Genomic DNA, 72,089 nt, shown 5'->3' on the forward strand with positions numbered 1-72,089 from the left:
TAGGCACAATGCCGACATAAGTACAAGAGGAATGACACTCTAACTTTCTATGATTTGAACCTCTCCTGTGAGCCCAGTTTTAGATTCCGATGCCTTACTTCAGGTTTACTGTATCCCTTGGACCTTCTTATTGACGATGAAACACAGAAATCGCATCCGAATTTAATACAAAAGGCACAATGCCGACTTAAGTACAAGAAGACTGACACTCTCACCTTCTATTATTTGAGCCTCCCCTGTGAGTCCAGTTTTAGATTCCGATGCTTCACTTCAGGTTTACTGTATCCCTTGAACCTTCTTATTGACGATGAAACACAGAAATTGCATCCGAATTTAATACAAAAGGTACAATGCCGACTTAAGTACAAGAGGACTGACACTCTAACTTTCATGATTTGGACCTCTCCTGTGAGTCCAGTTTTAGATTCCCATGCCTCACTTCAGGTTTTTCTGTATCCCTTGGACCTTCTTATTGACGATGAAACACAGAAATTGCATTCGAATTTAATACAAAAGGCACAATGCCGACTTAAGTACTAGAGGACTGAAACTCTAACTTTCTATGATTTGAACCAGTCCTGTGAGTCCAGTTTTAGATTCCGATGCTTCTCTTCAGGTTTACTGTATAACTTGGACATTTTAATTGACGATGAAACACCTAAATTGCATCCAAACTTAATACAAAAGGCACAATGCCGACCTAAGTGCAAGAGAACTGACACTTTAACTTTCTATGATTTGAGCCTCACATGTCAGTCCAGTTTTAGATTCCGATGCTTCACTTCAGGTTTACTGTATCCCTTGGACCTTCATATTGACGATGAAACACAGAAATTGCATCCGAATTTAATACAAAAGGCACAATGCCGACTTAAGTACAAGAGGACTGACACTCTAACTTTCATAATTTGGACCTCTCCTGTGAATCCAGTTTTAAATTCCGATGCCTCACTTCAGGTTTACAGTATCCCTTGGACCTTTTAATTGACGATGAAACACCTAAATTGCATCCAAACTTAATACAAAAGGCACAATGCCGACCTAAGTACAAGAGGACTGACACTTTAACTTTCTATGATTTGAGCCTCACCTGTGAGTCCAGTTTTAGATTCCGATGCTTCACTTCAGGTTTACTGTATCCCTTGGACGTTCTTATTGACGTTGAAACACAGAAATTTCATCCGAATTTAATACAAAAGGCACAATGCCGACTTAAGTACAAGGGGACTGACACTCTCACTTTCTATTATTTGAACCTCTCCTGTGAGTCCAGTTTCAGATTCCGATGCTTCACTTCAGGTTTACTGTCTCCCTTGGACCTTCTTATTGACGATGAAACACAGAAATTGCATCCGAATTTAATACAAAAGGCACAATGCCGACTTAAGTACAAGAGGACTGACACTCTCACTTTCTATTATTTGAACCTCTCCTGTGAGTCCAGTTTTAGATTCCAATGCTTCACTTCAGGTTTACTGTATCCCTTGGACCTTCTTATTGACGATGAAACACAGAAATTGCATCCGAATATAATACAAATGGCACAATGCCGACTTAAGTACAAGAGGACTGACACTTTAACTTTCATAACTTGGACCTCACCTGTGAGTCCAGTTTTAGATTCCGATGCCTCACTTCAGGTTTACTGTATCCCTTGGACCTTCTTATTGACGATGAAACACAGAAATTGCATCCAAATTTAATACAAAAGGCACAATGCCGATTTAAGTACAAGAGGACTGACACTCTCTCCTTCTATTATTTGAACCTCTCCTGTGAGTCCAGTTTAGATTCCGATGCTTCACTTCAGGTTTACTGTATCCCTTGGACCTTCTTATTGACGATGAAACACAGAAAGTGAATCCAAATTTAATACAAAAGGCACAATGCCGACCTAAGTACAAGAGGACTGACACTCTAACTTTCTATGATATGAACCTCTCCTGTGAGTCCAGTTTTAGATTCCGATGCTTCTCTTCAGGTTTACTGTATAACTTGGACCTTCTTATTGACGAAGAAACATCTAAATTGCATCCAAACTTAATACAAAAGGCACAATGCCGACCTAAGTACAAGAGGATTGACACTCTAACTTTCTATGATTTGGGCCTCTCCTGTGAGTCCAGTTTTAGATTCCGATGCTTCACTTCAGGTTTACTGTATCCCTTGGACCTTCTTATTGACGATGAAACACAGAAATTGCATCCGAATTTAATTCAAAATCCACAATGCCGACTTAAGTACAAGAGGACTGACACTCTCACCTTCTATTATTTGAGCCTCCCCTGTGAGTCCAGTTTTAGATTCCGATGCTTCACTTCAGGTTTACTGTATCCCTTGGACCTTCTTATTGACGATGAAACACAGAAATTGCATCCGAATTTAATACAAAAGGTACAATGCCGACTTAAGTACATAAGGACTGACACTCTAACTTTCATAATTTGGACCTCTCCTGTGAGTCCAGTTTTAGATTCCCATGCCTCACTTCAGGTTTACTGTATCCCTTGGACCTTCTTATTGACGATGAAACACAGAAATTGCATTCGAATTTAATACAAAAGGCACAATGCCGACTTAAGTACTAGAGGACTGAAACTCTAACTTTCTATGATTTGACCCACTCCTGTGAGTCCAGTTTTAGATTCCGATGCTTCTCTTCAGGTTTACTGTATAACTTGGACATTTTAATTGACGATGAAACACCTAAATTGCATCCAAACTTAATACAAAAGGCACAATGCCGACCTAAGTACAAGAGAACTGACACTTTAACTTTCTATGATTTGAGCCTCACATGTCAGTCCAGTTTTAGATTCCGATGCTTCACTTCAGGTTTACTGTATCCCTTGGACCTTCATATTGACGATGAAACACAGAAATTGCATCCGAATTTAATACAAAAGGCACAATGCCGACTTAAGTACAAGAGGACTGACACTCTCACTTTCTATTATTTGAACCTCTCCTGTGAGTCCAGTTTTAGATTCCAATGCTTCACTTCAGGTTTACTGTATCCCTTGGACCTTCTTATTGACAATGAAACACAGAAATTTCATCCGAATGTAATACAAAAGACACAATGCCGACTTAAGTACAAGGGGACTGACACTCTCACTTTCTATTATTTGAACCTCTCCTGTGAGTCCAGTTTTAAATTCCGATGCTTCACTTCAGGTTTACTGTCTTCCTTGGAACTTCTTATTGACGATGAAACACAGAAATTGCAATTGAATTTAATACAACAGGCACAATGCCGACATATGTACAAGAGGAATGACACTCTAACTTTCTATGATTTGAACCTCTCCTGTGAGCCCAGTTTTAGATTCCGATGCCTCACTTCAGGTTTACTGTATCCCTTGGACCTTCTTATTGACGATGAAACACAGGAATTGCATCCGAATTTAATACAAAAGGTACAATGCCGACTTAAGTCCAAGAGGACTGACACTCTCACTTTCTATTATGTGAACCTCCCCTGTGAGTCCAGTTTTAGATTCCGATGCTTCACTTCAGGTTTACTGTATCCCTTGGACCTTGTTATTGACGATGAAACACAGAAATTCCATTTGAATTTAATACAAAAGGCACAATGCCGACTTAAGTACAAGAGGACTGACACTCTAACTTTCATAATTTGGACCTCTCCTGTGAGTCCAGTTTTAGATTCCAGTGTATCACTTCAGGTTTACTGTATCCCTTCCACCTTCTTATTGACAATGAAACACAGAAATTGCATCCGAATTTAATACAAAAGGCACAATGCCGACTTAAGTACTAGAGGACTGACACTCTAACTTTCTATGATTTGAACGTCTCCTGTGAGTCCAGTTTTAGATTCTGATGCTTCTCTTCAGGTTTACTGTGTAACTTGGACATTTTAATTGACGATGAAACACCTAAATCGCATCCAAACTCAATACAAAAGGCACAATGCCGACCTAAGTACAAGAGGACTGACAATTTAACTTTCTATGATATGAGCCTCACCTGTGAGTCCAGTTTTAGATTCCGATGCTTCACTTCAGGTTTACTGTATCCCTTGGACCTTCATATTGACGATGAAACACAGAAATTGCATACGACTTTAATACAAAAGGCACAATGCCGACTTAAGTACAAGAGGAGTGACACTCTCACTTTCTATGATTTGAACCTGTCCTGTAAGTCCGGTTTTAGATTCCGATGCTTCACTTCAGGTTTACTGTATCTCTTGGACCGTCTAATTGACGATGAAACACAGAAATTGCATCCGAATTTAAAACAAAAGCCACAATGCCGACATAAGTACTAGAGGACTGACACCATAACCTTCTATGATTTGAACCTCTCCTGTGAGTCCAGTTTAAGATTCCGATGCTTCACTTGAGGTTTACTGTAACCCTTGGACCTTCTTATTGACAATGAAACACAGAAATTTCATCCGAATGTAATACAAAAGGCACAATGCCGACTTAAGTACAAGAGGACTGACACTCACTCTTTCTATTATTTGAACCTCTCCTGTGAGTCCAGTTTTAGATTCCGATGTTTCACTTCAGGTTTACTGTCTCCCTTGGAACTTCTTATTGACGATGAAACACAAAAATTGCATCAGAATTTAATACAAAAGGCACAATGCCGACATAAGTACAAGAGGAATGACACTCTAACTTTCTATGATTTGAACCTCTCCTGTGAGCCCAGTTTTAGATTCCGATGCCTCACTTCAGGTTTACTGTATCCCATGGACCTTCTTATTGACGATGAAACACAGAAATTGCATCCGAATTTAATACAAAAGGCACAATGCCGACTTAAGTACAAGAGGACTGACACTCTCACATTCTATTATTTGAACCTCCCCTGTGAGTCTAGTTTTAGATTCCGATGCTTCACTTCAGGTTTACTGTATCTCTTGGACCTTCTTACTGACGATGAAACACAGAAATTGCATCCGAATTTAATACAAAAGGCACAATGCCGACTTAAGTACAAGAGGACTGACACTCTCACTTTCTATTATCTGAACCTCCCCTGTGAGTCCAGTTTTGGATTCCGATGCTTCACTTCAGGTTTACTGTATCCCTTGGACCTTCTTATTGACGATGAAACACAGAAATTGCATCCGAATTTAATACAAAAGGCACAATGCCGACTTAAGTACAAGAGGACTGACACTTTAACTTTCTAAGATTTGAGCCTCACCTGTGAGTCCAGTTTTAGATTCCGATGCTTCACTTCAGGTTTACTGTATCCCTTGGACCTTCATATTGACGATGAAACACAGAAATTGCATACGAATTTAATACAAAAGGCACAATGCCGACTTAAGTACAAGAGGAGTGACACTCTAACTTTCATAATTTGGACCTCTCCTGTGAATCCAGTTTTAGATTCCGATGCCTCACTTCAGGTTTACAGTATCCCTTGGACCTTCTAATTGACGTTGAAACACAGAAATTACAATCGAATTTAATACAATAGGCACAATGCCGACATAAGTACAAGAGGAATGACACTCTAACTTTCTATGATTTGAACCTCTCCTGTGAGCCCAGTTTTAGATTCCGATGCCTTACTTCAGGTTTACTGTATCCCTTGGACCTTCTTATTGACGATGAAACACAGAAATCGCATCCGAATTTAATACAAAAGGCACAATGCCGACTTAAGTACAAGAAGACTGACACTCTCACCTTCTATTATTTGAGCCTCCCCTGTGAGTCCAGTTTTAGATTCCGATGCTTCACTTCAGGTTTACTGTATCCCTTGAACCTTCTTATTGACGATGAAACACAGAAATTGCATCCGAATTTAATACAAAAGGTACAATGCCGACTTAAGTACAAGAGGACTGACACTCTAACTTTCATGATTTGGACCTCTCCTGTGAGTCCAGTTTTAGATTCCCATGCCTCACTTCAGGTTTTTCTGTATCCCTTGGACCTTCTTATTGACGATGAAACACAGAAATTGCATTCGAATTTAATACAAAAGGCACAATGCCGACTTAAGTACTAGAGGACTGAAACTCTAACTTTCTATGATTTGAACCAGTCCTGTGAGTCCAGTTTTAGATTCCGATGCTTCTCTTCAGGTTTACTGTATAACTTGGACATTTTAATTGACGATGAAACACCTAAATTGCATCCAAACTTAATACAAAAGGCACAATGCCGACCTAAGTGCAAGAGAACTGACACTTTAACTTTCTATGATTTGAGCCTCACATGTCAGTCCAGTTTTAGATTCCGATGCTTCACTTCAGGTTTACTGTATCCCTTGGACCTTCATATTGACGATGAAACACAGAAATTGCATCCGAATTTAATACAAAAGGCACAATGCCGACTTAAGTACAAGAGGACTGACACTCTAACTTTCATAATTTGGACCTCTCCTGTGAATCCAGTTTTAAATTCCGATGCCTCACTTCAGGTTTACAGTATCCCTTGGACCTTTTAATTGACGATGAAACACCTAAATTGCATCCAAACTTAATACAAAAGGCACAATGCCGACCTAAGTACAAGAGGACTGACACTTTAACTTTCTATGATTTGAGCCTCACCTGTGAGTCCAGTTTTAGATTCCGATGCTTCACTTCAGGTTTACTGTCTCCCTTGGACGTTCTTATTGACGTTGAAACACAGAAATTTCATCCGAATTTAATACAAAAGGCACAATGCCGACTTAAGTACAAGGGGACTGACACTCTCACTTTCTATTATTTGAACCTCTCCTGTGAGTCCAGTTTCAGATTCCGATGCTTCACTTCAGGTTTACTGTCTCCCTTGGACCTTCTTATTGACGATGAAACACAGAAATTGCATCCGAATTTAATACAAAAGGCACAATGCCGACTTAAGTACAAGAGGACTGACACTCTCACTTTCTATTATTTGAACCTCTCCTGTGAGTCCAGTTTTAGATTCCAATGCTTCACTTCAGGTTTACTGTATCCCTTGGACCTTCTTATTGACGATGAAACACAGAAATTGCATCCGAATATAATACAAATGGCACAATGCCGACTTAAGTACAAGAGGACTGACACTTTAACTTTCATAACTTGGACCTCACCTGTGAGTCCAGTTTTAGATTCCGATGCCTCACTTCAGGTTTACTGTATCCCTTGGAAATTCTTATTGACGATGAAACACAGAAATTGCATCCAAATTTAATACAAAAGGCACAATGCCGATTTAAGTACAAGAGGACTGACACTCTCTCCTTCTATTATTTGAACCTCTCCTGTTAGTCCAGTTTAGATTCCGATGCTTCACTTCAGGTTTACTGTATCCCTTGGACCTTCTTATTGACGATGAAACACAGAAAGTGAATCCAAATTTAATACAAAAGGCACAATGCCGACCTAAGTACAAGAGGACTGACACTCTAACTTTCTATGATATGAACCTCTCCTGTGAGTCCAGTTTTAGATTCCGATGCTTCTCTTCAGGTTTACTGTATAACTTGGACCTTCTTATTGACGAAGAAACATCTAAATTGCATCCAAACTTAATACAAAAGGCACAATGCCGACCTAAGTACAAGAGGATTGACACTCTAACTTTCTATGATTTGGGCCTCTCCTGTGAGTCCAGTTTTAGATTCCGATGCTTCACTTCAGGTTTACTGTATCCCTTGGACCTTCTTATTGACGATGAAACACAGAAATTGCATCCGAATTTAATTCAAAATCCACAATGCCGACTTAAGTACAAGAGGACTGACACTCTCACCTTCTATTATTTGAGCCTCCCCTGTGAGTCCAGTTTTAGATTCCGATGCTTCACTTCAGGTTTACTGTATCCCTTGGACCTTCTTATTGACGATGAAACACAGAAATTGCATCCGAATTTAATACAAAAGGTACAATGCCGACTTAAGTACATAAGGACTGACACTCTAACTTTCATAATTTGGACCTCTCCTGTGAGTCCAGTTTTAGATTCCCATGCCTCACTTCAGGTTTACTGTATCCCTTGGACCTTCTTATTGACGATGAAACACAGAAATTGCATTCGAATTTAATACAAAAGGCACAATGCCGACTTAAGTACTAGAGGACTGAAACTCTAACTTTCTATGATTTGACCCACTCCTGTGAGTCCAGTTTTAGATTCCGATGCTTCTCTTCAGGTTTACTGTATAACTTGGACATTTTAATTGACGATGAAACACCTAAATTGCATCCAAACTTAATACAAAAGGCACAATGCCGACCTAAGTACAAGAGAACTGACACTTTAACTTTCTATGATTTGAGCCTCACATGTCAGTCCAGTTTTAGATTCCGATGCTTCACTTCAGGTTTACTGTATCCCTTGGACCTTCATATTGACGATGAAACACAGAAATTGCATCCGAATTTAATACAAAAGGCACAATGCCGACTTAAGTACAAGAGGACTGACACTCTCACTTTCTATTATTTGAACCTCTCCTGTGAGTCCAGTTTTAGATTCCAATGCTTCACTTCAGGTTTACTGTATCCCTTGGACCTTCTTATTGACGATGAAACACAGAAATTGCATCCGAATATAAGACAAATGGCACAATGCCGACTTAAGTACAAGAGGACTGACACTTTAACTTTCATAACTTGGACCTCTCCTGTGAGTCCAGTTTTAGATTCCGATGCCTCACTTCAGGTTTACTGTATCCCTTGGACCTTCTTATTGACGATGAAACACAGAAATTGCATCCAAATTTAATACAAAAGGCACAATGCCGATTTAAGTACAAGAGGACTGACACTCTCTCTTTCTATTATTTGAACCTCTCCTGTGAGTCCAGTTTAGATTCCGATGCTTCACTTCAGGTTTACTGTATCCCTTGGACCTTCTTATTGACGATGAAACACAGAAATTGAATCCAAATTTAATACAAAAGGCACAATGCCGACTTAAGTACAAGAGGACTGACACTCTAACTTTCTATGATATGAACCTCTCCTGTGAGTCCAGTTTTAGATTCCGATGCTTCTCTTCATGTTTACTGTATAACTTGGACCTTCTTATTGACGAATAAACATCTAAATTGCATCCAAACTTAATACAAAAGGCACAATGCCGACCTAAGTACAAGAGGATTGACACTCTAACTTTCTATGATTTGGGCCTCTCCTGTGAGTCCAGTTTTAGATTCCGATGCTTCACTTCAGGTTTACTGTATCCCTTGGACTTTCTTATTGACGATGAAACACAGAAATTGCATCCGAATTTAATTCAAAATCCACAATGGCGACTTAAGTACAAGAGGACTGACACTCTCACTATCTATGATTTGAACCTCTCTTGTGGGTCCAGTTTTAGGTTTGGATGCTTCACTTCAGGTTTACTGTATACCTTGTACCATCTTATTGACGATGAAACACCGAAATTGCATCCGAATTTAATACAAAAGTCACAATGCCGCCTCATGTACAAGAGGACTGACACTCTAACTTTCTATGATTTGAACCTCTCCTGTGAGACCAGTATTAGTTTCCGAAGCTTCACTTCAGGTTTACTGTATCCCTTGTACGTTCTTATTGACGATGAAACACAGAAATTGCATCCGAATTTAATACAAAAGGCACAAAGCCGACTGAAGTACAAGAGGACTGACACTCTAACTTTCAATGATTTGAACCTCTCCTGTGAGTACAGATTCAGGTACCGATGCTTCGATTCAGGTTTACTGTGTACCTTGGAACTTCTTATTGACGATCAAACGCAGAAATTGCATCGGAATTAAATTCAATAGGCACAATGCCGACTTAAGTACTAGAGGACTGACACTCTAACTTTCTAAGATTTGAACCTCTCCTGTGAGTCCAGTTTTAGATTACCGTTGCTTCACTTCAGGTTTACTGTATTCCTTAAACCTTCTTATTGACGATGAAACACAGAAATTGCATCCGAATTTAATACAAAAGGCACAATGCCGACTTAAGTACCAGAGGACTGACACTCTCACTTTCTATGATTTGAACCTGTCCTGTGAGTCCAGTTTTAGATTCCAATGCTTCACTTCAGGTTTACTGTATCCCTTGGACCGTCTAATTGACGATGAAACACAGAAATTGCATCCGAGTTTAATACAAAAGGCACAATGCCGACATAAGTACTAGAGGACTGACACCTTAACCTTCTATGATTTGAACCTCTCCTGTGAGTCCAGTTTAAGATTCCGATGCTGCACTTGAGGTTTACTGTATCCCTTGGACCTTCTTATTGACAATGAAACACAGAAATTTCATCCGAATGTAATACAAAAGGCACAATGCCGACTTAAGTACAAGGGGACTGACACTCTCTCTTTCTATTATTTGAACCTCTCCTGTGAGTCCAGTTTTAGATTCCGATGCTTCACTTCAGGTTTACTGTCTCCCTTGGAACTTCTTATTGACGATGAAACACAGAAATTGCATCTGAATTTAATACAAAAGGCACAATGCCGACATATGTACAAGAGGAATGACACTCTAACTTTCTATGATTTGAACCTCTCCTGTGAGCCCAGTTTTAGATTCCGATGCCTCACTTCAGGTTTACTGTATCCCTTGGACCTTCTTATTGACGATGAAACACAGGAATTGCATCCGAATTTAATACAAAAGGTACAATGCCGACTTAAGTCCAAGAGGACTGACACTCTCACTTTCTATTATTTGAACCTCCCCTGTGAGTCCAGTTTTAGATTCCGATGCTTCACTTCAGGTTTACTGTATCCCTTGGACCTTCTTATTGACGATGAAACACAGAAATTCCATCTGAATTTAATACAAAAGGCACAATGCCGACTTAAGTACAAGAGGACTGACACTCTAACTTTCATAAATTGGACCTCTCCTGTGAGTCCAGTTTTAGATTCCGATGTATCACTTCAGGTTTACTGTATCCCTTGGACCTTCTTATTGACGATGAAACACAGAAATTCCATCCGAATTTAATACAAAAGGCACAATGCCGACTTAAGTACAAGAGGACTGACACTCTAACTTTCATAATTTGGACCTCTCCTGTGAATCCAGTTTTAGATTCCGATGCCTCACTTCAGGTTTACAGTATCCCTTGGACCTTCTAATTGACGATGAAACACAGAAATTGCATCCGAATTTAATACAAAAGGCACAATGCCGACATAAGTACAAGAGGAATGACACTCTTACTTTCTATGATTTAAACCTCTCCTGTGAGCCCAGTTTTAGATTCCGATGCCTCACTTCAGGTTTACTGTTACCCTTGGACCTTCTTATTGACGATGAAACACAGAAATTGCATCCGAATTTAATACAAAAGGCACAATGCCGACTTAAGTACAAGAGGACTGACACTCTCACTTTCTATGATTTGAACCTGTCCTGTGAGTCCAGTTTTAGATTCCGATGCTTCACTTCAGGTTTACTGTATCTCTTGGAGCGTCTAATTGACGATGAAACACAGAAATTGCATCCGAATTTAATACAAAAGCCACAATGCCGACATAAGTACTAGAGGACTGACACCTTAACCTTCTATGATTTGAACCTCTCCTGTGAGTCCAGTTTAAGATTCCGATGCTTCACTTGAGATTTACTGTATCCCTTGGACCTTCTTATTGACAATGAAACACAGAAATTTCATCCGAATGTAATACAAAAGGCACAATGCCGACTTAAGTACAAGGGGACTGACACTCTCTCTTTCTATTATTTGAACCTCTCCTGTGAGTCCAGTTTTAGATTCCGATGTTTCACTTCGGGTTTACTGTCTCGCTTGGAACTTCTTATTGACGATGAAACACAGAAATTGCATCCGAATTTAATACAAAAGGCGCAATGCCGACATAAGTACAAGAGGAATGACACTCTAACTTTCTATGATTTGAACCTCTCCTGTGAGCCCAGTTTTAGATTCCGATGCCTCACTTCAGGTTTACTGTATCCCTTGGACCTTCTTATTGACGATGAAACACAGAAATTGCATCCGAATTTAATACAAAAGGCACAATGCTGACTTACGTACAAGAGGACTGACACTCTCACTTTCTATTATTTGAACCTCCCCTGTGAGTCCAGTTTTAGATTCCGATGCTTCACTTCAGGTTTACTGTATCCCTTGGACCTTCTTATTGACGATGAAACACAGAAATTGAATCCAAATTTAATACAAAAGGCACAATGCCGACTTAAGTACAAGAGGACTGACACTCTAACTTTCATGATTTGGACCTCTCCTGTGAGTCCAGTTTTAGATTCCCATGCCTCACTTCAGGTTTTTCTGTATCCCTTGGACCTTCTTATTGACGATGAAACACAGAAATTGCATTCGAATTTAATACAAAAGGCACAATGCCGACTTAAGTACTAGAGGACTGAAACTCTAACTTTCTATGATTTGAACCAGTCCTGTGAGTCCAGTTTTAGATTCCGATGCTTCTCTTCAGGTTTACTGTATAACTTGGACATTTTAATTGACGATGAAACACCTAAGTTGCATCCAAACTTAATACAAAAGGCACAATGCCGACCTAAGTGCAAGAGAACTGACACTTTAACTTTCTATGATTTGAGCCCCACATGTCAGTCCAGTTTTAGATTCCGATGCTTCACTTCAGGTTTACTGTATCCCTTGGACCTTCATATTGACGATGAAACACAGAAATTGCATCCGAATTTAATACAAAAGGCACAATGCCGACTTAAGTACAAGAGGACTGACACTCTAACTTTCATAATTTGGACCTCTCCTGTGAATCCAGTTTTAAATTCCGATGCCTCACTTCAGGTTTACAGTATCCCTTGGACCTTTTAATTGACGATGAAACACCTAAATTGCATCCAAACTTAATACAAAAGGCACAATGCCGACCTAAGTACAAGAGGACTGACACTTTAACTTTCTATGATTTGAGCCTCACCTGTGAGTCCAGTTTTAGATTCCGATGCTTCACTTCAGGTTTACTGTATCCCTTGGACGTTCTTATTGACGTTGAAACACAGAAATTTCATCCGAATTTAATACAAAAGGCACAATGCCGACTTAAGTACAAGGGGACTGACACTCTCACTTTCTATTATTTGAACCTCTCCTGTGAGTCCAGTTTCAGATTCCGATGCTTCACTTCAGGTTTACTGTCTCCCTTGGACCTTCTTATTGACGATGAAACACAGAAATTGCATCCGAATTTAATACAAAAGGCACAATGCCGACTTAAGTACAAGAGGACTGACACTCTCACTTTCTATTATTTGAACCTCTCCTGTGAGTCCAGTTTTAGATTCCAATGCTTCACTTCAGGTTTACTGTATCCCTTGGACATTCTTATTGACGATGAAACACAGAAATTGCATCCGAATATAATACAAATGGCACAATGCCGACTTAAGTACAAGAGGACTGACACTTTAACTTTCATAACTTGGACCTCACCTGTGAGTCCAGTTTTAGATTCCGATGCCTCACTTCAGGTTTACTGTATCCCTTGGACCTTCTTATTGACGATGAAACACAGAAATTGCATCCAAATTTAATACAAAAGGCACAATGCCGATTTAAGTACAAGAGGACTGACACTCTCTCCTTCTATTATTTGAACCTCTCCTGTGAGTCCAGTTTAGATTCCGATGCTTCACTTCAGGTTTACTGTATCCCTTGGACCTTCTTATTGACGATGAAACACAGAAAGTGAATCCAAATTTAATACAAAAGGCACAATGCCGACCTAAGTACAAGAGGACTGACACTCTAACTTTCTATGATATGAACCTCTCCTGTGAGTCCAGTTTTAGATTCCGATGCTTCTCTTCAGGTTTACTGTATAACTTGGACCTTCTTATTGACGAAGAAACATCTAAATTGCATCCAAACTTAATACAAAAGGCACAATGCCGACCTAAGTACAAGAGGATTGACACTCTAACTTTCTATGATTTGGGCCTCTCCCGTGAGTCCAGTTTTAGATTCCGATGCTTCACTTCAGGTTTACTGTATCCCTTGGACCTTCTTATTGACGATGAAACACAGAAATTGCATCCGAATTTAATTCAAAATCCACAATGCCGACTTAAGTACAAGAGGACTGACACTCTCACCTTCTATTATTTGAGCCTCCCCTGTGAGTCCAGTTTTAGATTCCGATGCTTCACTTCAGGTTTACTGTATCCCTTGGACCTTCTTATTGACGATGAAACACAGAAATTGCATCCGAATTTAATACAAAAGGTACAATGCCGACTTAAGTACATAAGGACTGACACTCTAACTTTCATAATTTGGACCTCTCCTGTGAGTCCAGTTTTAGATTCCCATGCCTCACTTCAGGTTTACTGTATCCCTTGGACCTTCTTATTGACGATGAAACACAGAAATTGCATTCGAATTTAATACAAAAGGCACAATGCCGACTTAAGTACTAGAGGACTGAAACTCTAACTTTCTATGATTTGAACCACTCCTGTGAGTCCAGTTTTAGATTCCGATGCTTCTCTTCAGGTTTACTGTATAACTTGGACATTTTAATTGACGATGAAACACCTAAATTGCATCCAAACTTAATACAAAAGGCACAATGCCGACCTAAGTACAAGAGAACTGACACTTTAACTTTCTATGATTTGAGCCTCACATGTCAGTCCAGTTTTAGATTCCGATGCTTCACTTCAGGTTTACTGTATCCCTTGGACCTTCATATTGACGATGAAACACAGAAATTGCATCCGAATTTAATACAAAAGGCACAATGCCGACTTAAGTACAAGAGGACTGACACTCTCACTTTCTATTATTTGAACCTCTCCTGTGAGTCCAGTTTTAGATTCCAATGCTTCACTTCAGGTTTACTGTATCCCTTGGACCTTCTTATTGACGATGAAACATAGAAATTGCATCCGAATATAAGACAAATGGCACAATGCCTACTTAAGTACAAGAGGACTGACACTTTAACTTTCATAACTTGGACCTCTCCTGTGAGTCCAGTTTTAGATTCCGATGCCTCACTTCAGGTTTACTGTATCCCTTGGACCTTCTTATTGACGATGAAACACAGAAATTGCATCCAAATTTAATACAAAAGGCACAATGCCGATTTAAGTACAAGAGGACTGACACTCTCTCTTTCTATTATTTGAACCTCTCCTGTGAGTCCAGTTTAGATTCCGATGCTTCACTTCAGGTTTACTGTATCCCTTGGACCTTCTTATTGACGATGAAACACAGAAATTGAATCCAAATTTAATACAAAAGGCACAATGCCGACTTAAGTACAAGTGGACTGACACTCTAACTTTCTATGATATGAACCTCTCCTGTGAGTCCAGTTTTAGATTCCGATGCTTCTCTTCAGGTTTACTGTATAACTTGGACCTTCTTATTGACGAATAAACATCTAAATTGCATCCAAACTTAATACAAAAGGCACAATGCCGACCTAAGTACAAGAGGATTGACACTCTAACTTTCTATGATTTGGGCCTCTCCTGTGAGTCCAGTTTTAGATTCCGATGCTTCACTTCAGGTTTACTGTATCCCTTGGACTTTCTTATTGACGATGAAACACAGAAATTGCATCCGAATTTAATTCAAAATCCACAATGGCGACTTAAGTACAAGAGGACTGACACTCTCACTATCTATGATTTGAACCTCTCTTGTGGGTCCAGTTTTAGGTTTGGATGCTTCACTTCAGGTTTACTGTATACCTTGTACCATCTTATTGACGATGAAACACCGAAATTGCATCCGAATTTAATACAAAAGTCACAATGCCGCCTCATGTACAAGAGGACTGACACTCTAACTTTCTATGATTTGAACCTCTCCTGTGAGACCAGTATTAGTTTCCGAAGCTTCACTTCAGGTTTACTGTATCCCTTGTACGTTCTTATTGACGATGAAACACAGAAATTGCATCCGAATTTAATACAAAAGGCACAAAGCCGACTGAAGTACAAGAGGACTGACACTCTAACTTTCAATGATTTGAACCTCTCCTGTGAGTACAGATTCAGGTACCGATGCTTCGATTCAGGTTTACTGTGTACCTTGGAACTTCTTATTGACGATCAAACGCAGAAATTGCATCGGAATTAAATTCAATAGGCACAATGCCGACTTAAGTACTAGAGGACTGACACTCTAACTTTCTAAGATTTGAACCTCTCCTGTGAGTCCAGTTTTAGATTACCGTTGCTTCACTTCAGGTTTACTGTATTCCTTAAACCTTCTTATTGACGATGAAACACAGAAATTGCATCCGAATTTAATACAAAAGGCACAATGCCGACTTAAGTACCAGAGGACTGACACTCTCACTTTCTATGATTTGAACCTGTCCTGTGAGTCCAGTTTTAGATTCCAATGCTTCACTTCAGGTTTACTGTATCCCTTGGACCGTCTAATTGACGATGAAACACAGAAATTGCATCCGAGTTTAATACAAAAGGCACAATGCCGACATAAGTACTAGAGGACTGACACCTTAAAATTCTATGATTTGAACCTCTCCTGTGAGTCCAGTTTAAGATTCCGATGCTTCACTTGAGGTTTACTGTATCCCTTGGACCTTCTTATTAACAATGAAACACAGAAATTTCATCCGAATGTAATACAAAAGGCACAATGCCGACTTAAGTACAAGGGGACTGACACTCTCTCTTTCTATTATTTGAACCTCTCCTGTGAGTCCAGTTTTAGATTCCGATGCTTCACTTCAGGTTTACTGTCTCCCTTGGAACTTCTTATTGACGATGAAACACAGAAATTGCATCTGAATTTAATACAAAAGGCACAATGCCGACATATGTACAAGAGGAATGACACTCTAACTTTCTATGATTTGAACCTCTCCTGTGAGCCCAGTTTTAGATTCCGATGCCTCACTTCAGGTTTACTGTATCCCTTGGACCTTCTTATTGACGATGAAACACAGGAATTGCATCCGAATTTAATACAAAAGGTACAATGCCGACTTAAGTCCAAGTGGACTGACACTCTCACTTTCTATTATTTGAACCTCCCCTGTGAGTCCAGTTTTAGATTCCGATGCTTCACTTCAGGTTTACTGTATCCCTTGGACCTTCTTATTGACGATGAAACACAGAAATTCCATCCGAATTTAATACAAAAGGCACAATGCCGACTTAAGTACAAGAGGACTGACACTCTAACTTTCATAAATTGGACCTCTCCTGTGAGTCCAGTTTTAGATTCCGATGTATCACTTCAGGTTTACTGTATCCCTTGGACCTTCTTATTGACGATGAAACACAGAAATTCCATCCGAATTTAATACAAAAGGCACAATGCCGACTTAAGTACAAGAGGACTGACACTCTAACTTTCATAATTTGGACCTCTCCTGTGAATCCAGTTTTAGATTCCGATGCCTCACTTCAGGTTTACAGTATCCCTTGGACCTTCTAATTGACGATGAAACACAGAAATTGCATTCGAATTTAATACAAAAGGCACAATGCCGACATAAGTACAAGAGGAATGACACTCTTACTTTCTATGATTTAAACCTCTCCTGTGAGCCCAGTTTTAGATTCCGATGCCTCACTTCAGGTTTACTGTTACCCTTGGACCTTCTTATTGACGATGAAACACAGAAATTGCATCCGAATTTAATACAAAAGGCACAATGCCGACTTAAGTACAAGAGGACTGACACTCTCACTTTCTATGATTTGAACCTGTCCTGTGAGTCCAGTTTTAGATTCCGATGCTTCACTTCAGGTTTACTGTATCTCTTGGAGCGTCTAATTGACGATGAAACACAGAAATTGCATCCGAATTTAATACAAAAGCCACAATGCCGACATAAGTACTAGAGGACTGACACCTTAACCTTCTATGATTTGAACCTCTCCTGTGAGTCCAGTTTAAGATTCCGATGCTTCACTTGAGGTTTACTGTATCCCTTGGACCTTCTTATTGACAATGAAACACAGAAATTTCATCCGAATGTAATACAAAAGGCACAATGCCGACTTAAGTACAAGGGGACTGACACTCTCTCTTTCTATTATTTGAACCTCTCCTGTGAGTCCAGTTTTAGATTCCGATGTTTCACTTCGGGTTTACTGTCTCGCTTGGAACTTCTTATTGACGATGAAACACAGAAATTGCATCCGAATTTAATACAAAAGGCGCAATGCCGACATAAGTACAAGAGGAATGACACTCTAACTTTCTATGATTTGAACCTCTCCTGTGAGCCCAGTTTTAGATTCCGATGCCTCACTTCAGGTTTACTGTATCCCTTGGACCTTCTTATTGACGATGAAACACAGAAATTGCATCCGAATTTAATACAAAAGGCACAATGCTGACTTAAGTACAAGAGGACTGACACTCTCACTTTCTATTATTTGAACCTCCCCTGTGAGTCCAGTTTTAGATTCCGATGCTTCACTTCAGGTTTACTGTATCCCTTGGACCTTCTTATTGACGATGAAACACAGAAATTGCATCCGAATTTAATACAAAAGGCACAATGCCGACTTAAGTACAAGAGGACTGACACTCTAACTTTCATAATTTGGACCTCTCCTGTGAGTCCAGTTTTAGATTCCGATGCCTCACTTCAGGTTTACTGTATCCCTTGGACCTTCTTATTGACGATGAAAAACAGAAATTGCATCCGAATTTAATATGAAAGGCACAATGCCGACTTAAGTACTAGAGGACTGACACTCTAACTTTCTATGATTTGAACATCTCCTGTGAGTCCAGTTTTTGATTCCGATGCTTCTCTTCAGGTTTACTGTGTAACTTGGACATTTTAATTGAAGATGAAACACCTAAATTGCATCCAAACTCAATACAAAAGGCACAATGCCGACCTAAGTACAAGAGGACTGACACTTTAACTTTCTAAGATTTGAGCCTCACCTGTGAGTCCAGTTTTAGATTCCGATGCTTCACTTCAGGTTTACTGTATCCCTTGGACCTTCATATTGACGATGAAACACAGAAATTGCATACGAATTTACTACAAAAGGCACAATGCCGACTTAAGTACAAGAGGAGTGACACTCTAACTTTCATAATTTGGACCTCTCCTGCGAATCCAGTTTTAGATTCCGATGCCTCACTTCAGGTTTACAGTATCCCTTGGACCTTCTAATTGACGATGAAACACAGAAATTGCATCCGAATTTAATACAATAGGCACAATGCCGACATAAGTACAAGAGGAATGACACTCTAACTTTCAATGATTTGAACCTCTCCTGTGAGCCCAGTTTTAGATTCCGATGCCTTACTTCAGGTTTACTGTATCCCTTGGACCTTCTTATTGACGATGAAACACAGAAATCGCATCCGAATTTAATACAAAAGGCACAATGCCGACTTAAGTACAAGAAGACTGACACTCTCACCTTCTATTATTTGAGCCTCCCCTGTGAGTCCAGTTTTAGATTCCGATGCTTCACTTCAGGTTTACTGTATCCCTTGGACCTTCTTATTGACGATGAAACACAGAAATTGCATCCGAATTTAATACAAAAGGCACAATGCCGACTTAAGTACAAGAGGACTGACACTCTAACTTTCATAATTTGGACCTCTCCTGTGAGTCCAGTTTTAGATTCCCATGCCTCACTTCAGGTTTACTGTATCCCTTGGACCTTCCTATTGACGATGAAACACAGAAATTGCATCCGAATTTAATACAAAAGGCACAATGCCGACTTAAGTACTAGAGGACTGAAACTCTAACTTTCTATGATTTGAACCACTCCTGTGAGTCCAGTTTTAGATTCCGATGCTTCTCTTCAGGTTTACTGTTTAACTTGGACATTTTAATTGACGATGAAACACCTAAATTGCATCCAAACTTAATACAAAAGGCACAATGCCGACCTAAGTACAAGAGAACTGACACTTTAACTTTCTATGATTTGAGCCTCACATGTGAGTCCAGTTTTAGATTCCGATGCTTCACTTCAGGTTTACTGTATCCCTTGGACCTTCATATTGACGATGAAACACAGAAATTGCATCCGAATTTAATACTAAAGGCACAATGCCGACTTAAGTACAAGAGGACTGACACTCTAACTTTCATAATTTGGACCTCTCCTGTGAATCCAGTTTTAAATTCCGTTGCCTCACTTCAGGTTTACAGTATCCCTTGGACCTTTTAATTGACGATGAAACACCTAAATTGCATCCAAACGTAATACAAAAGGCACAATGGCGACCTATGTACAAGAGGACTGACACTTTAACTTTCTATGATTTGAGCCTCACCTGTGAGTCCAGTTTTAGATTCCGATGCTTCACTTCAGGTTTACTGTATCCCTTGGACGTTCTTATTGACGTTGAAACAAAGAAATTTCATCCGAATTTAATACAAAAGGCACAATGCCGACTTAAGTACAAGGGGACTGACACTCTCACTTTCTATTATTTGAACCTCTCCTGTGAGTCCAGTTTCAGATTCCGATGCTTCACTTCAGGTTTACTGTCTCCCTTGGACCTTCTTATTGACGATGAATCACAGAAATAGCATCCGAATTTAATACAAAAGGCACAATGCCGACTTAAGTACAAGAGGACTGACACTCTCACTTTCTATTATTTGAACGTCTCCTGTGAGTCCAGTTTTAGATTCCAAAGCTTCACTTCAGGTTTACTGTATCCCTTGGACCTTCTTATTGACGATGAAACACAGAAATTGCATCCGAATTTAATACAAAAGGCACAATGCCGACTTAAGTACTAGAGGACTGAAACTCTAACTTTCTATGATTTGAACCACTCCTGTGAGTCCAGTTTTAGATTCCGATGCTTCTCTTCAGGTTTACTGTTTAACTTGGACATTTTAATTGACGATGAAACACCTAAATTGCATCCAAACTTAATACAAAAGGCACAATGCCGACCTAAGTACAAGAGAACTGACACTTTAACTTTCTATGATTTGAGCCTCACATGTGAGTCCAGTTTTAGATTCCGATGCTTCACTTCAGGTTTACTGCATCCCTTGGACCTTCATATTGACGATGAAACACAGAAATTGCATCCGAATTTAGTACTAAAGGCACAATGCCGACTTAAGTACAAGAGGACTGACACTCTAACTTTCATAATTTGGACCTCTCCTGTGAATCCAGTTTTAAATTCCGATGCCTCACTTCAGGTTTACAGTATCCCTTGGACCTTTTAATTGACGATGAAACACAGAAATTGCATCCGTATATAATACAAATGGCACAATGCCGACTTAAGTACAAGAGGACTGACACTTTAACTTTCATAACTTGTACCTCTCCTGTGAGTCCAGTTTTAGATTCCGATGCCTCACTTCAGGTTTACTGTATCCCTTGGACCTTCTTATTGACAATGAAACACAGAAATTGCATCCGAATTTAATACAAAAGGCACAATGCCGACTTAAGTACTAGAGGACTGACACTCTCACTTTCTATTATTTGAACGTCTCCTGTGAGTCCAGTTTTAGATTCCAAAGCTTCACTTCAGATTTACTGTATCCCTTGGACGTTCTTATTGACGTTGAAACACAGAAATTTCATCCGAATTTAATACAAAAGGCACAATGCCGACTTAAGTACAAGGGGACTGACACTCTCACTTTCTATTATTTGAACCTCTCCTGTGAGTCCAGTTTCAGATTCCGATGCTTCACTTCAGGTTTACTGTCTCCCTTGGACCTTCTTATTGACGATGAAACACAGAAATTGCATCCGAATTTAATACAAAAGGCAAAATGCCGACTTAAGTACAAGAGGACTGACACTCTCACTTTCTATTATTTGAACCTCTCCTGTGAGTCCAGTTTTAGATTCCAATGCTTCACTTCAGGTTTACTGTATCCCTTGGACCTTCTTATTGACGATGAAACACAGAAATTGCATCCGAATATAATACAAATGGCACAATGCCGACTTAAGTACAAGAGGACTGACACTTTAACTTTCATAACTTGGACCTCACCTGTGAGTCCAGTTTTAGATTCCGATGCCTCACTTCAGGTTTACTGTATCCCTTGGACCTTCTTATTGACGATGAAACACAGAAATTGCATCCAAATTTAATACAAAAGGCACAATGCCGATTTAAGTACAAGAGGACTGACACTCTCTCTTTCTATTATTTGAACCTCTCCTATGAGTCCAGTTTAGATTCCGATGCTTCACTTCAGGTTTACTGTATCCCTTGGACCTTCTTATTGACGATGAAACACAGAAATTGAATCCAAATTTAATACAAAAGGCACAATGCCGACCTAAGTACAAGAGGACTGACACTCTAACTTTCTATGATATGAACCTCTCCTGTGAGTCCAGTTTTAGATTCCGATGCTTCTCTTCAGGTTTACTGTATAACTTGGACCTTCTTATTGACGAAGAAACATCTAAATTGCATCCAAACTTAATACAAAAGGCACAATGCCGACCTAAGTACAAGAGGACTGACACTCTCACTTTCTATGATTTGAACCTCTCTTGTGGGTCCAGTTTTAGGTTTGGATGCTTCACTTCAGGTTTACTGTATCCCTTGTACCATCTTATTGACGATGAAACACCGAAATTGCATCCGAATTTAATACAAAAGTCACAATGCCGACTCATGTACAAGAGGACTGACACTCTAACTTTCTATGATTTGAACCTCTCCTGTGAGACCAGTATTAGATTCCGAAGCTTCACTTCAGGTTTACTGTATCCCTTGTACCTTCTTATTGACGATGAAACACAGAAATTGCATCCGAATTTAATACAAAAGGCACAAAGCCGACTGAAGTACAAGAGGACTGACACTCTAACTTTCAATGATTTGAACGTCTCCTGTGAGTACAGATTCAGGTACCGATGCTTCGATTCAGGTTTACTGTGTACCTTGGAACTTCGTATTGACGATCAAACGCAGAAATTGCATCGGAATTAAATTCAATAGGCACAATGCCGACTTAAGTACTAGAGGACTGACACTCTAACTTTCTAAGATTTGAACCTCTCCTGTGAGTCCAGTTTTAGATTACCGTTGCTTCACTTCAGGTTTACTGTATCCCTTGGACCTTCTTATTGACGATGAAACACAGAAATCGCATCCGAATTTAATACAAAAGGCACAATGCCGACTTAAGTACAAGAAGACTGACACTCTCACCTTCTATTATTTGAGCCTCCCCTGTGAGTCCAGTTTTAGATTCCGATGCTTCACTTCAGGTTTACTGTATCCCTTGGACCTTCTTATTGACGATGAAACACAGAAATTGCATCCGAATTTAATACAAAAGGTACAATCCCGAAATAAGTACAAGAGGACTGACACTCTAACTTTCATAATTTGGACCTCTCCTGTGAGTCCAGTTTTAGATTCCCATGCCTCACTTCAGGCACAATGCCGACCTAAGTACAAGAGAACTGACACTTTAACTTTCTATGATTTGAGCCTCACATGTCAGTCCAGTTTTAGATTCCGATGCTTCACTTCAGGTTTACTGTATCCCTTGGACCTTCTTATTGACGATGAAACACAGAAATTGCATTCGAATTTAATACAAAAGGCACAATGCCGACTTAAGTACTAGAGGACTGAAACTATAACTTTCTATGATTTGAACCACTCCTGTGAGTCCAGTTTTAGATTCCGATGCTTCTCTTCAGGTTTACTGTATAACTTGGATATTTTAATTGACGATGAAACACCTAAATTGCATCCAAACTTAATACAAAAGGCACAATGCCGACCTAAGTACAAGAGAACTGACACTTTAACTTTCTATGATTTGAGCCTCACATGTCAGTCCAGTTTTAGATTCCGATGCTTCACTTCAGGTTTACTGTATCCCTTGGACCTTCATATTGACGATGAAACACAGAAATTGCATCCGAATTTAATACAAAAGGCACAATGCCGACTTAAGTACAAGAGGACTGACACTCTCACTTTCTATTATTTGAACCTCTCCTGTGAGTCCAGTTTTAGATTCCAATGCTTCACTTCAGGTTTACTGTATCCCTTGGACCTTCTTATTGACGATGAAACACAGAAATTGCATCCGAATATAAGACAAATGGCACAATGCCGACTTAAGTACAAGAGGACTGACACTTTAACTTTCATAACTTGGACCTCTCCTGTGAGTCCAGTTTTAGATTCCGATGCCTCACTTCAGGTTTACTGTATCCCTTGGACCTTCTTATTGACGATGAAACACAGAAATTGCATCCAAATTTAATACAAAAGGCACAATGCCGATTTAAGTACAAGAGGACTGACACTCTCTCTTTCTATTATTTGAACCTCTCCTGTGAGTCCAGTTTAGATTCCGATGCTTCACTTCAGGTTTACTGTATCCCTTGGACCTTCTTATTGACGATGAAACACAGAAATTGAATCCAAATTTAATACAAAAGGCACAATGCCGACTTAAGTACAAGAGGACTGACACTCTAACTTTCTATGATATGAACCTCTCCTGTGAGTTCAGTTTTAGATTCCGATGCTTCTCTTCAGGTTTACTGTATAACTTGGACCTTCTTATTGACGAAGAAACATCTAAATTGCATCCAAACTTAATACAAAAGGCACAATGCCGACCTAAGTACAAGAGGATTGACACTCTAACTTTCTATGATTTGGGCCTCTCCTGTGAGTCCAGTTTTAGATTCCGATGCTTCACTTCAGGTTTACTGTATCCCTTGGACCTTCTTATTGACGATGAAACACAGAAATTGCATCCGAATTTAATTCAAAATCCACAATGGCGATTTAAGTACAAGAGGACTGACACTCTCACTTTCTATGATTTGAACCTCTCTTGTGGGTCCAGTTTTAGGTTTGGATGCTTCACTTCAGGTTTACTGTATCCCTTGTAGCATCTTATTGACGATGAAACACCGAAATTGCATCCGAATTTAATACAAAAGTCACAATGCCGACTCATGTACAAGAGGACTGACACTCTAACTTTCTATGATTTGAACCTCTCCTGTGAGACCAGTATTAGATTCCGAAGCTTCACTTCAGGTTTACTGTATCCCTTGTACCTTCTTATTGACGATGAAACACAGAAATTGCATCCGAATTTAATACAAAAGGCACAAAGCCGACTGAAGTACAAGAGGACTGACACTCTAACTTTCAATGATTTGAACCTCTCCTGTGAGTACAGATTCAGGTACCGATGCTTCGATTCAGGTTTACTGTGTACCTTGGAACTTCTTATTGACGATCAAACGCAGAAATTGCATCGGAATTAAATTCAATAGGCACAATGCCGACTTAAGTACTAGAGGACTGACACTCTAACTTTCTAAGATTTGAACCTCTCCTGTGAGTCCAGTTTTAGATTACCGTTGCTTCACTTCAGGTTTACTGTATTCCTTAAACCTTCTTATTGACGATGAAACACAGAAATTGCATCCGAATTTAATACAAAAGGCACAATGCCGACTTAAGTACCAGAGGACTGACACTCTCACTTTCTATGATTTGAACCTGTCCTGTGAGTCCAGTTTTAGATTCCAATGCTTCACTTCAGGTTTACTGTATCCCTTGGACCGTCTAATTGACGATGAAACACAGAAATTGCATCCGAGTTTAATACAAAAGGCACAATGCCGACATAAGTACTAGAGGACTGACACCTTAACCTTCTATGATTTGAACCTCTCCTGGGAGTCCAGTTTAAGATTCCGATGCTTCACTTGAGGTTTACTGTATCCCTTGGACCTTCTTATTGACAATGAAACACAGAAATTTCATCCGAATGTAATACAAAAGGCACAATGCCGACTTAAGTACAAGGGGACTGACACTCTCTCTTTCTATTATTTGAACCTCTCCTGTGAGTCCAGTTTTAGATTCCGATGCTTCACTTCAGGTTTACTGTCTCCCTTGGAACTTCTTATTGACGATGAAACACAGAAATTGCATCTGAATTTAATACAAAAGGCACAATGCCGACATATGTACAAGAGGAATGACACTCTAACTTTCTATGATTTGAACCTCTCCTGTGAGCCCAGTTTTAGATTCCGATGCCTCACTTCAGGTTTACTGTATCCCTTGGACCTTCTTATTGACGATGAAACACAGGAATTGCATCCGAATTTAATACAAAAGGTACAATGCCGACATAAGTCCAAGAGGACTGACACTCTCACTTTCTATTATTTGAACCTCCCCTGTGAGTCCAGTTTTAGATTCCGATGCTTCACTTCAGGTTTACTGTATCCCTTGGACCTTCTTATTGACGATGAAACACAGAAATTCCATTCGAAATTAATACAAAAGGCACAATGCCGACTTAAGTACAAGAGGACTGACACTCTAACTTTCATAATTTGGACCTCTCCTGTGAGTCCAGTTTTAGATTCCGATGTATCACTTCAGGTTTACTGTATCCCTTGGACCTTCTTATTGACGATGAAACACAGAAATTCCATCCGAATTTAATACAAAAGGCACAATGCCGACTTAAGTACAAGAGGACTGACACTCTAACTTTCATAATTTGGACCTCTCCTGTGAATCCAGTTTTAGATTCCGATGCCTCACTTCAGGTTTACAGTATCCCTTGGACCTTCTAATTGACGATGAAACACAGAAATTGCATCCGAATTTAATACAAAAGGCACAATGCCGACATAAGTACAAGAGGAATGACACTCTTACTTTCTATGATTTAAACCTCTCCTGTGAGCCCAGTTTTAGATTCCGATGCCTCACTTCAGGTTTACTGTTACCCTTGGACCTTCTTATTGACGATGAAACACAGAAATTGCATCCGAATTTAATACAAAAGGCACAATGCCGACTTAAGTACAAGAGGACTGACACTCTCACTTTCTATGATTTGAACCTGTCCTGTGAGTCCAGTTTTAGATTCCGATGCTTCACTAAAGGGTTTACTGTATCTCTTGGAGCGTCTAATTGACGATGAAACACAGAAATTGCATCCGAATTTAATACAAAAGCCACAATGCCGACATAAGTACTAGAGGACTGACACCTTAACCTTCTATGATTTGAACCTCTCCTGTGAGTCCAGTTGAAGATTCCGATGCTTCACTTGAGGTTTACTGTATCCCTTGGACCTTCTTATCGACAATGAAACACAGAAATTTCATCCGAATGTAATACAAAAGGCACAATGCCGACTTAAGTACAAGGGGACTGACACTCTCTCTTTCTATTATTTGAACCTCTCCTGTGAGTCCAGTTTTAGATTCCGATGTTTCACTTCGGGTTTACTGTCTCCCTTGGAACTTCTTATTGACGATGAAACACAGAAATTGCATCCGAATTTAATACAAAAGGCGCAATGCCGACATAAGTACAAGAGGAATGACACTCTAACTTTCTATGATTTGAACCTCTCCTGTGAGCCCAGTTTTAGATTCCGATGCCTCACTTCAGGTTTACTGTATCCCTTGGACCTTCTTATTGACGATGAAACACAGAAATTGCATCCGAATTTAATACAAAATACACAATGCCGACTTAAGTACAAGAGGACTGACACTCTCACTTTCTATTATTTGAACCTCCCCTGTGAGTCCAGTTTTAGATTCCGATGCTTCACTTCAGGTTTACTGTATCCCTTGGACCTTCTTATTGACGATGAAACACAGAAATTGCATCCGAATTTAATACAAAAGGCACAATGCCGACTTAAGTACAAGAGGACTGACACTCTAACTTTCATAATTTGGACCTCTCCTGTGAGTCCAGTTTTAGATTCCGATGCCTCACTTCAGGTTTACTGTATCCCTTGGACCTTCTTATTGACGATGAAACACAGAAATTGCATCCGAATTTAATATAAAAGGCACAATGCCGACTTTAGTACTAGAGGACTGACACTCTAACTTTCTATGATTTGAACATCTCCTGTGAGCCCAGTTTTTGATTCCGATGCTTCTCTTCAGGTTTACTGTGTAACTTGGACATTTTAATTGACGATGAAACACCTAAATTGCATCCAAACTCAATACAAAAGGCACAATGCCGACCTAAGTACAAGAGGACTGACACTTTAACTTTCTAAGATTTGAGCCTCACCTGTGAGTCCAGTTTTAGATTCCGATGCTTCACTTCAGGTTTACTGTATCCCTTGGACCTTCATATTGACGATGAAACACAGAAATTGCATACGAATTTACTACAAAAGGCACAATGCCGACTTAAGTACAAGAGGAGTGACACTCTAACTTTCATAATTTGGACCTCTCCTGTGAATCCAGTTTTAGATTCCGATGCCTCACTTCAGGTTTACAGTATCCCTTGGACCTTCTAATTGACGATGAAACACAGATATTGCATCCGAATTTAATACAATAGGCACAATGCCGACATAAGTACAAGAGGAATGACACTCTAACTTTCAATGATTTGAACCTCTCCTGTGAGCCCCGTTTTAGATTCCGATGCCTTACTTCAGGTTTACTGTATCCCTTGGACCTTCTTATTGACGATGAAACACAGAAATCGCATCCGAATTTAATACAAAAGGCACAAAGCCGACTTAAGTACAAGAAGACTGACACTCTCACCTTCTATTATTTGAGCCTCCCCTGTGAGTCCAGTTTTAGATTCCGATGCTTCACTTCAGGTTTACTGTATCCCTTGGACCTTCTTATTGACGATGAAACACAGAAATTGCATCCGAATTTAATACAAAAGGCACAATGCCGACTTAAGTACAAGAGGACTGACACTCTAACTTTCATAATTTGGACCTCTCCTGTGAGTCCAGTTTTAGATTCCCATGCCTCACTTCAGGTTTACTGTATCCCTTGGACCTTCTTATTGACGATGAAACACAGAAATTGCATCCGAATTTAATACAAAAGGCACAATGCCGACTTAAGTACTAGAGGACTGAAACTCTAACTTTCTATGATTTGAACCACTCCTGTGAGTCCAGTTTTAGATTCCGATGCTTCTCTTCAGGTTTACTGTTTAACTTGGACATTTTAATTGACGATGAAACACCTAAATTGCATCCAAACTTAATACAAAAGGCACAATGCCGACCTAAGTACAAGAGAACTGACACTTTAACTTTCTATGATTTGAGCCTCACATGTGAGTCCAGTTTTAGATTCCGATGCTTCACTTCAGGTTTACTGTATCCCTTGGACCTTCATATTGACGATGAAACACAGAAATTGCATCCGAATTTAATACTAAAGGCACAATGCCGACTTAAGTACAAGAGGACTGACACTCTAACTTTCATAATTTGGACCTCTCCTGTGAATCCAGTTTTAAATTCCGATGCCTCACTTCAGGTTTACAGTATCCCTTGGACCTTTTAATTGACGATGAAACACCTAAATTGCATCCAAACGTAATACAAAAGGCACAATGGCGACCTATGTACAAGAGGACTGACACTTTAACTTTCTATGATTTGAGCCTCACCTGTGAGTCCAGTTTTAGATTCCGATGCTTCACTTCAGGTTTACTGTATCCCTTGGACGTTCTTATTGACGTTGAAACACAGAAATTTCATCCGAATTTAATACAAAAGGCACAATGCCGACTTAAGTACAAGGGGACTGACACTCTCACTTTCTATTATTTGAACCTCTCCTGTGAGTCCAGTTTCAGATTCCGATGCTTCACTTCAGGTTTACTGTCTCCCTTGGACCTTCTTATTGACGATGAAACACAGAAATAGCATCCGAATTTAATACAAAAGGCACAATGCCGACTTAAGTACAAGAGGACTGACACTCTCACTTTCTATTATTTGAACGTCTCCTGTGAGTCCAGTTTTAGATTCCAAAGCTTCACTTCAGGTTTACTGTATCCCTTGGACCTTCTTATTGACGATGAAACACAGAAATTGCATCCGAATTTAATACAAAAGGCACAATGCCGACTTAAGTACTAGAGGACTGAAACTCTAACTATCTATGATTTGAACCACTCCTGTGAGTCCAGTTTCAGATTCCGATGCTTCTCTTCAGGTTTACTGTTTAACTTGGACATTTTAATTGACGATGAAACACCTAAATTGCATCCAAACTTAATACAAAAGGCACAATGCCGACCTAAGTACAAGAGAACTGACACTTTAACTTTCTATGATTTGAGCCTCACATGTGAGTCCAGTTTTAGATTCCGATGCTTCACTTCAGGTTTACTGTATCCCTTGGACCTTCATATTGACGATGAAACACAGAAATTGCATCCGAATTTAATACTAAAGGCACAATGCCGACTTAAGTACAAGAGGACTGACACTCTAACTTTCATAATTTGGATCTCTCCTGTGAATCCAGTTTTAAATTCCGATGCCTCACTTCAGGTTTACAGTATCCCTTGGACCTTTTAATTGACGATGAAACACCTAAATTGCATCCAAACGTAATACAAAAGGCACAATGGCGACCTATGTACAAGAGGACTGACACTTTAACTTTCTATGATTTGAGCCTCACCTGTGAGTCCAGTTTTAGATTCCGATGCTTCACTTCAGGTTTACTGTCTCCCTTGGACCTTCTTATTGACGATGAAACACAGAAATAGCATCCGAATTTAATACAAAAGGCATAATGCCGACATAAGTACAAGAGGACTGACACTCTCACTTTCTATTATTTGAACGTCTCCTGTGAGTCCAGTTTTAGATTCCAAAGCTTCACTTCAGGTTTACTGTATCCCTTGGACCTTCTTATTGACGATGAAACACAGAAATTGCATCCGTATATAATACAAATGGCACAATGCCGACTTAAGTACAAGAGGACTGACACTTTAACTTTCATAACTTGTAAATCTCCTGTGAGTCCAGTTTTAGATTCCGATGCCTCACTTCAGGTTTACTGTATCCCTTGGACCTTCTTATTGACAATGAAACACAGAAATTGCATCCGAATTTAATACAAAAGGCACAATGCCGACTTAAGTACTAGAGGACTGACACTCTAACTTTCTATGATTTGAACCTCTCCTGTGAGTCCAGTTTTAGATTCCGATGCTTCACTTCAGGTTTACTGTATCCCTTGGACCTTCTTATTGACGATGAAACACAGAAATTCCATCCGAATTTAATTCAAAATCCACAATGCCGCCTTAAGTACAAGAGGATAACACTCTCACTTTCTATGATTTGAACCTCTCCTGCGAGTCTAGTTTTAGATTCCGATCCTTCACTTCAGGTTTCCTGTATCCCTAGGTCCTTCTTATTGACGATGAAACACAGAAATTGCATCCGAATTTAATACAAAAGGCACAATGCCGACTTAAATACAAGAGGACTGACACCCTCACTTTATATGAATTGAACATCTCCTGTGGCTCCAGTTTTGGATTTGGATGCTTCACTTCAGGTTTACTGTATCCCTTGTACCATCTTATTGACGATGAAACACCGAAATTGCATCCGAATTTAATACAAAAGTCACAATGCCGACTTAAGTACAAGAGGACTGACACTCTAACTTTCTATGATTTGAACCTCTCCTGTGAGACCAGTTTTAGATTCCGATGCTTCACTTTAGGTTTACTGTATCCCTTGTACCTTCTTATTGACGATGAAACACAGAAGTTGCATCCGAATTTAATACAAAAGGCACAATGCCGACTTAAGTACAAGAGGTCTGACACTCTAACTTTCAATGTTTTGAACCTCTACTGTGAGTCCAGATTTAGATAACGATGCTTCACTTCAGGTTTACTGTGTACCTTGGAATTTCTTATTGACGATCAAACGCAGAAATTGCATCGGAATTAAATTCAATAGGCACAATGCCGACTTAAGTACTAGAGGACTGACACTCTAACTTTCTATGATTTGAACCTCTCCTGTGAGTCCAGTTTTAGATTACCGTTGCTTCACTTCAGGTTTACTGTATCCCTTAAACCATCTTATTGACGATGAAACACAGAAATTGCATCCGAATTTAATACAAAAGGCACAATGCCGACTTTAGTACAAGAGGACTGCCACTCTCACTTTCTATGATTTGAACCTGTCCTGTGAGTCCAGTTTTAGATTCCGATGCTTCACTTCAGGTTTACTGTATCCCTTGGACCGTCTTATTGACGATGAAACACAGAAATTGCATCCGAATTTTATACAAAAGGCACAATGCCGACATAAGTACTAGAGGACTGACACTCTAACTTTCTATGATTTGAACCTCTCCTGTGAGTCCAGTTTAAGATTCCGATGCTTCACTTGAGGTTTACTGCATCCCTTGGACCTTCTTATTGACAATGAAACACAGAAATTTCATCCGAATTTAATACAAAAGGCACAATGCCGACTTAAGAACAAGGGGACTGACACTCTCTCTTTCTATTATTTGAACCTCTCCTGTGAGTCCAGTTTTAGATTCTGATGCTTCACTTCAGGTTTACTGTCTCCCTTGGAACTTCTTATTGACGATGAAACACAAAATTGCATCCGAATTTAATACAAAAGGCACAATGCCGACATAAGTACAAGAGGAATAACACTCTAACTTTCTATGATTTGAACCTCTCCTGTGAGCCCAGTTTTAGATTCCGATGCCTCACTTCAGGCTTACTGTATCCCTTGGACCTTCTTATTGACGATGAAACCCAGAAATTGCATCCGAATTTAATACAAAAGGCACAATGCCGACTTAAGTACAAGAGAGCTGACACTCTCACTTTCTATTATTTGAACCTCCCCTGTGAGTCCAGTTTTAGATTCCGATGCTTCACTTCAGGTTTACTGTATCCCTTGGACCTTCTTATTGACGATGAAACACAGATATTGCATCCGAATTTAATACAAAAGGCACAATGCCGACTTAAGTACAAGAGGACTGACACTCTAACTTTCATAATTTGGACCTCTCCTGTGAGTCCAGTTTTAGATTCCGATGCCTCACTTCAGGTTTACTGTATCCCTTGGACCTTCTTATTGACGATGAAACACAGAAATTGCATCCGAATTTAATACAAAAGGCACAATGCCGACTTAAGTACTAGAGGACTCACACTCTAACTTTCTATGATTTGAACCTCTCCTGTGAGTCCTGTTTTAGATTCCGATGCTTCTCTTCAGGTTTACTGTATAACTTGGACCTTTTAATTGACGATGAAACACCTATATTGCATCCAAACTTAATAAAAAAGGCACAATGCCGACCTAAGTACAAGAGGCCTGACACCTTAACTTTCTATGATTTGAGACTCACCTGTGAGTCCAGTTTTAGATTCTGATGCTTCACTTCAGGTTTACTGTATCCCTTGGACCTTCATATTGACGATGAAACACAGAAATTGCATCCGAATTCATTACAAAAGGCACAATGCCGACTTAAGTACAAGAGGACTGACATACTAACTTTCATAATTTGGACCTCTATTGTGAATCCAGTTTTAAATTCCGATGCCTCACTTCAGGTTTACAGTATCCCTTGGACCTTCTAACTGACGATGAATCACAGAAATTGCATCCGAATTTAATACAATAGGCACAATGCCGACTTAAGTACTAGAGGACTGTCACTCTAACTTTCTAAGATTTGAACCTCTCCTGTGAGTCCAGTTTTAGATTCCGATGCTTCTCTTCAGGTTTACTGTATAACGTGGACCTTCATATTGACGATGAAACACCTAAATTGCATCCAAACTTAATACAAAATGCACAATGGAGACCTAAATACAACAGAACTGACACTCTGACTTTCTATGATTTGAGCGTCTCCTGTGAGTCCAGTTTTAGATTCCGATGCTTCACTTCAGGTTTACTGTCTCCCTTGGACCTTCTTATTGACGATGAAACACAGAAATTGCATCCGAATTTAATACAAAAGGCACAATGCAGACTTAAGTACAAGAGGACTGACACTCTAACTTTCAATGATTTGAACCTCTCCTGTGAGTCCAGATTTAGATACCGATGCTTCACTTCAGGTTTACTGTATACCTTGGAATTTCTTATTGACGATCAAACGCAGAAATTGCATCGGAATTAAATTCAATAGGCACAATGCCGACTTAAGTACTAGAGGACTGACACTTTAACTTTCTATGATTTGAGCCTCACCTGTGAGTCCAGTTTTAGATTCCGATGCTTCACTTCAGGTTTACTGTATCCCTTGGACCTTCATATTGACGATGAAACACAGAAATTGCATCCGAATTTAATACAAAAGGCACAATGCCGACTTAAGTACAAGTGGACTGACACTCTAACTCTCTATGATTTGAAATATTCCTGTGAGTCCAGTTTTAGATGCCGATGCTTCACTTCAGGTTTACTGTATCTCTTGGACCTTCTTGTTGACGTTGACACACAGAAATTGCATCCGAATTTAATTCAAAATCCACAATGCCGACTTAAGTACAAGAGGACTGACACTCTCACTTTCTATGATTTGAACCTCTCCTGTGAGTCCAGTTTTAGTTTCCGATGCTTCTCTTCAGGTTTACTGTATAACTTGGACCTTTTAATTGACGCTGAAACACCTAAATTGCATCCAAACTTAATACAAAAGGCACAATGCCGACCTAAGTACAAGAGGACTGACACTTTAACTTTCTATGATTTGAGCCTCACCTGTGAGTCCAGTTTTAGATTCCGATGCTTCACTTCAGGTTTACTGTATCCCTTGGACCTTCATATTGACGATGAAACACAGAAATTGCATCCGAATTTAATACAAAAGGCACAATGCCGACTTAAGTACAAGTGGACTGACACTCTAACTCTCTATGATTTGAAATATTCCTGTGAGTCCAGTTTTAGATGCCGATGCTTCACTTCAGGTTTACTGTATCTCTTGGACCTTCTTGTTGACGTTGACACACAGAAATTGCATCCGAATTTAATACAAAAGGCACAATGCCGACTTAAGTACAAGAGGACTGACACTCTAACTTTCTATGATATGAACCTCTCCTGTGAGTCCAGTTTTAGATTCCGATGCTTCTCTTCAGGTTTACTGTATAACTTGGACCTTCTTATGGACGAAGAAACATCTAAATTGCATCCAAACTTAATACAAAAGGCACAATGCCGACCTAAGTACAAGAGGACTGACACTCTAACTTTCTATGATTTGAGCCTCTCCTGTGAGTCCAGTTCTAGATTCCGATGCTTCACTTCAGGTTTACTGTATCCCTTGGACCTTCTTATAGACGATGAAACACAGAAATTGCATCCGAATTTAATACAAAAGCCACAATGACGACATAAGTACTAGAGGACTGACACCTTAACCTTCTATGATTTGTACCTCTCCTGTGAGACCAGTTTAAGATTCCGATGCTTCACTTGAGGTTTACTGTATCCCTTGGACCTTCTTATTGCCAATGAAACACAGAAATTTCATCCGAATGTAATACAAAAGGCACAATGCCGACTTAAGTACAAGGGGACTGACACTCTCTCTTTCTATTATTTGAACCTCTCCTGTGAGTCCAGTTTTAGATTCCGATGTTTCACTTTGGGTTTACTGTCTCCCTTGGAACTTCTTATTGACGATGAAACACAGAAATTGCATCCGAATTTAATACAAAAGGCACAATGCCGACATAAGTACAAGAGGAACGACACTCTAACTTTCTATGATTTGAACCTCTCCTGTGAGCCCAGTTTTAGATTCCGATGCCTCACTTCAGGTTTACTGTATCCCTTGGACCTTCTAATTGACGATGAAACACAGAAATTACATCCGAATTTAATACAAAAGGCACAATGCCGACTTAAGTACAAGAGGACTGACACTCTCACTTTTTATTATTTGAACCTCCCCTGTGAGTCCAGTTTTAGATTCCGATGCTTCACTTCAGGTTTACTGTATCCCTTGGACCTTCTTATTGACGATGAAACACAGAAATTGCATCCGAATTTAATACAAAAGGCACAATGCCGACTTAAGTACAAGAGGACTGACACTCTAACTTTCATAATTTGGACCTCTCCTGTGAGTCCAGTTTTTGATTCCGATGCCTCACTTCAGGTTTACTGTATCCCTTGGACCTTCTTATTGACGATGAAACACAGAAATTGCATCCGAATTTAATATAAAAGGCACAATGCCGACTTAAGTACTAGAGGACTGACACTCTAACTTTCTATGATTTGAACGTACCCTGTGAGTCCAGTTTTAGATTCCGATGCTTCTCTTCAGGTTTACTGTGTAACTTGGACATTTTAATTGACGATGAAACACCTAAATTGCATCCGAACTCAATACAAAAGGCACAATGCCGACCTAAGTGCAAGAGGACTGACACTTTAACTTTCTAAGATTTGAGCCTCACCTGTGAGTCCAGTTTTAGATTCCGATGCTTCACTTCAGGTTTACTGTATCCCTTGGACCTTCATATTGACGATGAAACACAGAAATTGCATACGAATTTACTACAAAAGGCACAATGCCGACTTAAGTACAAGAGGAGTGACACTCTAACTTTCTTAATTTGGACCTCTCCTGTGAATCCAGTTTTAGATTCCGATGCCTCACTTCAGGTTTACAGTATTCCTTGGACCTTCTAATTGACGATGAAACACAGACATTGCATCCGAATTTAATACAATAGGCACAATGCCGACGTAAGTACAAGAGGAATGACACTCTAACTTTCTATGATTTGAACCTCTCCTGTGAGCCCAGTTTTAGATTCCGATGCTTCACTTTAGGTTTACTGTATCCCTTGGACGTTCTTATTGACGTTGAAACACAGAAATTTCATCCGAATTTAATACAAAAGGCACAATGCCGACTTAAGTACCAGGGGACTGACACTCTCACTTTCTATTATTTGAACCTCTCCTGTGAGTCCAGTTTCAGATTCCGATGCTTCACTTCAGGTTTACTGTCTCCCTTGGACCTTCTTATTGACGATGAAACACAGAAATTGCATCCGAATTTAATACAAAAGGCACAATGCCGACTTAAGTACAAGAGGACTGACACTCTCACTCTCTATTATTTGAACGTCTCCTGTGAGTCCAGTTTTAGATTCCAAAGCTTCACTTCAGGTTTACTGTATCCCTTGGACCTTCTTATTGACGATGAAACACAGATATTGCATCCGAATATAATACAAATGGCACAATGCCGACTTAAGTACAAGAGGACTGACACTTTAACTTTCATAACTTGGACCTCTCCTGTGAGTCCAGTTTTAGATTCCGATGCCTCACTTCAGGTTTACTGTATCCCTTGGACCTTCTTATTGACAATGAAACACAGAAATTGCATCCGAATTTAATACAAAAGGCACAATGCCGACTTAAGGACTAGAGGACTGACACTCTAACTTTCTATGATTTGAACCCCTCCTGTGAGTCCAGTTTTAGATTCCGATGCTTCACTTCAGGTTTACTGTATCCCTTGGACCTTCTTATTGACGATGAAACACAGAAATTCCATCCGAATTTAATTCAAAATCCACAATGCCGCCTTAAGTACAAGAGGATGACACTCTCACTTTCTATGATTTGAACCTCTCCTGCGAGTCTAGTTTTAGATTCCGATCCTTCACTTCAGGTTTCCTGTATCCCTAGGACCTTCTTATTGACGATGAAACACAGAAATTGCATCCGAATTTAATAGAAAAGGCACAATGCCGACTTAAGTACAAGAGGACTGACACCCTCACTTTATATGAATTGAACCTCTCCTGTGGCTCCAGTTTTGGATTTGGATGCTTCACTTCAGGTTTACTGTATCCCTTGTACTATCTTATTGACGATGAAACACCGAAATTGCATCCGAATTTAATACAAAAGTCACAATGCCGACTTAAGTACAAGAGGACTGACACTCTAACTTTCTATGATTTGAACCTCTCCTGTGAGACCAGTTTTAGATTCCGATGCTTCACTTTAGGTTTACTGTATCCCTTGTACCTTCTTATTGACGATGAAACACAGAAATTGCATCCGAATTTAATACAAAAGGCACAATGCCGACTTAAGTACAAGAGGTCTGACACTCTAACTTTCAATGATTTGAACCTCTACTGTGAGTCCAGATTTAGATACCGATGCTTCACTTCAGGTTTACTGTGTACCTTGGAATTTCTTATTGACGATCAAACGCAGAAATTGCATCGGAATTAAATTCAATAGGCACAATGCCGACTTAAGTACTAGAGGACTGACACTCTCACTTTCTATGATTTAAACCTGTCCTGTGAGTCCAGTTTTAGATTCCGATGCTTCACTTCAGGTTTACTGTATCCCTTGGACCGTCTTATTGACGATGAAACACAGAAATTGCATCCGAATTTTATACAAAAGGCACAATGCCGACATAAGTACTAGAGGACTGACACTCTAACTTTCTATGATTTAACCTCTCCTGTGAGTCCAGTTTAAGATTCCGATGCTTCACTTGAGGTTTACTGCATCCCTTGGACCTTCTTATTGACAATGAAACACAGAAATTTCATCCGAATTTATTACAAAAGGCACAATGCCGACTTAAGAACAAGGGGACTGACACTCTCTCTTTCTATTATTTGAACCTCTCCTGTGAGTCCAGTTTTAGATTCTGATGCTTCACTTCAGGTTTACTGTCTCCCTTGGAACTTCTTATTGACGATGAAACACAAAATTGCATCCGAATTTAATACAAAAGGCACAATGCCGACATAAGTACAAGAGGAATAACACTCTAACTTTCTATGATTTGAACCTCTCCTGTGAGCCCAGTTTTAGATTCCGATGCCTCACTTCAGGCTTACTGTATCCCTTGGACGTTCTTATTGACGATGAAACACAGAAATTGCATCCGAATTTAATACAAAAGGCACAATGACGACATAAGTACAAGAGAACTGACACTCTCACTTTCTATTATTTGAACCTCCCCTGTGAATCCAGTTTTAGATTCCGATGCTTCGCTTCAGGTTTACTGTATCCCTTGGACCTTCTTATTGACGATGAAACACAGAAATTGCATCCGAATTTAATACAAAAGGCACAATGCCGACTTAAGTACAAGAGGACTGACACTCTAACTTTCATAATTTGGACCTCTCCTGTGAGTCCAGTTTTAGATTCCGATGCCTCACTTCAGGTTTACTGTATCCCTTGGACCTTCTTATTGACGATGAAACACAGAAATTGCATCCGAATTTAATACAAAATGCACAATGCCGACTTAAGTACTAGAGGACTGACACTCTAACTTTCTATGATTTGAACCTCTCCTGTGAGTCCTGTTTTAGATTCCGATGCTTCTCTTCAGGTTTACTGCATAACTTGGACCTTTTAATTGACGATGAAACACATATATTGCATCCAAACTTAATAGAAAAGGCACAATGCCGACCTAAGTACAAGAGGCCTGACACTTTAACTTTCTATGATTTGAGACTCACCTGTGAGTCCAGTTTTAGATTCTGATGCTTCACTTCAGGTTTACTGTATCCCTTGGACCTTCATATTGACGATGAAACACAGAAATTGCATCCGAATTCATTACAAAAGGCACAATGCCGACTTAAGTACAAGAGGACTGACATACTAACTTTCATAATTTGGACCTCTATTGTGAATCCAGTTTTAAATTCCGATGCCTCACTTCAGGTTTACAGTATCCCTTGGACCTTCTAACTGACGATGAATCACAGAAATTGCATCCGAATTTAATACAATAGGCACAATGCCGACTTAAGTACTAGAGGACTGTCACTCTAACTTTCTAAGATTTGAACCTCTCCTGTGAGTCCAGTTTTAGATTCCGATGCTTCTCTTCAGGTTTACTGTATAACTTGGACCTTCATATTGGCGATGAAACGCCTAAATTGCATCCAAACTTAATACAAAATGCACAATGGAGACCTAAATACAAGAGAACTGACACTCTGACTTTCTATGATTTGAGCGTCTCCTGTGAGTCCAGTTTTAGATTCCGATGCTTCACTTCAGGTTTACTGTCTCCCTTGGACCTTCTTATTGACGATGAAACACAGAAATTGCATCCGAATTTAATACAAAAGGCCCAATGCAGACTTAAGTACAAGAGGACTGAAACTCTAACTTTCAATGATTTGAACCTCTCCTGTGAGTCCAGATTTAGATACCGATGCTTCACTTCAGGTTTACTGTATACCTTGGAATTTCTTATTGACGATCAAACGCAGAAATTGCATCGGAATTAAATTCAATAGGCACAATGCCGACTTAAGTACTAGAGGACTGACACTCTAAATTTCTATGATTTGAACCTCTCCAGTGAGTCCAGTTTTAGATTACCGTTGCTTCACTTCAGGTTTACTGTATCCCTTGGACCTTCTTATTGACGATGAAACACAGAAATTGCATCCGAATTTAATACAAAAGGCACAATGCCGACTTAAGTACAAGAGGAATGACACTCTAACTTCCTATGATTTGAACCTCTCCTGTGAGCCCTGTTTTAGATTCCAATGCCTCACTTCAGGTTTACTGTATCCCTTGGACCTTCTTATTGACGATGAAGCACAGAAATTGCATCCGAATTTAATACAAAAGGCACAATGCCGACTTAAGTACAAGAGGACTGACACTCTAACTTTCTATGATATGAAACTCTCCTGTGAGTCCAGTTTTAGATTCCGATGCTTCTCTTCAGGTTTACTGTATAACTTGGACCTTCTTATGGACGAAGAAACATCTAAATTGCATCCAAACTTAATACAAAAGGCACAATGCCGACCTAAGTAGAAGAGGACTGACACTCTAACTTTCTATGATTTGAGCCTCTCCGGTGAGTCCAGTTCTAGATTCCGATGCTTCACTTCAGGTTTACTGTATCCCTTGGACCTTCTTATTGACGATGAAACACAGAAATTGCATCCGAATTTAATTCAAAAGGCAAATTGCCGGCTTAAGTACAAGAGGACTGACACTCTCACTTTCTATGATTTGAACCTCTCCTGTGAGTCCAGTTTTAGATTCCGATGCTTCTCTTCAGGTTTACTGTATAACTTGGACCTTTTAATTGACGATGAAACACCTAAATTGCATCCAAACTTAATACTAAAAGGCACAATGCCGACCTAAGTACAAGAGGACTGACACTTTAACTTTCTATGATTTGAGCCTCACCTGTGAGTCCAGTTTTAGATTCCGATGCTTCACTTCAGGTTTACTGTATCCCTTGGACCTTCATATTGACGATGAAACACAGAAATTGCATCCGAATTTAATACAAAAGGCACAATGCCGACTTAAGTACAAGTGGAGTGACACTCTAACTCTCTATGATTTGAAATATTCCTGTGAGTCCAGTTTTAGATGCCGATGCTTCACTTCAAGTTTACTGTATCTCTTGGACCTTCTTGTTGACGTTGACACACAGAAATTGCATCCGAATTTAGTACAAAAGACACAATGCTGACTTAAGTACAAGAGGACTGACGCTCTCTCTTTCTATGATTTGAACCTCTCCTGTGAGACCAGTTTGAGATTCCGATGCTTCACTTCAGATTTACTGTATCCCTTGGACCTTCTTATAGACGATGAAACACAGAAATTGCATACAGATTTAATACAAAAGGCACAATGCCGACTTAAGTACAAGAGGACTGACACTCTCACTTTCTATGATTTGAACTTCTCCTGTGAGTCCAGTGTTAGATTCCGATGCTTCACTTCAGGTTTACTGTATACCTTGGAACTTCTTCTTGACGATGAAACGCTGAGATTGCATCGGAATTAGATTCAAAACGCACAACGCCGACTAAAGCACAAGAGGACTGACACTCTGACTTTCTATGATTTTAACCTCTCTTGTGAGTTCAGTCTTAGATTCCGATGCTTCACTTCAGGTTTACTGTATCCGTTCTACCTTCGTATTGACGATGAAACACCGAAATAGCATCCGATTTTAATACAAAAGGCACAATGCCGACTTAAGTACAAGAGAACTGACACTCTAACTTTCTATGATTTGAACCTCTCCTGTGAATCCAGTTTTCGATTCCGAAGCTTCACTTCAGGTTTACTGTATCCCTTGCACCTTCTTATTGACGATGAAACATAGAAATTGCATCCGAATTTAATACAGAATGCACAATGCCGACCTAAGTACAAGAGGACTGACACTCTAAATTTCTGTGATTTGAACCTCTCCTGTGAGGCCAGTTTTAGATTCCGATGCTTCACTTCGGGTTTACTGTATCCCTTGGACATTCTTATTGACGATGAAACACAGAAATTGCATCCGAATCTAATACAAAAGGCACAATGCCGACTTAAGTACAAGAGGACTGACACTCTAACATTCTATGATTTGAACCTCTCCTGTGATTCCAGTTTTAGATTCCGATGCTTCACTTCGGGTTTACTGTATCCCTTGTATCTTCTTATTGACGTTCAAACACAGAAATTGCATCCGAATTTAATACAAAAGCACAATGCTGACATAAGAACAAGAGGACTGACACTCTAACTTTCATTGATTTGAACTTCTCCTGTGAGTCCAGTTATAGATTCCGATGCTCACTTCATTTTTGCTGTATACCTTGTATCTTCTTATTGACGATGAAACACAGAAATTGCATCCGAATTTAATACAACAGGCACAATGCCGACTTAAGTACAAGAGGACTGACACTCTCAATTTCTATGATTTGAACCTCTCCTGTGAGTCCAATTTTAGATTCCGATGCTTCACTTCAGGTTTACTGTATCCCTTGGACCTTTATATTGACGATGAAACACCGAAATAGCATCCGAATTTAATACAAAATTCACAATTCCGACTTAAGTACAAGAGGACTGACACTCTCACCTTCTATGATATGAACCTCTCCTGTGAGTCCAGTTTTAGATTCCGTTGCTTCACTTCAGTTTTACTGTATCCCTTGGACCTTCTTATTGACGACGAAACACAGAAATTGCATCCGAATTTAATACAAAAGGCACAATGCCGACTTAAGTACAAGAGGACTGACACTCTCACTTTCTATGATTTGAACCTCTCCTGTGAGTCCAATTTTAGATTCCGATGCTTCACTTCAGGTTTACTGTATCCCTTGGACCCTCTTATTTGAGATGAAACACAGATATTGCATCTGAATTTAATACAAAATGCACAATGCAGAACTAAGTACAAGAGGACTAACACTCTAACTTTCTATGATTTGAACCTCTCCTGTGAGTCTAATTTTAGATTCCGATGCTTCACTTCAGGTTTACTGTATACCTTGGAACTTCTTAGTGACGATGAAACACAGAAATTACATCGCATATAAATTCAAAAGGCACAATGCCGACTTAAGTACAAGAGGACTGACACTCTAACTTTCTATGATTTGAACCTCTCCTGTGGGTCCAGTTTTAGATTCCTATGCTTCACTTCAGGTTTACTGTATCCCTAGGACCTTCTTATTGACGATGAAACACAGAAATTGCATCCGAATTTAATACAAAAGGCACAATGCCGACTTAAGTACAAGAGGACTGACACTCTAACATTCTATGACTTGAACCCCTCCTGTGAGTCCAGTTTTAGGTTCCGATGCTTCACTTCAGGTTTACTGTATCCCTTGGGCCTTCTTATTGACGATGAAACATAGAAATTGCATCCGAAATTTAATACAACAGGCACAATGCCGACTTAAGTACAAGAGGACTGACACTGTAACTTTCTATGATTTGAACCTCTCTTGTGAGCCCAGTTTTAGATTCCGATGCTTCTCTTCAGGTTTACTGTATAACTTGGACCTTCTTATTGACGAGAAACACAGAAATAGCATCCAAACTTAATACAAAAGACACAATGCCGACCTAAGTACAATAGGACTGACTCTCAAACTTTCTATGATTGGAGCCTCTCCTATGAGTCCAGTTTCAGATTCCGATGCTTCACTTCAGGTTTACTGTATCCCTTGGACCTTCTTATTGATGATGAAACACAGAAATTGCATCCGAATGTAATACAAAAGGCACAATGCCGACTTAAGTACAAGAGGACTGACACTCTAACTTTCTATGATTTGAACCTCTACTGTGAGCCCAGTTTTAGATTCCTATGCTTCACTTCTGGTTTTTCTGTTTCCCTTGGACCTTCTTATTGACGATGAAACACAGATATTGCATCCGAATTTAATACAAAAGGCACAATGCCGACTTAAGTACAAGAGGACTGACACTCTAACTTTCTATTATATGAACCTCTCCTGTGAGTCCAGTTTTAGATTCCGATGCTTCACTTCAGGTTTACTGTATCCCTTGGACCTTCTTATTGACGATGAAACACAGAAATTGCATCCGAATTTAATACAAAAGGCACAATGCCGACTTAAGTACAAGAGGACTGACACTCTAACTTTCTATGATTTGAGCCTTTCCCGTGAGTCCAGTTTTAGATTCCGATGCTTCACTTCAGGTTTACTGTATCCCTTAGACCTTCTTATTGACGATGAAACACAGAAATCGCATCCGAATTTAATACAAAAGGCACAATGCAGACATAAGTTCTAGAGGACTGACACTCTAACTTTCTATGACTTGAACCTCTCCTGTGAGTCCAGTTTTAGGTTCCGATGCTTCACTTCATGTTTACTGTATCCCTTGGACCCTCTTATTAACGATGAAACACAGAAATTTCATCCGAATTTAATACAAAAGGCACAATGCCGACTTAAGTACAAGAGGACTGACACTCTCACTTTCTATGATTTGAACCTCTCCTGTGAGTCCAGTTTTAGATTCCGATGCTTCACTTTAGGTTTACTGTATCCCTTGGACTTTCTTATTGACGATGAAACACAGAAGTTGCATCCGAATTTAATACAAAAGGCACAATGACGACTTATGTACAAGAGGACTGACACTCTATCTTTCTATGATTTGAACCTCTCCTGTGAGTCCAGTTTTAGATTTCGATGCTTCTCTTCAGGTTTACTGTATAACTTGGACCTTCTTATTGACGATGAAACAAAGATATAGCATCCAAACTTAATACAAAAGACACAATGCCGACCTAAGTACAAGAGGACTGACTCTCAAACTTTCTATGATTTGAGCATCTCCTGTGGGTCCAGTTTTAGATTCCGATGCTTCTCTTCAGGTTTACTGTATCCCTTGGACCTTCTTATTGACGATGAAACACAGAAATTGCATCCGAATTTAATACAAAAAGCACAATGCCGACTTAAGTACAAGAGGACTGACCCTCTCACATTCAATGATTTGAACCTCTCCTGTGAGTCCAGTTTAGATTCCGATGCTTCACTTAAGGTTTACTATATCCCTTGGACCTTCTTATTGACGATGAAACACAGAAATTGCATCTGAATTTAATACAAAAGGCACAATGCCGACTTAAGTACTAGAGGACTGACACTCTAACTTTCTATGATTTGAACCTCTCTTGTGAGTCCTGTTTTAGATTCCGATGCTTCTCTTCAGGTTTACTGTATAACTTGGACCTTTTAATTGACGATGAAACACCTATATTGCATCCAAACCTAATAGAAAAGGCACAATGCCGACCTAAGTACAAGAGGCCTGACACTTTAACTTTCTATGATTTGAGCCTCACTGTGAGTCCAGTTTTAGATTCTGATGCTTCACTTCAGGTTTACTGTATCCCTTGGACCTTCATATTGACGATGAAACACAGAAATTGCATCCGAATTTATTACAAAAGGCACAATGCCGACTTAAGTACAAGAGGACTGACATACTAACTTTCATAATTTGGACCTCTATTGTGAATCCAGTTTTAAATTCCGATGCCTCACTTCAGGTTTAGAGTATCCCTTGGACCTTCTAACTGACGATGAATCACAGAAATTGCATCCGAATTTAATACAATAGGCACAATGCCGACTAAAGTACTAGAGGACTGTCACTCTAACTTTCTAAGATTTGAACCTCTCCTGTGAGTCCAGTTTTAGATTCCGATGCTTCTCTTCAGGTTTACTGTATAACTTGGACCTTCATATTGACGATGAAACACCTAAATTGCATCCAAACTTAATACAAAATGCACAATGCCGACCTAAATACAAGAGAACTGACACTCTGACTTTCTATGATTTGAGCGTCTCCTGTGAGTCCAGTTTTAGATTCCGATGCTTCACTTCAGGTTTACTGTCTCCCTTGGACCTTCTTATTGACGATGAAACACAGAAATTGCATCCGAATTTAATGCAAAAGGCACAATGCCGACTTTAGTACAAGAGGACTGACACTCTAGCTTTCAATGATTTGAACCTCTCCTGTGAGTCCAGATTTAGATACCGATGCTTCACTTCAGGTTTACTGTATACCTTGGAATTTCTTATTGACGATCAAACGCAGAAATTGCATCGGAATTAAATTCAATAGGCACAATGCCGACTTAAGTACTAGAGGACTGACACTATAACTTTCTATGATTTGAACCTCTCCAGTGAGTCCAGTTTTAGATTACCGTTGCTTCACTTCAGGTTTACTGTATCCCTTGGACCTTCTTATTGACGATGAAACACAGAAATTGTCTCCGAATTTAATACAAAAGGCACAATGCCGACTTAAGTACAAGAGGAATGACACTCTAACTTTGTATGATTTGAACCTCTCCTGTGAGCCCTGTTTTAGATTCCAATGCCTCACTTCAGGTTTACTGTATCCCTTGGACCTTCTTATTGACGATGAAGCACAGAAATTGCATCCGAATTTAATACAAAAGGCACAATGCCGACTTAAGTACAAGAGGACTGACACTCTAACTTTCTATGATATGAACCTCTCCTGTGAGTCCAGTTTTAGATTCCGATGCTTCTCTTCAGGTTTACTGTATAACTTGGACCTTCTTATGGACGAAGAAACATCTAAATTGCATCCAAACTTAATACAAAAGGCACAATGCCGACCTAAGTACAAGAGGACTGACACTCTAACTTTCTATGATTTGAGCCTCTCCTGTGAGTCCAGTTTTAGATTCCGATGCTTCACTTCAGGTTTACTGTATCCCTTGGACTTTCTTATTGACGATGAAATACAGAAATTGCATCCGAATTTAATTCAAAATCCACAATGCCGACTTAAGTACAAGAGGACTGACACTCTCACTTTCTATGATTTGAACCTCTCCTGTGAGTCCAGTTTTAGATTCCGAAGCTTCTCTTCAGGTTTACTGTATAACTTGGACCTTTTAATTGACGATGAAACACCTAAATTGCATCCAAACTTAATACAAAAGGCACAACGCCGACCTAAGTACAAGAGGACTGACACTTTAACTTACTATGATTTGAGCCTCACCTGTGAGTCCAGATTTAGATTCCGATGCTTCACTTCAGGTTTACTGTATCCCTTGGACCTTCATATTGACGATGAAACACAGAAATTGCATCCGCATTTAATACAAAAGGCACAATGCCGACTTAAGTACAAGTGGAGTGACACTCTAACTCTCTATGATTTGAAATATTCCTGTGAGTCCAGTTTTAGATTCCTATGCTTCACTTCAGGTTTACTATATCTCTTGGACCTTCTTGTTGACGTTGACACACAGAAATTGCATCCGAATTTAATACAAAAGACACAATGCTGACTTAAGTACAAGAGGACTGACACTCTAACTTTCTATGACTTGAACCTCTCCTGTGAGTCCAGTTTTAGATTCCGATGCTTCTCTTCAGGTTTACTGTATAACTTGGACCTTCTTATTGACGAGAAACACAGAAATAGCATCCAAACTTAATAGAAAAGACACAATGCCGACCTAAGTACAATAGGACTGACTCTCAAACGTTCTGTGATTTGAGCCTCTCCTATGAGTCCAGTTTCAGATTCCGATGCTTCACTTCAGGTTTACTGTATCCCTTGGACCTTCTTATTGATGATGAAACACAGAAATTGCATCCGAATTTAATACAAAAGGCACAATGCCGACTTAAGTACAAGAGGACTGACACTCTAACTTTCTATGATTTGAACCTCTCCTGTGAGCCCAGTTTTAGATTCCTATGCTTCACTTCTGGTTTTTCTGTTTCCCTTGGACCTTCTTATTGACGATGAAACACAGATATTGCATCCGAATTTAATACAAAAGGCACAATGCCGACTTAAGTACAAGAGGACTGACACTCTAACTTTCTACTATTTGAACCTCTCCTGTGGGTCCAGTTTTAGATTCCGATGCTTCACTTCAGGTTTACTGTATCCCTTGGACCTTCTTATTGACGATGAAACACAGAAATTGCATCTGAATTTGATACAAAAGGCACAATGCCGACTTAAGTACAAGAGGACTGACACTCTAACTTTCTATCATATGATCCTTCCCTGTGAGTCCAGTTTTAGATTCCGATGCCTCACTTCAGGTTTACTGTATCCCTTGGACCTTCTTATTGACGATGAAACACAGAAATTGCATCCGAAATTTAATACAAAAAACACAATGCCGACTTAAGTACAAGAGGACTAACACTGTAACTTTCTATGATTTGAACCTCTCCTGTGAGTCCAGTTTTAGATTCCGATGCTTCTCTTCAGGTTTACTGTATAGCGTGGACCTTCTTATTGACGATGAAACACAGAAATCGCATCCAAACTTAATACAAAAGACACAATGCCGACCTAAGTACAAGTGGACTGGCTCTCAAACTTTCTATGATTTGAGCCTTTCCCGTGAGTCCAGTTTTAGATTCCGATGCTTCACTTCAGGTTTACTGTATCCCTTAGACCTTCTCATTGACGATGAAACACAGAAATCGCATCCGAATTTAATACAAAAGGCACAATGCCGACATAAGTTCTAGAGGACTGACACTCTAACTTACTATGACTTGAACCTCTCCTGTGAGTCCAGTTTTAGGTTCCGATGCTTCACTTCATGTTTACTGTATTCCTTGGACCCTCTTATTGACGATGAAACACAGAAAATTCATCCGAATGTAATACAAAAGGCACAATGCCGACTTAAGTACAACAGGACTGACACTCTCACTTTCTATGATTTGAACCTCTCCTGTGAGTCCAGTTTTAGATTCCGATGCTTCACTTTAGGTTTACTGTATCCCTTGGACTTTCTTATTGACGATGAAACACAGAAATTGCATCCGAATTTAATACAAAAGGCACAATGACGACTTAAGTACAAGAGGACTGACACTCTATCTTTCTATGATTTGAACCTCTCCTGTGAGTCCAGTTTTAGATTTCGATGCTTCTCTTCAGGTTTACTGTATAACTTGGACCTTCTTATTGACGATGAAACAAAGAAATAGCATCCAAACTTAATACAAAAGACACAATGCCGACCTAAGTACAAGAGGACTGACTCTCAAACTTTCTATGATTTGAGCATCTCCTGTGGGTCCAGTTTTAGATTCCGATGCTTCTCTTCAGGTTTACTGTATCCCTTGGACCTTCTTATTGACGATGAAACACAGAAATTGCATCCGAATTTAATACAAAAGGCACAATGCCGACTTAAGTACAAGAGGACTGACACTCTAACTTTAAATGATTTGAACCTCTCCTGTGAGCCCAGTTTTAGATTCCTATGCTTCACTTCTGGTTTTTCTGTTTCCCTTGGACCTTCTTATTGACGATGAAACACAGATATTGCATCCGAATTTAATTCAAAATCCACAATGCCGACTTAAGTACAAGAGGACTGACACTCTCACTTTCTATGATTTGAACCTCTCCTGTGAGTCCAGTTTTAGATTCCGATGCTTCTCTTCAGGTTTACTGTATAACTTGGACCTTTTAATTGACGATGAAACACCTAAATTGCATCCAAACTTAATACAAAAGGCACAATGCCGACCTAAGTACAAGAGGACTGACACTTTAACTTTCTATGATTTGAGCCTCACCTGTGAGTCCAGTTTTAGATTCCGATGCTTCACTTCATGTTTACTGTATCCCTTGGACCTTCATATTGACGATGAAACACAGAAATTGCATCCGCATTTAATACAAAAGGCACAATGCCGACTTAAGTACAAGTGGAGTGACACTCTAACTCTCTATGATTTGAAATATTCCTGTGAGTCCAATTTTAGATTCCGATGCTTCACTTCAGGTTTACTATATCTCTTGGACCTTCTTGTTGACGTTGACACACAGAAATTGCATCCGAATTTAATACAAAAGACACAATGCTGACTTAAGTACAAGAGGACTGACACTCTAACTTTCTATGACTTGAACCTCTCCTGTGAGTCCAGTTTTAGATTCCGATGCTTCTCTTCAGGTTTACTGTATAACTTGGACCTTCTTATTGACGAGAAACACAGAAATAGCATCCAAACTTAATACAAAAGACACAATGCCGACCTAAGTACAATAGGACTGACTCTCAAACTTTCTGTGATTTGAGCCTCTCCTATGAGTCCAGTTTCAGATTCCGATGCTTCACTTCAGGTTTACTGTATCCCTTGGACCTTCTTATTGATGATGAAACACAGAAATTGCATCCGAATTTAATACAAAAGGCACAATGCCGACTTAAGTACAAGAGGACTGACACTCTAACTTTCTATGATTTGAACCTCTCCTGTGAGCCCAGTTTTAGATTCCTATGCTTCACTTCTGGTTTTTCTGTTTCCCTTGGACCTTCTTATTGACGATGAAACACAGATATTGCATCCGAATTTGATACAAAAGGCACAATGCCGACTTAAGTACAAGAGGACTGACACTCTAACTTTCTATTATTTGAACCTCTCCTGTGAGTCCAGTTTTAGATTCCGATGCTTCACTTCAGGTTTACTGTATCCCTTGGACCTTCTTATTGACGATGAAACACAGAAATTGCATCCGAATTTGATACAAAAGGCACTATGCCGACTTAAGTACAAGAGGACTGACACTCTAACTTTCTATCATATGATCCTTCCCTGTGAGTCCAGTTTTAGATTCCGATGCCTCACTTCAGGTTTACTGTATCCCTTGGACCTTCTTATTGACGATGAAACACAGAAATTGCATTAGAAATTTAATACAAAAAACACAATGCCGACTTAAGTACAAGAGGACTGACACTGTAACTTTCTATGATTTGAACCTCTCCTGTGAGTCCAGTTTTAGATTCCGATGCTTCTCTTCAGGTTTACTGTATAACGTGGACCTTCTTATTGACGTTGAAACACAGAAATAGCATCCAAACTTAATACAAAAGACACAATGCCGACCTAAGTACAAGTGGACTGACTCTCAAACTTTCTATGATTTGAGCCTTTCCCGTGAGTCCAGTTTTAGATTCCGATGCTTCACTTCAGGTTTACTGTATCCCTTAGACCTTCTTATTGACGATGAAACACAGAAATCGCATCCGAATTTAATACAAAAGGCACAATGCCGACATAAGTTCTAGAGGACTGACACTCTAACTTACTATGACTTGAACCTCTCCTGTGAGTCCAGTTTTAGGTTCCGATGCTTCACTTCATGTTTACTGTATCCCTTGGACCCTCTTATTGACGATGAAACACAGAAATTTCATCCGAATGTAATACAAAAGGCACAATGCCGACTTAAGTACAACAGGACTGACACTCTCACTTTCTATGATTTGAACCTCTCCTGTGAGTCCAGTTTTAGATTCCGATGCTTCACTTTAGGTTTACTGTATCCCTTGGACTTTCTTATTGACGATGAAACACAGAAATTGCATCCGAATTTAATACAAAAGGCACAATGACGACTTAAGTACAAGAGGACTGACACTCTATCTTTCTATGATTTGAACCTCTCCTGTGAGGCCAGTTTTAGATTTCGATGCTTCTCTTCAGGTTTACTGTATAACTTGGACCTTCTTATTGACGATGAAACAAAGAAATAGCATCCAAACTTAATACAAAAGACACAATGCCGACCTAAGTACAAGAGGACTGACTCTCAAACTTTCTATGATTTGAGCATCTCCTGTGGGTCCAGTTTTAGATTCCGATGCTTCTCTTCAGGTTTACTGTATCCCTTGGACCTTCTTATTGACGATGAAACACAGAAATTGCATCCGAATTTAATACAAAAGGCACAATGCCGACTTAAGTACAAGAGGACTGACCCTCTCACATTCTATGATTTGAACCTCTCCTGCGAGTCCAGTTTAGATTCCGATGCTTCACTTAAGGTTTACTATATCCCTTGGACCTTCTCATTGACGATGAAACACAGAAATTGCATCCGAATTTAATACAAAAGGCACAATGCCGACTTAAGTACAAGAGGACTGACATACTAACTTTCATAATTTGGACCCCTTATTGTGAATCCAGTTTTAAATTCCGATGCCTCACTTCAGGTTTAGAGTATCCCTTGGACCTTCTAACTCACGATGAATCACAGAAATTGCATCCGAATTTAATACAATAGGCACAATGCCGACTTAAGTACTAGAGGACTGTCACTCTGACTTTCTAAGATTTGAACCTCTCCTGTGAGTCCAGTTTTAGATTCCGATGCTTCTCTTCAGGTTAACTGTATTACTTGGACCTTCATATTGACGATGAAACACCTAAATTGCATCCAAACTTAATACAAAATGCACAATGCCGACCTAAATACAAGAAAACTGACACTCTTACTTTCTATGATTTGAGCGTCTCCTGTGAGTCCAGTTTTAGATTCCGATGCTTCACTTCAGGTTTACTGTCTCCCTTGGACCTTCTTATTGACGATGAAACACAGAAATTGCATCCGAATTTAATGCAAAAGGCACAATGCAGACTTAAGTACAAGAGGACTGACACTCTAACTTTCAATGATTTGAACCTCTCCTGTGAGTCCAGATTTAGATACCGATGCTTCACTTCAGGTTTACTGTATACCTTGGAATTTCTTATTGACGATCAAACGCAGAAATTGCATCGGAATTAAATTCAATAGGCACAATGCCGACTTAAGTACTAGAGGACTGACACTATAACTTTCTATGATTTGAACCTCTCCAGTGAGTCCAGTTTTAGATTACCGTTGCTTCACTTCAGGTTTACTGTATCCCTTGGACCTTCTTATTGACGATGAAACACAGAAATTGCATCCGAATTTAATACAAAAGGCACAATGCCGACTTAAGTACAAGAGGAATGGCACTCTAACTTTCTATGATTTGAACCTCTCCTGTGAGCCCTGTTTTAGATTCCAATGCCTCACTTCAGGTTTACTGTATCCCTTGGACCTTCTTATTCACGATGAAGCACAGAAATTGCATCCGAATATAATACAAAAGGCACAATGCCGACTTAAGTACAAGAGGACTGACACTCTAACTTTCTATGATATGAACCTCTCCTGTGAGTCCAGTTTTAGATTCCGATGCTTCACTTCATGTTTACTGTATCCCTTGGACCCTCTTATTGACGATGAAACACAGGAATTTCATCCGAATTTAATTCAAAATCCACAATGCCGACTTAAGTACAAGAGGACTGACACTCTCACTTTCTATGATTTGAACCTCTCCTGTGAGTCCAGTTTTAGATTCCGATGCTTCTCTTCAGGTTTACTGTATAACTTGGACCTTTTAATTGACGATGAAACACCTAAATTGCATCCAAACTTAATACAAAAGGCACAATGCCGACCTAAGTACAAGAGGACTGACACTTTAACTTTCTATGATTTGAGCCTCACCTGTGGGTCCAGTTTTAGATTCCGATGCTTCACTTCAGGTTCACTGTATCCCTAGGACCTTCATATTGACGATGAAACACAGAAATTGCCTCCGAATTTAATACAAAAGGCGCAATGCCGACTTAAGTACAAGTGGAGTGACTTTCTAACTCTCTATGATTTGAAATATTCCTGTGAGTCCAGTTTTAGATTCCGATGCTTCACTTCAGGTTTACTGTATCTCTTGGACCTTCTTGTTGACGTTGACACACAGAAATTGCATCCGAATTTAATACAAAAGACACAATGCTGACTTAAGTACAAGGGAACTGACGCTCTCTCTTTCTATGATTTGAACCTCACCTGTGAGACCAGTTTTAGATTCCGATGCTTCACTTCAGGTTTACTGTATCCCTTGGACCTTCTTATCGACGATGAAACACAGAAATTGCATACGGATTTAATACAAAACGCACAATGCCGACTTAAGTACAAGAGGACTGACACTCTCACTCTCTGTGATTTGAACTTCTCCTGTGAGTCCAGTGTTAGATTCCGATGCTTCACTTCAGGTTTACTGTATACCTTGGAACTTCTTATTGACGATGAAACGCTGAGATTGCATCGGAATTAGATTCAAAAAGCACAATGCCGACTAAAGCACAAGAGGACTGACACTCTGACTTTCTATGATTTGAACCTCTCTTGTGAGTTCAGTCTTAGATTCCGATGCTTCACTTCAGGTTTACTGTATCCTTTCTACCTTCGTATTGACGATGAAACACCGAAATAGCATCCGAATTTAATACCAAAGGCACAATGCCGACTTAAGTACAAGAGAACTGACACTCTAACTTTCTATGATTTGAACCTCTCCTGTGAATCCAGTTTTCGGTTCCGATGCTTCACTTCAGGTTTACTATATCCCTTGCACCTTCTTATTGACGATGAAACATAGAAATTGCATCCGAATTTAATACAGAATGCACAATGCCGACCTAAGTACAAGAGGACTGAAACTCTAAATTTCTGTGATTTGAACCTCTCCTGTGAGGCCAGTTTAAATTCCGATGCTTCACTTAAGGTTTACTGTATCCCTTGGACATTCTTATTGACGATGAAACACAGAAATTGCATCCGAATCTAATACAAAAGGCACAATGCCGACTTAAGTACAAGAGGACTGACACTCTAATATTCTATGATTTGAACCTCTCCTGTGAGTCCAGTTTTAGATTCCGATGCTTCACTTCGGGTTTACTGTATCCCTTGTATCTTCTTATTGACGTTCAAACACAGAAATTGCATCCGAATTTAATACAAAAACACAATGCTGACATAAGTACAAGAGGACTGACACTCTAACTTTCATTGATTTGAAATTCTCCTGTGAGTCCAGTTTTAGATTCCGATGCTCACTTCATTTTTGCTGTATACCTTGTACCTTCTTATTGACGATGAAACACAGAAATTGCATCCGAATTTAATACAACAGGCACAATGCCGACTTAAGTACAAGAGGACTGACACTCTCAATTTCTATGATTTGAACCTCTCCTGTGAGTCCAATTTAGATTCCGATGCTTCACTTCAGGTTTACTGTATCCCTTTAACCTTTTTATTGACGATGAAACACCGAAATAGCATCCGAATTTAATACAAAATTCACAATTCCGACTTAAGTACAAGAGGACTGACACTCTCACTATCTATGATATGAACCTCTCCTGTGAGTCCAGTTTTAGATTCCGTTGCTTCACTTCAGGTTTACTGTATCCCTTGGACCTTCTTATTGACGATGAAACACAGAAATTGCATCCGAATTTAATACAAAATGCACAATGCCGACCTAAGTACAAGAGGACTGACACTCTAAGTTTCTATGATGTGAACCTCTCCTGTGAGTCTAATTTTAGATTCCGATGCTTCAATTCAGGTTTACTGTATACCTTGGAACTTCTTATTGACGATGAAACACAGAAATTACATCGCATATAAATTCAAAAGGCACAATGCCGACTTAAGTACAAGAGGACTGACACTCTAACTTTCTATGATTTGAACCTCTCCTGTGGGTCCAGTTTTTGATTCCTATGCTTCACTTCAGGTTTACTGTATTCCTTGGACCTTTTTATTGACGATGAAACACAGAAAATGCATCCGATTTAATTACCAAATTCACAATGCCGACTTAAGTACAAGAGAACTGACACTCTCACTTTCTATGATTTGAACCTCTCCTGCGAGTCCAGTTTTAGATTCCGTTGCTTCACTTCAGGTTTACTGTATCCCTTGGACCTTCTTATTGCCGATGAAACACAGAAATTGCATCCGAATTTAATACAAAAGGCACAATGCCGACTTAAGTACAAGAGGACTGACACTCTAACTTTCTATGACTTGAACCTCTCCTGTGAGTCCAGTTTTAGGTTCCGATGCTTCACTTCAGGTTTACTGTATCCCTTGGGCCTTCTTATTGACGATGAAACACAAAAATTGCACCCGAAATTTAATACAACAGGCACAATGCCGACTTAAGTACAAGAGGACTGACACTGTAACTTTCTATGATTTGAACCTCTCCTGTGAGTCCAGTTTTAGATTCCGATGCCTCTCTTCAGGTTTATTGTATACCTTGGACCTTCTTATTGACGAGAAACACAGAAATAGCATCCAAACTTAATACAAAAGACACAATGCCGACCTAAGTACAATAGGACTGACTCTCAAACTTTCTATGATTTGAGCCTCTCCTATGAGTCCACTTTCAGATTCCGATGCTTCACTTCAGGTTTACTGTATCCCTTGGACCTTCTTATTGATGATGAAACACAGAAATTGCATCCGAATTTAATACAAAAGGCACAATGCCGACTTAAGTACAAGAGGACTGACACTCTCACTTTCTATGATTTGAACCTCTCCTGTGAGCCCAGTTTTAGATTCCTATGCTTCACTTCTGGTTTTTCTGTTTCCCTTGGACCTTCTTATTGACGATGAAACACAGATATTGCATCCGAATTTAATACAAAAGGCGCAATGCCGACTTAAGTACAAGAGAACTGACACTCTAAATTTCTATTATTTGAACCTCTCCTGTGAGTCCAGTTTTAGATTCCGATGCTTCACTTCAGGTTTACTGTATCCCTTGGACCTTCTTATTGACGATGAAACACAGAAATTGCATCCGAATTTAATACAAAAGGCACAATGCCGACTTAAGTACAAGAGGACTGACACTCTAACTTTCTATCATATGATCCTTCCCTGTGAGTCCAGTTTTAGATTCCGATGCCTCACTTCAGGTTTACTGTATCCCTTGGACCTTCTTATTGACGATGAAACACAGAAATTGCATCCGAATTTAATACAAAAGGCACAATGCCGACTTAAGTACAAGAGGAATGGCACTCTAACTTTCTATGATTTGAACCTCTCCTGTGAGCCCTGTTTTAGATTCCAATGCCTCACTTCAGGTTTACTGTATCCCTTGGACCTTCTTATTCACGATGAAGCACAGAAATTGCATCCGAATATAATACAAAAGGCACAATGCCGACTTAAGTACAAGAGGACTGACACTCTAACTTTCTATGATATGAACCTCTCCTGTGAGTCCAGTTTTAGATTCCGATGCTTCACTTCATGTTTACTGTATCCCTTGGACCCTCTTATTGACGATGAAACACAGGAATTTCATCCGAATTTAATTCAAAATCCACAATGCCGACTTAAGTACAAGAGGACTGACACTCTCACTTTCTATGATTTGAACCTCTCCTGTGAGTCCAGTTTTAGATTCCGATGCTTCTCTTCAGGTGTACTGTATAACTTGGACCTTTTAATTGACGATGAAACACCTAAATTGCATCCAAACTTAATACAAAAGGCACAATGCCGACCTAAGTACAAGAGGACTGACACTTTAACTTTCTATGATTTGAGCCTCACCTGTGGGTCCAGTTTTAGATTCCGATGCTTCACTTCAGGTTCACTGTATCCCTAGGACCTTCATATTGACGATGAAACACAGAAATTGCCTCCGAATTTAATACAAAAGGCGCAATGCCGACTTAAGTACAAGTGGAGTGACTTTCTAACTCTCTATGATTTGAAATATTCCTGTGAGTCCAGTTTTAGATTCCGATGCTTCACTTCAGGTTTACTGTATCTCTTGGACCTTCTTGTTGACGTTGACACACAGAAATTGCATCCGAATTTAATACAAAAGACACAATGCTGACTTAAGTACAAGGGAACTGACGCTCTCTCTTTCTATGATTTGAACCTCACCTGTGAGACCAGTTTTAGATTCCGATGCTTCACTTCAGGTTTACTGTATCCCTTGGACCTTCTTATCGACGATGAAACACAGAAATTGCATACGGATTTAATACAAAACGCACAATGCCGACTTAAGTACAAGAGGACTGACACTCTCACTCTCTGTGATTTGAACTCCTCCTGTGAGTCCAGTGTTAGATTCCGATGCTTCACTTCAGGTTTACTGTATCCCTTGGGCCTTCTTATCGACGATGAAACACAGAAATTGCATACGAATTTAATACAAAAGGCGCAATGCCGACTTAAGTACAAGAGAACTGACACTCTAACTTTCTATGATTTGAACCTCTCCTGTGAATCCAGTTTTCGGTTCCGATGCTTCACTTCAGGTTTACTATATCCCTTGCACCTTCTTATTGACGATGAAACATAGAAATTGCATCCGAATTTAATACAGAATGCACAATGCCGACCTAAGTACAAGAGGACTGAAACTCTAAATTTCTGTGATTTGAACCTCTCCTGTGAGGCCAGTTTAAATTCCGATGCTTCACTTAAGGTTTACTGTATCCCTTGGACATTCTTATTGACGATGAAACACAGAAATTGCATCCGAATCTAATACAAAAGGCACAATGCCGACTTAAGTACAAGAGGACTGACACTCTAATATTCTATGATTTGAACCTCTCCTGTGAGTCCAGTTTTAGATTCCGATGCTTCACTTCGGGTTTACTGTATCCCTTGTATCTTCTTATTGACGTTCAAACACAGAAATTGCATCCGAATTTAATACAAAAACACAATGCTGACATAAGTACAAGAGGACTGACACTCTAACTTTCATTGATTTGAAATTCTCCTGTGAGTCCAGTTTTAGATTCCGATGCTCACTTCATTTTTGCTGTATACCTTGTACCTTCTTATTGACGATGAAACACAGAAATTGCATCCGAATTTAATACAACAGGCACAATGCCGACTTAAGTACAAGAGGACTGACACTCTCAATTTCTATGATTTGAACCTCTCCTGTGAGTCCAATTTAGATTCCGATGCTTCACTTCAGGTTTACTGTATCCCTTTAACCTTTTTATTGACGATGAAACACCGAAATAGCATCCGAATTTAATACAAAATTCACAATTCCGACTTAAGTACAAGAGGACTGACACTCTCACTATCTATGATATGAACCTCTCCTGTGAGTCCAGTTTTAGATTCCGTTGCTTCACTTCAGGTTTACTGTATCCCTTGGACCTTCTTATTGACGATGAAACACAGAAATTGCATCCGAATTTAATACAAAATGCACAATGCCGACCTAAGTACAAGAGGACTAACACTCTAAGTTTCTATGATGTGAACCTCTCCTGTGAGTCTAATTTTAGATTCCGATGCTTCAATTCAGGTTTACTGTATACCTTGGAACTTCTTATTGACGATGAAACACAGAAATTACATCGCATATAAATTCAAAAGGCACAATGCCGACTTAAGTACAAGAGGACTGACACTCTAACTTTCTATGATTTGAACCTCTCCTGTGGGTCCAGTTTTTGATTCCTATGCTTCACTTCAGGTTTACTGTATTCCTTGGACCTTTTTATTGACGATGAAACACAGAAAATGCATCCGAATTAATTACCAAATACACAATGCCGACTTAAGTACAAGAGAACTGACACTCTCACTTTCTATGATTTGAACCTCTCCTGCGAGTCCAGTTTTAGATTCCGTTGCTTCACTTCAGGTTTACTGTATCCCTTGGACCTTCTTATTGCCGATGAAACACAGAAATTGCATCCGAATTTAATACAAAAGGCACAATGCTGACTTAAGTACAAGAGGACTGACACTGTAACTTTCTATGATTTGAACCTCTCCTGTGAGTCCAGTTTTAGATTCCGATGCCTCTCTTCAGGTTTATTGTATACCTTGGACCTTCTTATTGACGAGAAACACAGAAATAGCATCCAAACTTAATACAAAAGACACAATGCCGACCTAAGTACAATAGGACTGACTCTCAAACTTTCTATGATTTGAGCCTCTCCTATGAGTCCACTTTCAGATTCCGATGCTTCACTTCAGGTTTACTGTATCCCTTGGACCTTCTTATTGATGATGAAACACAGAAATTGCATCCGAATTTAATACAAAAGGCACAATGCCGACTTAAGTACAAGAGGACTGACACTCTCACTTTCTATGATTTGAACCTCTCCTGTGAGCCCAGTTTTAGATTCCTATGCTTCACTTCTGGTTTTTCTGTTTCCCTTGGACCTTCTTATTGACGATGAAACACAGATATTGCATCCGAATTTAATACAAAAGGCACAATGCCGACTTAAGTACAAGAGAACTGACACTCTAAATTTCTATTATTTGAACCTCTCCTGTGAGTCCAGTTTTAGATTCCGATGCTTCACTTCAGGTTTACTGTATCCCTTGGACCTTCTTATTGACGATGAAACACAGAAATTGCATCCGAATTTAATACAAAAGGCACAATGCCGACTTAAGTACAAGAGGACTGACACTCTAACTTTCTATCATATGATCCTTCCCTGTGAGTCCAGTTTTAGATTCCGATGCCTCACTTCAGGTTTACTGTATCCCTTGGACCTTCTTATTGACGATGAAACACAGAAATTGCATCCGAAATTTAATACAAAAAACACAATGCCGACTTAAGTACAAGAGGACTGACACTGTAACTTTCTATGGTTTGAACCTCTCCTGTGAGTCCAGTTTTAGATTCCGATGCTTCCCTTCAGGTTTACTGTATAACGTGGACCTTCTTGTTGACGATGAAACACAGAAATAGCATCCAAACTTAATACAAAAGACACAATGCCGACCTAAGTACAAGTGGACTGACTCTCAAACTTTCTATGATTTGAGCCTTACCCGTGAGTCCAGTTTTAGATTCCGATGCTTCACTTCAGGTTTACTGTATCCCTTGGACCTTCTTATTGACGATGAAACACAGAAATCGCATCCGAATTTAATACAAAAGGCACAATGCCGACATAAGTTCTGGAGGACTGACACTCTAACTTTCTATGACTTGAACCTCTCCTGTGAGTCCAGTTTTAGGTTCCGATGCTTCACTTCATGTTTACTGTATCCCTTGGACCCTCTTATTGACGATGAAACACAGAAATTTCATCCGAATTTAATACAAAAGGCACAATGCCGACTTAAGTACAAGAGGACTGACACTCTCACTTTCTATGATTTGAACCTCTCCTGTGAGTCCAGTTTCAGATTCCGATGCTTCACTTTAGGTTTACTGTATCCCTTGGACCTTCTTATTGACGATGAAACACAGAAATTGCATCCGAATTTAATACAAAAGGCACAATGACGACTTAAGTACAAGAGGACTGACACTCTATCTTTCTATGATTTGAACCTCTCCTGTGAGTCCAGTTTTAGATTTCGATGCTTCTCTTGAGGTTTACTGTATAACTTGGACCTTCTTATTGACGATGAAACAAAGATATAGCATCCAAACTTAATACAAAAGACACAATGCCGACCTAAGTGCAAGAGGACCTCCTCTCAAACTTTCTATGATTTGAGTATCTCCTGTGGGTCCAGTTTTAGATTCCGGTGCTTCTCTTCAGGTTTACTGTATCCCTTGGACCTTCTTATTGACGATGAAACACAGAAACTGCATCCGAATTTAATACAAAAGGCACAATGCCGACTTAAGTATAAGAGGACTGACCCTCTCACATTCTATGATTTGAACTTCTCCTGTGAGTCCAGTTTGGATTCCGATGCTTCACTTAAGGTTTACTATATCCCTTGGACCTTCTTATTGACGATGAAGCACAGAAATTGCATCCGAATTTAATACAAAAGGAACAATGCCGACTTAAGTACAAGAGGACTGACACTCTATCTTTCTATGATTTGACCCTCTCCTGTGAGTCCAGTTTTAGATTCCGATGCTTCACTTCAGGTTTACTGTATCCCTTGGACCTTCTTATTGATGATGAAACACAGAAATCGAATCCGAATTTAATACAAAAGGCACAATGACGACTTAAGTACAAGAGGACTGACACTCTAACGTTCTATGATTTGAACCTCTCCTGTGAGCCCAGTTTTAGATTCCTATGCTTCACTTCAGATTTACTGTTACCCTTGGACCTTCTTATCGACGATGAAACACTGATATTGCACCCGAATTTAATACAAAAGGCACAATGCCGACTTAAGTACAAGAGGACTGACACTGTAATTTTCTATGATTTGAACCTCTCCTGTGAGTCCAGTTTTAGATTCCGATGCTTCTCTTCAGGTTTACTGTATAACGTGGACCTTCTTATTGACGATGAAACACAGAAATAGCATCCAAACTTAATACAAAAGACACAATGCCCACCTAAGTACAAGTGGACTGACTCTCAAACTTTCTATGACTTGAACCTCTCCTGTGAGTCCAGTTTTAGGTTCCGATGCTTCACTTCAGGTTCACTGTATCCCTTGGACCTTCTTATTGACGATGAAACACAGAAATTTCATCCGAATTTAATACAAGAGGCACAATGCCGACTTAAGTACAAGAGGACTGACACTCTCACTTTCTATGATTTAAACCTCTCCTGTGAGTCCAGTTTTAGATTCCGTTGCTTCACTATAGATTTACTGTATCCCTTGGACCTTCTTATTGACGATGAAACACAGAAATTGCATCCGAATTTAATACAAAAGGCACAATGACGACTTAAGTACAAGAGGACTGACACTCTATCTTTCTATGATTTGAACCTCTCCTGTGAGTCTAGTTTTAGATTTCGATGCTTCTCTTCAGGTTTACTGTATAACTTGGACCTTCTTATTGACGATGAAACAAAGATATAGCATCCAAACTTAAAACAAAAGACACAATGCCGACCTAAGTACAAGAGGACTGACTCTCAAACTTTCTATGATTTGAGCATCTCCTGTGGGTCCAGTTTAGATTCCGATGCTTCACTTAAGGTTTACTATATACCTTGGACCTTCTTATCGACGATGAAGCACAGAAATTGCATCCGAATTTAATAGAAAAGGAACAATGCCGCCTTAAGTACATGAGGACTGACACTCTATCTTTCTATGATTTGACCCTCTCCTGTGAGTCCAGCTTTAGATTCCGATGCTTCACGTCAGGTTTACTGTATCCCTTGGACCTTCTTATTGATGATGAAACACAGAAATCGAATCCGAATTTAATACAAAAGGCACAATGCCGACTTAAGTACAAGAGGTCTGACACTCTAATGTTCTATGATTTGAACCTCTCCTGTGAGCCCAGTTTTAGATTCCTATGCTTCACTTCAGGTTTACTGTTACCCTTGGACCTTCTTATCGTCGATGAAACACAGATATTGCACCCGAATTTAATACAAAAGGCACAATGCCGACTTAAGTACAAGAGGACTGACACTCTAACTTTCTATGATTTGAACCTCTCCTGTGAGTCCAGTTTAAATTCCGATGCTTCACTTCAGGTTTACTGTATCCCTTGAACCTTCTTATTGACGATGCAACACAGAAATTTCATCCGAATTTAATATAAAAGGCACAATGCCGACTTAAGTACAAGAGGACTGACACTCTCACTTTCTATGATTTGAACCTCTCCTGTGAGTCCAGTTTTAGATTCCGATGCTTCACTTTAGGTTTAGTGTATCCCTTGGACCTTCTTATTGACGATGAAACACAGAAATTGCATCCGAATTTAATGCAAAAGGCACAATGCCGACTTAAGTACTAGAGGTCTGACACTCTAACTTTCTATGATTTGAACCTCTCCTGTGAGACCAGTTTTAGATTCCGATGTTTCACTTCAGGTTTACTGTATACCTTTCAACTTCTTATTGACGATGAAACACAGATATTGCATCGGAATTAAATTCAAAAGGCGCAATGCCGACTTAAGTCCAAGAGGACTGACACTCTGACTTTCTATGATTTGAACCTCTCCTGTGAATCCAGTTTTAGATTCCGATGCTTCACTTCAGGTTTCCTGAATCCCTTGAACCTTCTTATTGACGATGAAACACAGAAATTGCATCCGAATTTAATACAAAAGGCACAATGCCGACTTAAGTACAAGAGGACTGACACTCTCACTTTCTATGGTTTCAACCTCTCCTGTGAGTCCAGATTTAGATTCCGATGCTTCTCTTCAGGTTTACTGTATAACTTGGACCTTCTTATTGACAATGAAACACAGAAATACCATCCAAACGTAATACAAAAGACACAATGCCGACCTAAGTACAAGAGGACTGACTCTCAAACTTTCTATGATTTGAGCCTCTCCTGTGAGTCCAATTTCAGATTCCGATGCTTAACTTCAGGTTTACTGTATCCCTTGGACCTTCATATTGACGATGAAACACAGAAATTGCATCCGAATTTAATACAAAAGGCACAATGCCGACTTAAGTACAAGAGGACTGACACTCTCACTTTCTATAATTTCAACCTCTCCTGTGAGTCCAGTTTAGATTCCGATGATTCACTTAAGGTTTACTATATCCCTTGGACCTCCTTATTGACGATGAAGCACAGAAATTGCATCCGAATTTAATATAAAATGCACAATGCTGACTTAAGTACAAGAGGACTGACACTCTAACTTTCTATGATTTGAACCTCTCCTGTGAGTCCAGTTTTAGATTCCGATGCTTCAGTTCAGGTTTACTGTATCCCTTGGACCTTCTTATTGACGATGAAACACAGAAATTGCATCCGAATTTAATACAAAAGGCACAATGCCGACTTAAGTACAAGAGGACTGACACTCTAACTTTCTATGATTTGAACCTCTCCTGTGAGCCCAGTTTTAGATTCCTATGCTTCACTTGAGGTTTACTGTATCCCTTGGACCTTCTTATTGACGATGAAACACAGCTATTGCACACGAATTTAATACAAAAGGCACAAGGCCGACTTAAGTACAAGAGGACTGACACTCTATGTTTCTATGATATGAACCTCTCCTGTGAGTCCAGTTTTAGTTTCCGATGCTTCACTTCAGGTTTACTGTATACCTTGGACCTTCTTATTGACGATGAAACACAGAAATTGCATCCGAATTTAATACAAAAGACACAATGCCGCCTTAAGTACAAGAGGACTGACACTCTAACTTCCTATCATATGATCCTCTCCTGTGAGTCCAGTTTTAGATTCCGATGCCTCACTTTAGGTTTACTGTATCCCTTGGACCTTCTTATTGACGATGAAACACAGAAATTGCATCCGAAATTTAATACAAAAAACACAATGCCGACTAAAGTAAAAGAGGACTGACACTGTAATTTTCTATGATTTGAACCTCTCCTGTGAGTCCAGTTTTAGATTCAGATGCTTCTCGTCGGGTTTACTGTATAACGTGGACCTTCTTATTGACGATGAAACACAGAAATAGCATCCAAACTTAATACAAAAGACACAATGCCGACCTAAGTACAAGTGGACTGACTCTCAAACTTTCTATGACTTGAACCTCTCCTGTGAGTCCAGTTTTAGGTTCCGATGCTTCACTTCAGGTTCACTGTATCCCTTGGACCTTCTTATTGACGATGAAACACAGAAATTTCATCCGAATTTAATACAAAAGGCACAATGCCGACTTAAGTACAAGAGGACTGACCCTCTCACTTTCTATGATTTGAACCTCTCCTGTGAGTCCAGTTTAGATTCCGATGCTTCACATAAGGTTTACTACATCCCTTGGACCTTCTTATTGACGATGAAGCACAGAAATTGCATCCGAATTTAATACAAAAGGCACAATGCCGGCTTAAGTACAAGAGGACTGACACTCTAACTTTCTATGATTTGAACCTCTCCTGTGAGTCCAGTTTTAGATTCCTATGCTTCACTTCAGGTTTACTGTTTCCCTTGGACCTTCTTATTGACGATGAAACACAGATATTGCACCCGAATTTATTACAAAAGGCACAATGCCGACATAAGTACAAGAGGACTGACACTCTCAATTTCTATGATTTGAACCTCTCCTGTGAGTCCAGTTTTAGATTCCGATGCTTCACTTCAGGTTTACTGCATCCCTAGGACCTTCTTATTGATGTTGAAACACAGAAATTGCATCCGAATTTAATACCAAACGCACAATGCCGACTTAAGTACTAGAGGACTGACACTCTAACTCTCTATGATTTGAACCTCTCCTGTGAGTTCAGTTTTAGATTCCGATGCTTCACTTCAGGTTTACTGTATACCTTGGAACTTCTTATTGACGATGAAACACAGAAATTGCATCGGAATTAAATTCAAAAGGCACAATGCCGACTTAAGTCCAAGAGGACTGACACTCTGACTTTCTATGATTTGAACCACTCCTGTGAATCCAGTTTTAGATTCCGATGCTTCACTTCAGGCTTACTGTATCCCTTGGACCTTCTTATTGACGATGAAACACAGAAACTGCATCAGAATTTAATACAAAAGGCACAATGCCGACTTACGTACAAGAGGACTGACACTCACACTTTCTATGATTTGAACCTCTCCTGTGAGTCCAGTTTTAGATTCCGATGCTTCACTTCAGGTTTACTGTATCCCTTGGACCTTCTTATTGACAATGAAACACAGAAATTGCATCTGAATTTTATACAAAAGGCATAGTGCCGACTTAAGTACAAGAGGACTGACACTCTCACTTTCTATGATTTGAACCTCTCCTGTGAGTCCAGTTCTAGATTCCGATGATTAACTTCAGGTTTACTGTATCCCTTGTACCTTCTTATTGACGATGAAACATAGACATTGCATCCGAATTTAATACAAAAGGCACAATGCCGACCTATGTACAAGAGGACTGACACTCTCACTTTCTATGATTTGAACCTCTCTTGTGAGTCCAGTTTTAGATTCCGATGCTTCACTTCAGGTTTACTGTATCCCTTGTACCTTCTTATTGACGATGAAACACAGAAATTGCATCCGAATTTAATACAAAAGGCACAATGCCGACTTAAGTACAAGAGGACTGACACTCTAACTTTCAACGAATTGAACCTCTCCAGTGAGTCCAGTTTTAGATTACGCTGCTTTACTTCAGGTTACTGTACCCTTGGAGCTTCTTATTGTCGATGAACCACAGAAATTGCATCCGAATGTAATACATAAGGCACAATGCCGTCTTAAGTACAAGAGGACTGACACTCTAACTTTCTATGATATCAACCTCTCCTGTGAGTCCAGTTTTAGAATCGGTTTCGTCTCTTCAGGTTTACTGTATTCCTTGGACCTTCTTATTGACGATGAAACACAGAAATTGCTTCCGAATTTAATACAGAAAGCACAAGGCCGACCTAAGTACAAGATGTCTGACACTCCAACTTTCTATGATTTGAACCTCTCCTGTGAGTCCAGTTTTAAATTCCGATGCTTCACTTCAGGTTTAATGTATCCCTTGGACCTTCTTATTGACGATGAAACACAGAAATTGCATCCGAATTTAATACAAAAGGCACAATCCCGACTTACGTTCAAGAGGCCTGACACTCTCACTTTATATGATTTGAACCTCTCCTGTGAGTCCAGTTTTAGATTCCGATGCTTCACTTCAAGTTTACTGTATCCCTTGGACCTTCTTATTGACGATGAATCACAGAAATTGCTTCCGAATTAAATACAAAAGGCACAATGCCGATTTAAGTACAAGAGGACTGACACTCTCACTTTCTATGATTTGAACCTCTCCTGTGAGTCCAGTTTTAGTTTCCGATGCTTCACGTCAGGTTTACTGTATCCCTTGGACCTTCTTATTGATGATGAAACACAGAAATTGCATCCGAATTTAATACAAAAGGCACAATGCCGAATTAAGGAGAAGAGGACTGACACTCTAACTTTCTATGATTTTAAAATCTCCTGTGAGTCCAGTTTTAGATTCCGATGCTTCACTTCAGGTTTACTGTATCCCTTGGACCTTCTTATTGACGATGAAACACAGAAATTACATCCGAATTTAATAGAGAAAGCACAAAGCCGACCTAAGTACAAGAGAACTGACACTCTAACTTTCTATGATTTGAACCTCTCCTGTGAGTCCAGTTTTAGATTCCGATGCTTCACTTCAGGTTTACTGTATCCCTTAGACCTTCCTATTGACGATGAATAACAGAAATTGCATCCGAATTTAATACAAAAGGCTCAATGCCGACTTATGTACAAGAAGACTGACACTGTAAATTTCTATGATTTGAACCTCTCCTGTGAGTCCAGTTTTAGATTCCGATGCTTCACTTCAGGTTTACTGTATCCCTTGGAGCTTCTTATTGTCGATGAACCACAGAAATTGCATCCGAATGTTATACATAGGGCACATTGCCGACTTAAGTACAAGAGGACTGACACCCTAACTTTCTATGATTTCAACCTCTCCTGTGAGTCCAGTTTTAGAAACCGATGCGTCTCTTCAGGTTTACTGTATTCCTTGGACCTTCTTATTGACGATGAAACACAGAAATTGCATCCGAATTTAATACAAAAGGCACAGTGCCGACTTAAGTACAAGAGGACTGACACTCTCACTTTCTATGATTTGAACCTCTCGTGTGTGTCCAGTTCTAGATTCCGATGCTTCACTTCAGGTTTACTGTATCCCTTGGACCTTCTTATTGACGATGAAACACAGACATTTCATCCGAATTTAATACAAAAGGCACAATGCCGACATAAGTACAAGAGGACTGACACTCTCACTTTCTATGATTTGAACCTCTCCTGTGAGTCCAGTTTTAGATTCCGATGCTTCACGTCAGGTTTACTGTATACCTTGGAACTTCTTTTTGACGATGAAACACAGATATTCCATCGGATTTAAATTCAAAAACCACAATGCCGACTTAAGCACAAGTGGACTGACACTCTGACTTTCTATGATTTGAACCTCTCCTGTGAGTCCAGTTTTTGTAACCGATGCGTCTCTTCAGGTTTACTGTATCCCTTGGACCTTCTTAATGACGATGAATCACAGAAATTGCATCCGAATTAAATACCAAAGGCACAATGCCGATTTAAGTACAAGAGGACTGACACTCTCACTTTCTATGATTTGAACCTCTCCTGTGAGTCCAGTTTTAGATTCCGATGCTTCACCTCAGGTTAACTGTATACCTTGGAACTTCTTTTTGACGATGAAACACAGATATTCCATCGGAATTAAATTCAAAAACCACAATGCCGACTTAAGCACAAGTGGACTGACACTCTGACTTTCTATGATTTGAACATCTCCTGTGGGTCCAGTTTTAGATTCCGATGCTTCACTTCAGGTTTACTGTATCCCTTGTACCTTCTTATTGACGATGAAACACCGAAATTGTATCCGAATATAATACAAAAGTCACAATGCCGACTTAAGTACAAGAGGACATACACTCTAACATTCTATGATTTGAACCTCTCCTGTGAGTCCAGTTTTAGATTCCGATGCTTCACTACAGGTTTACTGTATCCCTTGGACCTTCTTATTGACGATGAAACACAGTAATTGCATCCGAATTTAATACGAAAGGCACAATGCCGACTTAAGTACAAGAGGACTGACTCTCTATATTTCTATGATTTGAATTTCTCCTGTGAGTCCAGTTTTACATTCCGATGCTTCACTTCAGGTTTACTGTATCCCTTGGACCTTCGTATTGACGATGAAACACAGAAATTGCATCCGAATCGAATACAAAAGGCACAATGCCGACATAAGTACAAGAGGAACGACACTCTCACTTTCTATGATTTGAACCTCTCCTGTGAGTCCAGTTTTAGATTCCGATGCTTCACTTCAGGTTTACTGTGTCTCTTGGACCTTCTTATTGACGATGAAACACAGAAATTGCATCCGAAATTAATACAAAAGGCACAATGCCGACATAAGTACAAGAGGACTGACACTCTCAATTTCTATGATTTGAACCTCTCCTGTGAGTCCAGTTTTAGATTCCGATGCTTCACTTCAGGTTTACTGTATCCCTTGGACCTTCTTATTGACGATGAAACACAGAAATTGCATCGGAATTAAATTCAAAAAGCACAATGCCGACTTAAGCTCAAGTGGAGTGACACTCTAACTTTCTATGATTTGAACCTCTCCTGTGAGTCCAATTTTAGATTCCGATGCTTCACTTCAGGTTTACGGTACCCCTTGTACCTTCTTATTGACGGTGAAACACAGACATTGCATCCGAATTTAATACAAAAGTAACAAAGCCGACTTAAGTGCAAGAGGACTGACACTCTAACATTCTATGATTTGAATCTCTCCTGTGAGTCCAGTCTTAGATTCCGATGCTTCACTTCAGGTTTACTGTATCCCTTGGACCTTCTTATTGACGATGAAACACAGAAATTGCATCCGACTTTAATACAAAAGGAACAATGCCGACTTAAGTACAAGAGGACTGACACTCTATCTTTCTATGATTTGAAATTCTCCTGTGAGTCCAGTTTTACATTCCGATGCTTCACATCAGGTTTACAGTATCCCTTGGACCTTCTTATTGACGATGAAACACAGAAATTGCATCCGAATTTAATACAAAAGGCACAATGCCGACTTCAGTACAAGAGGACAGACACTCTCTCTTTCTATGATTTGAACCTCTCCTGTGAGTCCAGTTTTGGATTCCGATGCATCACTTCAGGTTTACTGTTTCCCTTGGACCTTCTTATTGACGATGAAACACAGAAATTGCAACCGAAGTTAATACAGAAGGCACAATGCCGACCTACGTACAAGAGGACTGACACTCTAACTTTCTCTGATTTGAACCTCTACTGCGAGTCCAGTTTTAGAATCCGATGATTCACTTCACGTTTACTGTATACCTTGGACCTTCTTATTGACGATGAAACACAGAAATTGCATCCGAATTTAATACAAAAGGCACAATGCCGACTTATGTACAAGATAACAGACACTCTCTCTTTCTATGATTTGAACCTCTCCTGTGAGTCCAGTTTTAGATTCCGATGCTTCACTTCAGGTTTACTGTATCCCTTGGACCTCCCTATTGACGATGAAACACAGAAATTGCGTCTGAATTTAATACAAAAGGCACAATGCCGACTTATGTACAAGAAGACTGACACTCTAACTTTCTTTGATTTGAAGTTCTCCTGTGAGTCCAGTTTTAGATTCCGATGCTTCACTTCAGGTTTACTGTATCCCTTGGACCTTCTTATTGACGATGAAACACAGACATTGCATCCGAATTTAATACAAAAAGCACAATTCCGACATAAGTACAAGAGGACTGACACTCTAACTTTCAATGATTTGAACCTATCCTGAGAGTCCAGTTTTAGATTCCGATGCTTCACTTCAGGTTTACTGTATCCCTTGGACCTTCTTATTGACGATGAAACACAGTAATTGCATCCGAATTTAATACGAAAAGCACAATGCCGAATTAAGTACAAGAGGACTGACTCTCTATATTTCTATGATTTGAATTTCTCCTGTGAGTCCAGTTTTACATTCCGATGCTTCACTTCAGGTTTACTGTATCCCTTGGACCTTCTTATTGACGATGAAACACAGAAATTGCATCCGAATTGAATACAAAAGGCACATTGCCGACATAAGTACAAGAGGAACGACACTCTCACTTTCTATGATTTGAACCTCTCCTGTGAGTCCAGTTTTAGATTCCGATGCTTCACTTCAGGTTTACTGTGTCTCTTGGACCTTCTTATTGACGATGAAACACAGAAATTGCATCCCAAATTAATACAAAAGGCACAATGCCGACATAAGTACAAGAGGACTGTCACTCTCAATTTCTATGATTTGAACCTCTCCTGTGAGTCCAGTTTTAGATTCCGATGCTTCACTTCAGGTTTACTGTATCCCTTGGACCTTCTTATTGACGATGAAACACAGAAATTGCATCGGAATTAAATTCAAAAAGCACAATGCCGACTTAAGCACAAGTGGACTGACACTCTGACTTTCTATGATTTGAACCTCTCCTGTGAGTCCAGTTTTAGATTCCGATGCTTCACTTCAGGTTTACTGTATCCCTTGTACCTTCTTATTGACGGTGAAACACAGAAATTGCATCCGAATTTAATACAAAAGTCACAAAGCCGACATAAGTGCAAGAGGACTGACACTCTAACATTCTATGATTTGAATCTCTCCTGTGAGTCCAGTCTTAGATTCCGATGCTTCACTTCAGGTTTACTGTATCCCTTGGACCTTCTTATTGACGATGAAACACAGAAATTGCATCCGACTTTAATACAAAAGGCACAATGCCGACTTAAGTACAAGAGGACTGACACTCTATCTTTCTATGATT

Source organism: Schistocerca americana, chromosome X (assembly GCF_021461395.2).
Source record: "Schistocerca americana isolate TAMUIC-IGC-003095 chromosome X, iqSchAmer2.1, whole genome shotgun sequence".
Lineage (NCBI taxonomy): Eukaryota > Metazoa > Arthropoda > Insecta > Orthoptera > Acrididae > Schistocerca > Schistocerca americana.